This window comes from Dipodomys merriami, unplaced genomic scaffold (assembly GCF_024711535.1).
Source record: "Dipodomys merriami isolate MVZ:Mamm:240054 unplaced genomic scaffold, mDipMer1.0.p SCAF_62, whole genome shotgun sequence".
Lineage (NCBI taxonomy): Eukaryota > Metazoa > Chordata > Mammalia > Rodentia > Heteromyidae > Dipodomys > Dipodomys merriami.
The window spans coordinates 441105-512505 of NW_027206202.1; the positions used below are offsets into that span (position 1 = coordinate 441105).

The following is a 71401-nucleotide window of genomic DNA, read 5'->3' on the forward strand; positions in this document are numbered from 1 at the left end:
CCACACATACCCACACACAAGATATTGCACTTAGCTTCATTCACATCTAGCTCCAACTAGTCTTTCTTTTTATTTTCAAAGCTGTATGTTTTAAAAATAAATAATAAATATATATGTATATATATTCAGAATAAGTAGCCTTTGGTCAGCATTCATTCATAAGGGAACGTGGTGGCATTGTGTCAAACACACAGTTAATGAATGTACATTTCATCACACATGATTGGCAAAAAAAAGTAGAAAAAGAAAGCGATGCCATGGATGGGCTATGGGAGGGTGGGCTCACCATCCCACTTCCTAGACCTGTGTCCTAAAGAGCCAGTGAGATGGGAGGTTGGGAATCTGAGTGTCCATCAGTCCAGGAACTTCTCCAAGCCTGTGAGTGGTAGCATCGTGCTACACCAAGGTACCTCTACTAGGCTCAGAGGAGTTGCAACCATACAACAGGGTCCCTCAACACAAGCTCATTCTGTCTCGTCTTCATCCCAAGAACCAGCCACCAGTTCCAACACTGGAGAAAGACTTGATGCTGTCTCAGGTTTTCTGGGGGTTGTCCTTCCTGAAGATTTTGCATGGGGAACTTGGGGCTTAATCAGATTTTTTTAGTCTTTTGCACTTCACATTAGAATCAAATCCTTGGGTCCCATGATTCTCCATTCCAATCATTAAAAAGAAGTAAAAAAATTGGATAAGCCTGGTGCCAGTGGGTCATACCTGTAATTCTAGCTACTCAGGAGGCTGAGATCTGAGGATCACAGTTCTAAGCCAGCCTGGGCAGGAAAGTATGAGACTCTTATCTTCAATGAACCACCACCAAGCCAGAAGTGGAGGTGTGGCTCAAGTGGTAGAGCACTAGCCTTGAGTGAAAAATCTCAGGGACAGCGCCCAGGCCCTATGTTCAAGCCTCAGGACCAGCGCATGCACACACACAGACAGACACAGACAAACACAAAATAAAACAAAAAGAACAAAGAAAAAGAAAAAGAGTAGAAATTTGGAATGTTAGGACTCAAGGCTGTATTGAATTTTCGATTTGTGTTGCCCAGGGACTTTTTCTACTCCATTCATTTGTTGGAAACACTCTTAAAAAAGATAGAGACATGACATCCAATTTAGGGACTAAATGCAATAACAATCCACCCGAAGGAAGCGAACGTTCCAGGTAGACTGTCTGCTTTTTGTTGTTGTTTATTTGGGACCGGACAACAGCATGCAGCTACTCTAAAGTCATTTTAGAATATTTCTTCCCAAACTGGGAATCTGAGGAACTGGTCAATACAAAATTCAGAACATGAGGAGCTCAGCAGGAATTTCCCTTTCAAAACACATCACGGGACACAGAGGGCAATCCTGTGTGCAGATGTCTCTGTGTGTGAGTGTATGTGTGAGTGTGTGTGTTTGTGTGTCACGTGAGTGGGAATTCCCAGTGAAGACTCTATTATGAATTATATACTAGAACTCTTCTTGCCTTAGTTAGGCAAGGGGAGACTAAATACAAACTTAATAAATTTTAACTGGGCTGGGAAGGTGGCTCAGTGGTAGAGCGCTTGCCTTGCATGCATGAGGCCATGGGTTCGATTCCTCAGCACCACATAAGCAAAAAAGAAAAAAAAAACGGAAGTGGTGCTGTGGCTCAAGTGGTAGAGCGCTAGCCTTGAGCTGAAGAGCTGAGGGACAGTGTCCAGGCCCAGAGTTCAGGCCCCACGACTGGCCAAAAAAAAAAAAAAAAAATTAACCTTCTTGCCAAGGATCTAAGTTAAACACTTCCCTAAGAGCAGGCTCCGCCCTTCGGGGTCATTTGCGTGGGATAGGCCAGCACTTGCCGTAGCTCACCCTTTTCTGTGTTCGTTGGCAGTGCTTTTACTGGACTGCAGGAAAGAGCTAGAAGGAGCAGGCTGCCTCTCATACCCAGAGAGCTGCTATTCCTGACCCTTAAATAGTACATTCAGGTAGCGAAGCCACTTCATTTGATGAGGGCCATTTGATGAGGGCTACAGCAGGCAAGGAGACAGGGTTCGCGACAGAAAAGGCTCCTGTGGTTCCACAAGAGAAGCAACTGTAAGTGAAGGGACTGGCAATGGCGAGCATAGGGGCGGACCAGACAACGGCAGGGAGGGGCTTGCTTTTTTGTTTTTCTGGGCTCAAGAATTCCTCCTTTCCCTCCCTCTGTACGCTAGGCACAAGGGTCTTTGTTTTGGAGGAGAGAGAGAGGGAGAGGATAGAGGGAGAGGAAGAGAGAGAGAAAGAGAGAGAGAGAATCTATACATCATAGCAAATAGAAAACTGCATGTTAAACTCCAGGTGTAAGGATCATAGTTCCGTTGGTTTGGGGACTCCTCACAGAGATCCCAGCCGGAGTTTGGGTGGAATTTACTACACCTCTTTCCCCTAAGGTGCCATTCTGTGCTATTGCAGGACCACCACCATCCCCAGGACCAAGGGCACCTTGAAAAGAAAAGAACCCCAAACCAGTGAGCCAGCACTGGACTGAACAGCACAGGGACGCGGTGGGTGACCTCAGCTCCTGGAAGAAGAGTTGTGGCTCAGCCACGTGCTACGGTGGCATGGTTGTCATTTACACGAACAGTTGGTCTCCAGTGGTGTTGAGATGGTCCTGGGGTGTCCCCACAGATCTCAGGATGCTGACACCACTTCCGATGGCATCTTCAGACTGGCAAGAGCAGGCGGTCTGCAGGAGTTTAGGAAAGCAGACATAAATAATAAGACAAGACTCCTGTTTCTCTGCTTGATGTTTTGTTTTATGTTTTCTCCTGTACCAGTCGGAGCTGCTTGGTCTGTGGAGAGAGAAATCAGGCTCGCCCCGTGCCTCATTGCTGTTCAACCATGGGACCAAAACACTTCCCCATGTGGCACAAGTGGCTCCTGGGTGGGGTCATGGGGAGACTTTTATAGGTTTCCCATTTTTGTCGTACTGGTACACCAGCATCTTGATACAGCGTGAGTTCGCCGGCGAGATCCAGGGGCTACTGGTGATAGAAAAGTTATGGTTGGTGTAGAACTGGACAGGTTGCTTCTGGCACTTGAAGAAGGCTCTGAGCGTGGCCGACGCCATGGTGCGGAACCTCTTGCTGATGAAGCAGTAGAGGAAGAAGTTGATTGCTGTGTTGAGGAGGGCCAACATGTTCGCCACATCCGTCATGATGTGGACCAGCCAGGGGCTCCGGATGGGCGCCCCGTAGAGGTGGTAGAGGATCATGATCACGCGTGGGGCCCAGAGGGTGGCAAAAATGGAGGTGATGGTGAAGAGGATGGCTGTGGTTTTGCCCGTGGAGTAGCCACGGAGGCGGAAATTGCTCTTCCTCCGGAGTTTGTACACAATGATGGAGTTCAGGATGAAGAAGATGGAGCAGGGTACCAGGTACACGGTGAAGCAGTGGATCCAGATGAGGACGTGATGTGCAGAGGTGCTGATGTAGTCTTCCCTCCAGATGTTGGGCCACCAGTAATAGGGGATGCTGGTGATGAAGCAGGTGACATAGACAGTGACGATGACCTTCCGGGTGCGGGCTGGGTAGGACACCGTGTGGTACTTGAGTGGGTGGCAGACGGCGATGTATCTGTCGATCGTTAACGGGACTGTAATCCAAATGGAAGTGTGAATGGAGGAGAACTCAAGCACTTCTATGATCTTATCTGGGATCTGAGGTATCGGGAAGTTCAGGATGAAATCTTCCAACAGGAAATCCACAAAGACGATGAAGAAGAGGACCAGGATATCAGCAGCGGCCAGGGCCAGGAGATAGTTGTAGGAAGATTTCTGCCTTCTGGCCACCAGTTGGGAGAGGATAATCACTGTCAGGATATTTGCTGTGGAGAGAAAAGAGAGCTGGGTTTGTTTCTGGAGCAAAGAGGACAATAGGACTTCAGAGGCTATGGGGGGGGGCTCGGGTAATGTTTTGTGTTTTGTTTGTTTGGATACTCAGATGGAAGCCAAGAAAGGATTGAACTGACGATTTCGTAGGACAGACTCCCCACTGCAAATGGCACCTCCAGGGCCAGCCACCACCCCCGCATGCTATCTGAAAGTTCTGTACCCCTTCTAGTTCTTTGGTGCTTCTCACAGCCATGAAAGGGGGGGGGACTACCATTTATCAACTTCAAAAATGAAATTGGGGGCTCTGAGAGTGGGTGGGACACAAGGTCAAAGACTTGTGGGTCACGGTGAGAGGACCCAAACCTGAGTTTCCAGGGAATGGAGAAAGTGAGACCAGGATGTTGTTCCCTGATCTACAAAGCACCTGAGTGACATGACTACATAATCCCTCTCTCCTCCCTTCTTCCCTTCCTTCCCTCTCTCCCTTCCCCTTTCGCTCCTTCCCTCCCCCTTCCCCCCACATGCTCAGGATAAAACAAAGGGCCTTAAGCATGCTAGGCCAGTGTTCACCACCCAGTTACGGGCTCAGCTCTGTACGTTCTCAGGAACCTTTTCACAACTTAGATCTTAGGACCTTTGCTCTTTAAGTGGATTTATAACTGAAGAGGAAGAGGTGATCATGACCTTCAGATTAATTGAAAAATGAACCACAATGTTTTTTTTTTTCCTTTGGAATAGGTAACCTACATCCATGGAACACAATTAAAAATAGTAGCAGAGAAATGCAAGTTTCTCTTCCTTTCCCTCTCTCTCCATCTACCTGAATTCTAGTTCCCTCAGGGCTGTCCCAGACACTAAATAACTGGTATGTCTATTTGTCTATATAACATGGATGCATGCGGTTTTCTGCCCAGAGAGTAGCCATTTGTTCATTTTTTTTTGTTTTTTTTCAGGGTCAGATGTAGGCTGGAGAAAACACGAGTTCAATTCCTGGTCCATTTTCAGACCAAATTTCTCCCAGAGTGAGACATATTTGGGAGGCCCCTGGGGATTTCCCTGAAAGGCCATTCCAGTGTGGCATTTCTGGGAGTTTTTTTACACATTTGATTCTCATTCATCCTCACGGTCAGCCCTGAAATTTGAGGGCTATTAATCCTGTTTTGCAAATGAGGGGGTCCTTTTGGCTGAGGTTCAGTGGCAAAAATAGAATCTCATCTCCCTTCCTCCTTCCCGCCTTCCCTCCATTCCTCTCTTCCTGTCTTTTCTTCCGCTCTCCCTCCCTTTCAACCTTCCCACTCGCCCTCTACCCTCCCTCCTTTCCTTTCTTCAGTAGCCATTAAAAATATAATAGTGGCCACATAAAGCCATCTCATGATAGACATGCCCCCAGAGAACTCATTTTTAGCCCTTTTTGCAAGAAAGGATGGATACTACAGATACAGTTGAAGTCTCCTTAAGGTTGATCCAGTCCCATTCTTTGTTCTCTTTCCTTCTTTCTTTCCCTAGATGGGAACTACATGCTGTTGTCTTCTTTTATTCCAACCCATTCTATACACTGTTGAGGCCTACTTATGTTGAGATAGGTAGATCTAGTTCACTCAGTTTTAATGACTTCATAGCATTCCACTGTATGAACTCACTGTGATTTATTTACATATAGATCTGTATTTAGTATCTGTAAGCTGGCTCCAGGAGTCTGCTAGTACATACTGTACTTAATATGCAAAGACCACTCTGCATGAGCAGTACCTTTTTTTTGGCTGGTCCTGGGCTTGAACTCTGGGCCTGGGCACTATCTTAGAGCTTTTGTGCTCAAGGTTAGCACTCTGCCACTTGAGCTACAGCTCTACTTCCAGCTTTTTTGTGGTTAACTGGAGATAAGAGTCTCATAGACTTTCTTGCCCAGGCTGTCCTGGAGCTTTGGTCTTCAGAGCTCAGCTTCCTGAGTAGCTGAGATTACAGGCACGAGCCACCGGTGCCCAGCATGAACAGTACTTTTCTCAGTGACTTCTCTGAGAAGTAACTTACACAGAAATATATTTATATTTTAGGCCATGTCATCTTCATCTTTCTTAGATTATGCTAGTCCCAATTTACAGTCCCAACAACAGAATATGAGAATTTCAGTTGATCCATATTCTCTTAGTCATTGGCGCTGTCCACTTAGTATTTTTTTTTTTTTAAGTCTGTGTTAGCTGGGCGTTGGTGGCTCACACTTGTAATCCTAGCTACTCAGGAGGCTGAGATCTGAGGATTGAGGTTCAAACCAGCCTGGGCAGGAAAATCCATGAGACTCTTATTTCCAATAAGCCACTCAGAAAACCAAAGTAGCGCTGTGGCTCAAGTGGTAGAGCACTTGCCTTGAGCTCAAGTGCTGAGAGATAGTACCCAGGCCCAAGAGTTCAAGCCCCACAACTGACAAAAAAAAAAGTCTGTGTTACTCTTGCTTTTGTCCAAAGCACTTTGAAACAACATTTTGTAGTGGAGACAGTGAAGGTACTGCTATATTAACTAGTCATTGTACAGCCCCAGGACGCATGCTCATGCTGCAGATAGAAGTAGAATAGTGACATTTATTCCATTCTATTGGGTTGGTCACACTGCACTCCCCCCTCCCCTCCACCACCCCCCCTCCCCGGTGAGCATTGGTAAGTCTACACACCAGTTAAGTCTTGAGTTCAGGAAATCAGCTTATGAAAGCTGAGTCATTTATATTTGTAAGCCTGGCATTTCCAAATTTTATCGACACATGCAGCAATGTGTCCAGGCATCTACTCTGAGGTCTGTCCTGGGGAGAGATGCTGAACCAAGTAGTCATTGTTGTTTTTACTAGGGAGAGAAAAATATTAACCAAAAACAAACTGTAGAAGAAAATGCTTAACTCCAAGCTATCAGCAGTGTTGGGAAGTAGTGATCAGAAAGAGTTGTGGGGGGGGGGGGGGAGAGGGAGAGAGCGCACGAGCGAGCTAGGGCTGAGCTTGGTGAACAAGTAGGGAGGTAAACAGATGAAGAGTGCATGAGGAGATGGTATTTCAAGCAAAGCCAGTATATGCAAGAGCCCTCGGTGGAAAGAAACATGAAGCATTAGGTTTATTAAGGCAAAGAACACTTATATTGATTTCTCCTTGCTCTGTAAGCATTTTTTTGCATTTAATAGCTCTCTTTTATTAAACAGCCTTGCCATGTTCTGTTGAAAAGCATTTCGAAATGTTTTATTCATCCAGAAATCCTTTCAAAAAGTGTTTAGCATCTACCCTTTTTGAGGGCAAAGATCTGTGCCTGGACTGAAGGTAGCTATAGATTGGCATTGCAGACATTCAGCATCTCTACTTAGTGTGTAAATACCATCAGAGTAGCTAAGTATTTAAGAGAGAAATGAGAACGCACAGAGAGATCAGGGCTGGTGGTGAACACACACAGAACAAAGAATAAAGGTTTCAGAGGAGAGTGTTTTGCTGGAGGTCTGGCTTCTGGCCCCCTCATTTCACCTAGTGAGCGCTTCCTGGGTGTGTAAGAGAGTCACACCTGCAGCATTCCCATGGCACCCTAGAGGCTGAGAGTCCCAGTGGTTGTGGAAGGTGGGCTGTGCTACCCAGGGATTTGATTATCTTACTTGCTGCCTCTTTGACTTTGGGCAAGTTTATTCGATCACTCTGTGCTTTAGTCTCCTTTATAAAATGAGGTGGTTCTGAGGGAAGATTACAAAAAGTCAAGTGAGGTAATTTTTTATCGAGTAGTTGGCATGTGGGAAGTACCCGCTGAGTGTGAGCTTTTGCCTGAGGGTGCAGTCATTTCACAGATACTAAGCTGGGCACCTACTATGCCGGGCATGGTTTAAGGTGCTTGAAGACATAGGTATCAGAGACAAAGATAAGTTCACTATTATCAGAGGGATTATAGTAAAGCTAGGGAGGTTGGCAGAATAAGTAAGTGTATAAACAATACACAGGAAAATACACTTAGAGGACTTCAGATTGTGATATCATGAGGGACAGAGCCAAAGGATGAGATAAATGGATGGAAATGTGACATTTGAGCTCAGAGGTATCTGCCATAATGGTAAAGGATTCTAGGTGGTGAGGCTGGCAAGTACAAAGTCTTTGGGGCTGGAGATAAACGTGTTTGGGATGTTCATATAACAGAAAGAAATGGGAATAGCTTTCATTGTTTACAGATAAGACTGAGGCTTGATTAAGGTTTTTGTTGGTTGTGGGTTTTGCACTCTCGGCTTGAGCACTGTCCCTCATCTCTTCAGCTCAAGGCAAGAACTCTACCACCTGAGCCACAGCGCCACTTCTAGTTTTCTGGTGGTTACTTGGAGATAAGAGTCTCACAGACTTTCCCTTCCCAGTCTGGCTTTGAGCTGCTATCCTCAGATTTCAGCCTCCTGAGTAGCTAGGATTACAGGCGTGAGACACCATCACCCAGCTTGATTGTTTTCATGTCATTTGCCCAACATCACAGACTGAGCAAGAGAGAAAGCACTGACCTCATATCCTGTTAAATTCTGACATCATTTTGGTCACAGGAAGGGGTTTTCAACTGGTTGCCCCTGATTTTCTCAGAACCTCTTTTTCTCCCCATCCATTGAACGATGCCCATATTCCCTCTCTTCTCTCTGCCCCCTATAAGTAGGTAGGAGTCAAACAATGTTAGGGGTGTCCCCAGAAATAGAGCTAAAGATTTTTTTTTTTAATTGTATTTTATTTTATTTGAGAACATACTGTACAGGGGGGCTACAATTACATGGGCAGGATAATGCATACATTTGCTAAAGATGTTTTGCAGAGTGACTTTTTCCACTGTCTCTGCCTCCGCAGCTGAATTCTGTTTGAAGTGTGGTGCTAAAAATTCAGCATATTGCAACTCTTTAACGTGTTCCGGTCCCACCTAATTAACGCTTTAAGTCAGGCAACTCATCAACTCCACACAAAATTGCTGGGTATTCATATCTGACATTTCCTCAAGTTTCTAGTAATTGCCTCTCTTGAGAAACGAAGCTGGCGCACACCTAATTTTCCATTTCTTTTGTACCTGCTGATCTCCTGACCCCCTCCACAGCAACATCAAGACAACGCAGGAGATCCTGGGCTTGGGGGGTGGGGTGGGGGAGCTGGAGAGAGTCAGAGGGGATAAAAATCGCACCTGTGAATTGATTTTTTTTTTGAGAAATGAGAAAGTAGAGACTTTTATTCTTAAGTCTTGACATCTGCTGTAACTCCCTATGTTAAAAACAACAACAACCCTATCTTCCCACAGTGGCATGTTTCATCCCCAAAGAGGAAAAATGACGTTGACAGGGTCTGCACATTTATACAGGGGGAGTGGGCAGAAAAATGCAAATCATCACTCTCTGGGTTTCTTCTTCATTATAGTTTTTCTCTCAAGTGAATAAGTGGGCCCAGGGTCTCTGATTGCTCTTCCCCTACACCATGGCAGTCCCATGAATGGTCACCAGGAGAAAGTCAATTCCTCTCAGGGACACATCTCTTCCAGCCATGGTACTGATGCACAGATTTAAGCTTTAGGTGACAGAAAGAGCAGGTTCTGTACTTCCCACATCTCTTGGTTATTTTCCTGGGTGTCTGTGTGGCTGGAGGGAAAGGAATTCATTTCCTGAATTTTATGGTTTACTCTGCACACACTTGAGGAGATTTAGGGAGTGACTCAAAAGAATAACACAGGTTGTGTTGTCAGACCACACCAGCAAATTGTCTGCGGCTCCAGAGAGAGAAGGTCAAGTCTTCAGAGTTGTTTTCTGTGTCTGTGGTTACTGTGGGGGAGGGGATCCGCGAAGGCTCCTTGGAAATGGTAGCTACATGGGGAGGAAGACTACTGGCTGGGAATTCCAGATCCTTTACATCTCTTGGTTCTGCTAGATTGCATTTGGTTTCTCAGTTCTGCTATTTCCTTCATTACGTTTCCTTTCATCTTTGACAATTATATATATATATATATTTTCAATGACCAAGTTAATTCATACTCATAAAAAGTTAAACATTCTATCAGCAAAGAATAATATTTGCTCTTCTTTTTGTTGTTGTTGTGGATTCCCTATGCTTCATTTTCTACATTATTCTAGTTAATCTTCCGATCTCCTCCAGTGTGGTGAGTACTATGACTTAAGATCCTTGAGAGTCAGAGAGGTGAAGTCTCTTGTTTGAGGTCACACAGCCAGGATATCAAGGCAGGCTTTTGGTCTCTTAAGTTTATTTATCTGCTGCATGAGAAATTAGATAGTTGGTCTTTTCAGTCTCATCTTTCACAGATGAACATGGCAGTTCACCCCCACAGATGGTCCTCCACAAACCAAGCCACCCAGTACTCATGTCCTTATATAGTCCTCTTGTTTAAGGTGAAACTGGTCCAGTACTAATAGACTTATTGACAGGAAGGACTGCCGAGGCCTAGGCCATTAAGGGGGCCTCTGGAATCCTTATTTATGGCACTTCTTCTTGAGACCTAGCGGCCATTTTGTGAGATGCTCTTGCCACTTGGAGAAGCTATGCACAGGGATTTGGAAGGGCTCAGTTAAGGTCCTTATCAACATAACTGAGAATCAAGGGAGTGAGGTGCCATCTTGGATTTCCAGGTCCATGGAGCTCCAAATGTTGTGTGCAGATCCCCCACCAATCTACCACTCCAAGCACTAGGACAAATATTCACTAATTACTGCTTTCTTTCTTTTTTTTTTTTTTAGTTTCCAAGTTTGGGGATGTTTTGTTATGCTGTAGTAGATAACTGGAGCAGATGTTGGTTAAGCCATTTGGTGTTTATAGCCCCAGCATGCTTATGCCTACAATAATAACATAATTAGAACGAATGATCTTCCCAGATGGGATTATTATGGAATACCATTGTGTAGATTGGTATTTGCACTTAGAAATAAAATTAGATCCCCCCCTCCCGTGTCAATAACATTGATGAACTAGTCTCATATTGCCTGACATTACTTATTATTACTATCTTACTAGGTACTATTTTACTACTTGCTATTTTTATTATTACTTTTGGGGGGGGCACTACAGGGTTTCACTTTAACATTTTTTAGGATCAATTTCCCCTTATGCTACTGTGGGTTTACAGGGTAATATGCTTTTCCTCCGTCTTGCCTTCCACTTTCTTGTTCCTCTTTCCTCCTCTCTCCACTCTTCTCCTCCTCCCTTCTTTCTAAAGACAGCTAAGAAACTTTGTAAGCAGAAATGAGTTCAAGCTAGAGCTATAAAAAGATTCAGGTTCGACACCAAGAGGAACTTTTCGATTGCAACGGCAATTATGTGAAGAGAAGACACTGACGATGGGGCTGTTCCATCCATGTAGCTCTTAAGAACCAGAGAGAGAATTGCTTATCGGAGCTAATTAAATTCCTGGTATAACCTTTTGCAAAGTCAGTTTCTCTGCATTCTACATTACATTCTTGTGAATATCCAAAAAGACAGCCCTTCAGCCCTTTCAGTCACCTTCCCTTGTAACTGAAATGCACCCCCTTCCTCAGAGTTGTCCATCTTTCTCACCAGAAGATTTAGCACCCCTTCCTTGCCCACCCCTTGGACACTCCAAGGTGGATGTGTAGACAGAGCCTTTTCTCAGTCTCCTGGCTAGGAAGTTGGCAATCCCCTTGTTTAGATGCAGCGGAGAGTGGAGACTGAATTGTGTGTCCCCTCTCTTATTGACACTGACTCTTCTGGATCTTGGGGTGATCTCTTTGGATCTTGGGATGAAGGGAGGGGAAAGACAAAAAGATACAACCGACAAATCTTCAGTCTCCTGGCCTCTGAAGACAGTGCTGGGACAGCCTAGAGGTGCAGCTATGAGCTGAGAAAGACCTAGGGGAGGGTTCTGAGGGCAGCTGGTCCTCACCCCTGGGTGTGTCCAATCTCAGCTATGGCCACCTGGCCATGGGCTATCTTTATTTCCTGTGGTTCAACTTGCCCCAAGGCAGAAACCCTGGAGTGGGGAGCTTGGAGGGGCACAAAACTGTGAATGAGTAAGATAAAGGTTAGACAGTTGGACAACCACAGGAAGGATAACTCCTAGAGGACAGCTTCCAGAGCCTTCCTGCAAGATCACTGATCTGTTCATTCATTCAGGCTGAATCTCACCCCCAAATCTCTGGATACGTAGGAACTTTTTCTGGTGTTTAAGAGGGCAGACAGCCTAGAGTCAGATCCTAAGAAAATCATTTCTCTAGTGGTTAGCAAGTAACCTAATCCTCTGATCCTCAGTTTCCCCTCTGTGAAATAGGCACATGATAAGCAACTCTCACTTAGGTTATTATGAGGAGGTAGGAAGTAATATACATGCAATACATTGCAGAGCTTGTGGTTCAAAAGATAGGCTATTGTTACTTTTCCTACTCAGTTATTCAGGGCAACAAACAACAATTGGCATCTACTAAAGGTCAGACCCCATGCGAGCTGGAAAGATGAGTAGGAGAGACTCCCAGATCTCAAGGAATCCCAGAGCAGATTCTGATTTCTCTGGACAGCTCATTCCAGGCCCTGATGGTCCTCTTAAATCTACCAGCAACCTAAGCCACTAGTGACAGCTGCATGTACCTCCTGCCCCCAGTTCGCTTCTCTGATTGGTGGAGAGCACTGGACATCATCCCCTTAAGAGCCATCATTACATCATGACTCAGTGGTCTCTCGTGCATCTTCTGAAACAGTTTTTGTTCTTAAAACAAATTAGCTTCACCAGGTACCAGTGGCTCATGATTGCAATCCTAACTACACAGGAGGCTGAGATCTGAGGACTGGGATTTGAAGTCAGCCCAGGTAGAAAAGTCCATGAGACTTTTATTTCTAATTAATCATCAAAAATCCAGAATGCGCTGGGCACTAGTGGCTCACGCCTGTAACCTAGCTATTCAGGAGGCTGAGATCTGAGGATGATGGTTCAAAGCCAACCCCAGGTAAGAAAGTCTGACTTTTTATGTCCAATAAACCACCAGAAAACCGGAAGTGGCACTGTGGCTCAAGTGGTAGAGTGCTAGCCTTGAGCTGAGGGACATTGCCCAGGCCCAGAGGTCAAGCCCTATGATCGACAAAATAATAAAAAAAAATAATAAAAAAAGAAGTAGAGGTGTGACTAAAGAGCAAAAACATCTCAGGGACAACACTCAGGCCCTGAGTTCAAGTCCCAGGACCAGCACAAAACAAAACAAAACAAACAAAAAAATGAGCTGATATTTTCTTTGAAGTTTCACTATCATAACCTGTCCTGGGGCTTGAACTCAGGGCCTGGGCACTGTCCCTGAGCTTCTTTTGCTCAAGGCTAGCACTCTACCACTTGAGCCACAGTGCCATTTCTGGCTTTTTTCTGTGTGTGTGGTACTGAGAAATCAAACCCAGGGCTTCCTGCATGCTAGGCAAGCACTCTACCGCTGAGGCACATTCCCAGTCCCCATATATATTTTATTCTAGTCCCCATATATATTTTAAAATCACATTTTAACCCTGGAGTGGACACTTAGTTCTCCCAAATTGGAGTTAGTGGTTTTTTTTTTCCTGTTTCTTGTTGTCTCCCCTCATTAGAGCTTTCTATCTATTTCATCTTCCATTGATTAGTAATGGCTGCCTGGGCCTGCTCCTAGCTTAGTGGAGCTGGGATGAATTGGTAGAACAACTGTTGTGGGTTTGTCCTGTGGATCTTGAGCATGGGATCCATATAGTTCGGATTTTTTCCTCAGAAATCAATAAAGAATGACTTTCCAGTGCAGACTAGTCTTTTCCTTAGTGATGACAGGCTGCCATCGCAGGACAGGCTGACTCAGGACTACTGAGCCATGACTCAGCCTTGTCAATTGACCTCTAGACGGCAGAATTTGGTTCTGGCATTTGGACCAGGGGCAACTTCCCTGAATAACCATGACAACTTTGATAGTGAAACCACATCCAAGGCATCCAGCAATGTCAAAAGCTTCTGAGATGTGCTTTTCAATGCCAAGTTCATTTTCTGACCACTAACTTCTTTTTATTGAGTATCTACTATGTATTTGGTATAGATGAGATGATTTGGAGGCATTTGCTGATGAACACCTTTTGTGTGTGTGTGTGTGTGTGTGTGTGTGTGTGTGTGTGTGTGTGTGTGTTAGTTCTGGGGCTTGAACTCAAGGCTTAGGTACTCTCCTTGGGCTGCTTTGCTCAAGGCTGGTGCTCTACCACTAGAGCCACAGCTCCACTTCCAACATTTTGATGGTTGACTGAAGATAAGAGTCTCACAGTCTTTCCTGCCTGGGCTGCCTTTGAACTGCTATCCTCAGATCTCAGCTGCCTGAGTAGCTAGGATTGCAGGGGCGAGCGCTGGCACCCAGCGATGATGAACACTTTTTACTATGGAAGTCACAGAAGGAGTTTCATGGGACTAAAGGGATGCTGTTTTCCCATGTAGGTGATGATGTACGCCTGCTTATAAAATAAGCTCAGCGAATTTAAAAAGCGAGTTGATTTAAAAGGGAACTCTGTGGAGATGGCAGAACAGGTGGTACACAGGCTTCTGGTATCCATTTTCAAGGGAAGAAATTGATATTCAAGCAGAGTGAACCACCTGCCCAAGAGCACCGCCGGGAGGTTGAAGAAGCCTCGTGCCAGCACTGGATGGTGTCATCCTGGGTCAAGTTCTCTACCAAGTGATGGATGCAGCTGGGCTTTCTCAGCTCTGGGAGTCTGTCACAAAGACAGATGGGGCAGGGATTTATGGGGAACAAGTCTTGGGCAGGCAAGTGCCTCTTTGGCAATCTTTGGGAGTTACCAAAGTGACCAGGATGTTTAAAATGAGAGAGGTGCTTTTGGGAGTCTGGCAGATGTGAGTTACCTCCTAGAACTCCTTCATTCCTTCTCTGCCACTGTTTCTCTCCCTCCTTTCTTCCTTCCCTTCTTCCATCTCCCCTCCTTCCTGTTCTTTTATGGCAGTACTGGGTATTGAACTCAGAGTCTAACACTTGCTAGGCAAGCAATATACCACTTGGGCCATGTACCCAGTCTTTTCTGCTTTGGTGTATGTTTCAGTTAGGCTCTCATGTTTTGTTGTTGCTGATTTTGCATGGGGCCAGGCTGCCTCTTTACTTCTACTTCCTGAGTAGCTTGTAGTATGCGCATGCCCTGCCATGCTCAAGCTCTAGACCCACATTTTTCTAATCGACAGTATTAATCAAATCATAGAAACACAACGCGCTTCAAATACTTCATCAGCAAAATAAGACAAACAATAGAACTTCGTGGAAGGGGCTGCTGTGAAGTAGGATCTTTGGAGGGTTGGGAGTATGAATGCATTTTCAGTGTACTACCTTTTCAGTTTATAATGGGTTTCTCAGGTTTATCATGGTATGTGGCCACTGTAAATCAAAGAACACCTGTGTTACTACCAGGTATTCATCCTAACTGATAAAGTCTGTGTGGTTTTTTTGTCATCTCCTTACAGAGGAGGAGCACTGAAGCTTGGAAAGGTCACATTCATTCCTAAGGTATGAACAGTGGCACTGATACCTCCTCCAGCTCCATCAGCCTCTGGCACAAGTGATACAGGCCACAGGGCAAGGCTGTGAGCTTAAAATCAGTTCCTTTCAGTGAGCACTTAACTTGGCACATCTCACTTGACAGACGTTTTCCTTGTATTCAGTTTAACCCTCACCCATCATGGATAGGTATTGATAGCCTGATTTTACAGATGAGAACACTGAGGCTCAATGGAGTTAAGGGACTTGCTCAGATCAGACAGCAAGAGTATACTGGAGCTGGGCACCAGTGGCTCACACCTGTAATCCTAGCTACTTAGGAGGCTGAAATCTGAGGATCATGATCTGAACCCAACCTGGCCAGATAAATTCTAGAGACTTCACTCAATCAGGAAAATGCCAGAAATGGAGATTTGGCTTAAATGATAAGGTGCTAGCCTTGAGTGGAAAAAGACAAGCAACAGCACAAGGCCTTGAGTTCAAGCCCCAGTACCACCACTACACACACACACACACACACACACACACACACACACACACACACATGCGCGCGTGCGCACTATACTGGATCCAGGATTCAAGTACAATTTGTGAGACTCTCAAGCTGCTTGTCAGATGATTTTATAATCAGCTTAGGGAACAAACCACTAAATAGAAGTGGTCTGGTTCTTCCTTTCCTTTCTCTTTTAGAAGAGGGCATCAGTGGACACATGCAAATGTGAGTTGGGGTAAGAATTCCTTTGGATGAACCCAGTATGGCCTCTGAGGCTCCTGGGGATAAGAGAAGAGGAGACACAGGGGTCTGAGACTCTAGTTGCCTTCTTGAAGTCCCATGTCTGTGACTGTGACCATACCCCACCCTCCCTTCCAATATCCAGAGAAGTTTCCTGCTGGCTAATCTCCACCACACTCATCCTGAGGACTTGCTTCTGCCCATTCTGCCCGTCTGCTGACTTCCAGCTGCTGACACCCTTGGGCAGTGGATGCTCATTTGTTTCTGCTGTTTTGTGGACCCAGGGTGATGGTCATTGGGTGCCAAGGGACCAACAGGAAGCCAGAGGCTTCTGGGATGTTCATCTGGAGTTCATTTGGGGTGTCAGAGGCTAATTGTGGCTCTGCTTGAGTTGTCACTGTTTGATTAAACATCTTGCGCTAAGCACCATTTGTCCAGTGGCTGCTGGGGGTAGGTATTTTTAGCTGTGGGCAAATAGCTTATCAATGGCGCATACAAAATAGAGCCAACTGAAAGCCATCATTTTCTGTGACCCTGCCTTAGTCTTCCATTCAGGCAAGGACAAAGAAAGAATTAAATGAGGTTGGAGTTTATTCATTCAACAAATGTTTCCCAAGTCCCCTATCATGCAACAGGCACTACCAGACACAAATCTCCCCATCCACGGGGCACCTACACTCTACTCTGACTAGAAGAATTCTGCACTGCTACCTTCTAGCAGCCCAGATATGGTATTTATGGGTGACTATGTCATACACATCTCTAGGCTTGTTCCTTTTACTGGAATAGCATGGGCTGAGTGTACATCAAGTGTTGTTCTGAATGCAAATGCTGCTGATGAAGGCTGACTGATCTCCCCTCCACCCACCGAGAGGAGGCAGAAAAGAGGCCACAAGACCAGGCAGTAGGTGGTCTCCTCTTAGGAGAGGGTCTCTGACTTCACAGAGGCCAGAAGGAAGAAGCCAGGGGAGAGAGAGAGTACTCTCTCTCCCAGTCCAGGTCCAGGAACAGCATGAATAAAGGCTAGGAACTATGAGTGTCATGAAACAGCAAAGGAAATAAAGTAAAAATAAAAGACTCAAGCTGTCTGTCTAGCCTTCAGGCTGCTCTCTTCTCGGGGGTCACTTCCTAGGGACAGCTGGATGCCTGGCAGCTAGCCATGTATAACCTGCCGAAATCCACTCTCCATTGCATCCCTAGCTGCATCCTAGTTGGAATGCTCAGATGTCTCTTTAACCCATGGGGCACTACATGGACCATTTCTCCCCCATCCACAAGCCTCTGTCCAGAAGACTTTCGTAAGCCTTCCTTAAGCTTGCTATGCAGCTAATCACCTCACTGGCCACAGTACTTGACACTTTGGTGATTCTCTGCCACTCTTCAATGGAAGCTTCCAGAAATTCTTTTCTCTAAATATCCAGGGCCTATCACAGGGCTGTCAACAAGTATGCAATCCAGGGATGTTTGTGGAATAAAAGAGTGATGGATGGATGGATGGATGGTTGAGTGAATAGGTAGATGAATGGGAGGATGGATCCATGGGAGGTGAATGGAAGGATGGATGGATAGATAGGGAGATGAGTGGATTCCTCAAGACCGTCTGTGGAATGAACATTCATGTGTTTACTCTCACTTTCAGGATATCTTATCCTATTTATAATGATTGACTCTATTCCTTCCCTCTGCTTTTTTCTCTCCAAAGCCTGTTTCTTTAGTAGCCTCTCAGAGCAACTTAACAAATACAAAAGTACCTGGCATGTAGTAGGTGCTCAGAGATTTGATTCATTTCTCAACCCAGGACGACATTTCCCCTTTTAGAACACTGAATCAGCCTGGAGCTGGTAGCTCATGCCTGTAAGCCTAGCTACTCAGGAGGCTAAGATCAGAGGATTGTGGTTCGAAGCCAGCCAGGGCAGGAAAAATCCATGAGACTCTTGCTCCAATAAACTAGTCAGAAAAAGCTGGAAGTGGTACTATGGCTCAAATGGTAGAGGGTTAGCCTTGAGCACAAACAGGCTCAGGGGCAGCATCCAAGCCCCGTGTTCAAGCCCCTGGAAGGCTCCCTACCCTCCCAAAAAGAGAACACTGAATCAAAGTGGAGAGGTTAAGATTGATTCTGAAACCAGACTTCACATGCGTGAACCTAATCCTCCCAGGCCTTCTATCAGAGCTGTGGACCTTCTTCTTGTTCAGGTGCCTTGATCTGGGATGAGGATGTCACAAACAGAAAAATCACTTTCTGCCCTCCGGTAGCTTCTAGCCCTGCAGAAAAGCCGGACAAATACCCAGCAAGAAGTTCCATGAAGTTTCAGAAAATACTATGCACTTCAGACGGGGGTGGGGGTGGGAGGAGGGGAGGACACTAGCCAGAAGGATCACAGGAGGCTTCCTGGAGGAAGTGGCATGTTTGCAGCAAGGCAGAGGAGTAGAAGCCATGGAGTCCTGGGGAAGCCAAGCATGTCAAGTGGAGGAACGAAAGGTACACAGGACCAAGGGGCAGGAGGCAGGATGGAAGCCTGGAGCTTTCTGGGGGCAGGTTCTGGGTGGCAGAGGTGGTGTTTCTAAAGTCACCCTATTTACAGATTGGATGGGAATTTCTTTCAATACTCAGTGAGGCCCCACTGACCCAACCCTTCCATGTCACTCACCTGTCTTCTGCGCGGGCGTTGGTGCGCATGCGTGCTGGTGGGGCCGGGGAGGGGTGGGGTGGACAGTGGAGAGGGAATGGAGAAGTAACAGCAGCACTGGGAATTGCTCTTCCGCCTTGTTGGAGTGGTTTCAGTCTCTAGGCGCTGAGGAGTCATGGACGGAGGGCTTTAAGGATGAAAGGCTTGACTAAATAAGAAGCTTATAATTGCAGCCAAACCACAGGCTTTCCCTTTGGGAAATGTGGCGTGTGCGCCTGCGCACGCATGCGCGCATGTACTCCTGAGCATGCGTGATGGCCTGTGCACCTAGCGCCTGCATGTGCGCATGCGCACGCGCCTGGCCGCTCCTGTGCGCGTGCGTGCGTGCCTGTGTTGACAGGCGTGGCGGTGCACGGAAGTGAGCAAAGGAGTATGACTTGTGCACGGGAGTGCGCGTTGGGGAAGGACAGAGGATCCCTCTTCCATCTCAGGAAAGCCTGCACGCAGCCTTGCGCTTCCCCGCCCATGCAATTTGACAAGAGAGGGCGGGAATGCCGAGAGGTGACATCTCCCCGCACAGGGCCGGCCTCCCTCCCCTCCGGGGCTAGCCGAGGGGGAGATCTGGATGTTCAGGAACATCAGAACCTTCTCTCTGGTGCACAAGGTCCTCCAGACGTTCTGTTCCCCCCAGGAGAGCCCTCGTCCTCTTGCGGGGTCGCCTTGGTGGCAGCGTCTGCAAGATGCGGAGGCACAGGGAACAGGCCATGCCCACAGGACAATGGCTAATTACCCGGGGGCCTTGGGAAGCAATTTGCTGTGGTTGGAGAAGTGTGTGTGTGTGTGTGTGTGTGTGTGTGTGTGTGTGTGTGTCTCCAGCCCAAGCACATGGCTGAATGACATGTAGGTCAAGGAGGCCTAATTGTACAGAAATGGCTTTGTCTGGGAACTTCTGAACGAAAGCCCATCTCTGCTCCTTGGAAAATGGCAGAGAAAGTGGCTTTGGCCCTGCCCAGCCTGGGTTGAGCAGGCAGAAGGAACACGGGGTGACTTTGGAGGGACTGGCTTCTCTTCTGGCCTTGGGACATGTGCCCCACTCTCATAGAGTGAGTGGAAGCAGCGTAGTCCTGGCTCAGTGGTGCTGGGGGTGGGTGCTGGGTTCAGATCTGTGCAACTGCTCTGGGTTTTTGTTGTTGTTGTTGTTGTTTTTGAAGATTGGCCCACTGAGAGCTTTCTCTCCAAAGTCTCAGCACTGAAAGGCAGTGGGACTTTTAAAAAGCATTACTTTGAGAAGTGATTAGGTCCCCACTGTCCTCTTGAAGGGATTAATGTAAGACTCACAGGAGTAGATGAGTACTTGTGAGAGTGGGTTGTTAAAGAACAGCCTGGCTTTTTCCCAGACTTATATTTTCTATCTCGCAATGTGGCTTTTCTCTTCCTTCTGGGGCAGCATTTTCCATTCCCTCTTTTCTTTACTTTGTTTTTATCCTTGCTGGATGTTGGTGCCATGATGTCTGGACCTCCTAGCCATAGACTGTAAGTCAAGTAAACCTCTTTTCTTTACCCACCATCCAACCTCAGGTGTATTGTCATAGCAATACAAGATGAACTAGACAGCAAGTTGCTGAAGTTTCTGTGCCTCTGTTTCCTCATCTGGAAAATGGAAAGTGAAACAGAGCCTGTATCACAGGATAGGAGCGAGGAATATGTAACTTAACAGCATTAATTTGAGCTACACAAGGAATACCACTGGATACTGAGCTTCTGTTTGGGTCTTCTGTTTCACTCACTACTCTTGCCCACCCTAGATAACCTTGAAATTCCGCCCCCCCCAACAATCCACACTAGCTCTGTCCCCTCAATCTTTGCCTCTGAAGTTCTACATTCCTCTAATCCATTCCTTTCCCACTCTTGTTTGTCCTCCAAAACCTGCACGTCCAGCCACCAACAACGAGAGACTGCTGTCTTTTTCATAAGCCAGTTTTGAGAGAAAAAGTCGACCTCCATTTTATTCTCTGAGCAAAAATACCATTTCCAAGTTAAGACGTTAGACATATTTATGGGAAAATCAACTGCCCCCGACTATTTAAAGAATAAGACCATGAGAATAACTGCAGCAGGAACAGCAGCAGGACGATGATGATGATGATGATGATGATGATGATGATGGTGATGATGGTGATGATGATGATGATGATGATGATGATGATGCCACACAAAGAAATAATAGCTTCCATTTAGCAATCTCTTATTGTAAACACCTTACACTTAATAATTACTGATGCCCTCTGACTTTGAAAGTGGGAATTATTAGACCCTTTTTCTAGAGGACTGGAATTAGAATTAGGCATTAAGACTTGCTTTACATTCACACAGTTAGGAAGTTGAAGTCAGGATTTGAACTCAGCCTCATGCATCTGCCAAGTGTCAGTTGCCTGCTGGCCCACCCCTGATCCAAATACCATCATTGGATTTTCCTATTCAAGGGGGCCCCAGGCCCTTCCCTGTTTGGCCAGCATTTCCCAGAATGAACAGGGCGCTCTCTGGTTGGGCCAGGAAAGGATGGACGTCTTGCTTGGCCACAAGGGCAAGATAAAGAACTGTGAAAGCCTGCTGTGTTGGCAGAACTGTCAAAGGACAGGCTTGGCTGGTGTGGGAACCACAGGGAAATGAGGGAGGAGAATTCAAGGTTCCAGGGTGATAACCTTAATGACATTGCCTTGCACACTCTCAAGGTTGTTGTGGGCCATAGGAGATAATGTACACCTGAGAAGCCGCGTTGCACACTGCAAGAGTGGCCAGCAAATATTAATTATCACACATTATTTCAGAGGTAGCCTGATTGGTATGGGACACAAGATAGCAGACAATGAGAATATCTGCTCATTTCTCTTGAATCCATGCTCAAAAGCATTCGCACATTAAAAAAAAAAACCCTCTTGATTTCATTGCTCACATCTCCCCCCACCATTTTTTCTTCCCCAGATAAGTAGATTATAATAGATTTCAGAAGCTAATAAAAATTCAGCCAGTTTCCTGGTTTTTATTGATTACATAACCAGGGTTAGAGACTTGGCATAATATTTTGTTGCCTGCCCAGAAGACCATGTCCAGCTAATTCTTTACTAAAATACCTCTTATAAGCATTACTGTCTCGTCTCTTTCCTGGGCTGTGCTTGCCACTGGGACTCAGGAGGAAAGGTCCCCTTCAACTTGTTTAGGGCCATACTCTCAGTTCTTTGCATAGTCCCCGGCACTCAGTAGGAACCTGGTGACTATTTTCTTTGCAGCTACATCCGGGTCTAGATATCAGTGTATCACATCTGAATCACTACAGGGGGCATCTCTGCTCTGTCTTGGTTACCCTGTGCTGGTTCAAAAGCTGAATCCCTTTTTGCATTTGGATAAAACACTATAGATAAAACTAGTGTGACCACGACCAAACACTGATGCTGTTAATAAAGAATCTAAATGCACAGGCTCGCCAGTCATCAGATAGAAAAACCAAAGTGAGAGGTGTGGTTAAATTATTTGCGGTAGGTCATATCATTGTAGGCTCAAAAAAAAAAATCAAGACACAGCAAGAAAACTGTTGAGAGGATCACAGCCCTCAGGTATCCAGCATAGAGGGCAGATTAGAAAGTGGGGTGGGAGGAAGATTCCAGAACCACACTTCCAAGTGTCCACAACTGAAGGCTGTGCAGGGACCTGGGGTAGGGACATGACTTTGTTTCTATCTCTGGGCTGGACTTTGTATCCTGGGTCCTTAGGTAGATTGGCTTATGCCCAAAGTCTCACAAAGTTGCTCACATTTCTCTCTTAGAGTTCTAGCATTTACCAGTGGAAAAAATAGCTTCTAGCCCAGTTTGCCAAACATTCGTTGAGACGATGATGGCCAATGACTTCGTTTCTGCCAGTCACACTTCAGCGATCTTGCTCTTCAAACCTCAGCACTGGGTGGTCATGTGGGGGTATGGTGGTAGGAAGATCTCAGTATTTACCTATGGTGCCTGTGACTCATGCCTGTAATCCTAGCTGCTCAGGAGGCTGAGATACAGAGGCTCTTAGTTTGAGGCTAGCATCACTGAAAAGCTCACCAGACTCCCTATCTCCAAAATAACCAGCAAAAATCTAGACAGGAGGCATGGCTCGTGGGGGTCGGGTAGAGTGCCAGCTGAGCAAGCAAACTGAGCAAGTGTGAGGCTCTGAGTTCATATTCCAGTACTGCCTCCACCCCCACACTAATGAAATATTTGATCACTGATTTGGGATATGAGGTTATTCTGAGATTTTTCTCCAGAACAAAGATTGACTTGTGTGATAATATGTTAACCAATATACAATGGATGTTGTAAACAGTATAACTTTTCAATTTACTAGTTTTCTCAATTGGAAAGAGTACATCTTATAAAGCATAGGCAAGATTACTTATTGTTGCTCTAACCCTTGGTAGTCTGCGTCCATGCAAAGGAGATGTTCAGTATATGTGTGTATGACAGAAAATGAACATGCATGATCAGAACAGGCCTTGCTTGGTGGGTCTTAGAAAGGAGGAGAGTGACCAGGGACTGGTGGTTCATGCCTGTAATCTTAGCAACTCAGGAGACTGAGATCTGAGGATCCTGGTTCAAAGCCAGCCCGGGCAGAAGAATCCAGGAAACTTTTATCTCCAAGTAACCGCAAAAAAAGCCAGAGGTAGAGTTGTGAATCAAGTGATCGAGTGCTAACCTTGAGCAAAATAGTTCAGGGACAGTGTCCAGGCCCTGAGTTCAAGCCCCAAGACCAGCATAAGAAAGGAAGAAAGAAAGAAAGGAAGAGAGGGAAGAAGGGAGAAATGGAGGAGTAGGAAGGGAGGGAGGGAGGAAGGAAGCAAGGAAGCTAGGAAGCCCACAGCTCACTACTGGGGTTAATACTCTTCCTTTGTGGACTACAGTATTCCAGGGTTCCTTTTAGCACACCATGCTTAATCTTCACAGCAACAGAGCTAGATCATCTAACCAGCTCACCTGTGCCCGCCTCAGGGGCAGGGACACAGGTTTCTTTCTCTGTGGTAGCTAGCACACAATTCACAAATACACCCTAGCAAGACTCAGAGGTCACTCCACTTTGGAGGTCACTCCTGCAGTCAACAGCTTCATACACATCACAGGACGCGGAGCCCTCACTTTGAGGTCCAAGAACTTAGCTCTAGTATCCAACTCCATTTCGAATAGTAGCTTGGAAAGGCTTCAGTCTCACAATGGATGAGTTCTTGGTCATTTTTCATTGCTTTGTGTTATCAGTCAGCACTATATTAACATTAATGATGATTACTGATGACTCTGTCTAAGCATTAGAAATGGAATCTGGCACATCATACATGGTCAATAAACATCCACTACATGAAATGGATTTAGACTTCTGAGTACTTGGCTGATCTTGAGCCCTTTATGCTGATAAAGATAACCTTGGAAGGATCTGGAAGAGGACAGATTTGTTTGTTTGTTTGTTTTTAAAGGGGAATTGTTTCATCCTAATCTGGTAGTTTAAGAAAAAGAAACAACTCCATTTCTACTTTGTAAGTTAGGTATAGAGAGGAGAGGAAGTTCATATAGACTTGTCCTTGCTTAAAAAATAATTTCAAGTAATTAAGACATCTGCTTGTGGAGAGGGCAGAAGGGGTACCGGGAGAATCCTTAATCACAAAGGAAGACGTAGTCCATGGAAATGCCCACATAGACCAGGCAGGGCTGATGAACCAAGACAGAGGTCAGCAGACTCGGCATTTGTCTTGTCCTGTGCCTGGAATAGCAATGTCAGCTGCAGACCCAGTTGCGAGCACAGAACACAAGCAGTGACCCGCAGGCTCAGTCCACTGCAGCCCTGCAGAGGCCAAATGCCTGGGAAGCAACTTCTCCCTGCAGAGTGCCCCCACCCACACTCAGCCCTGCAGGCACCATTGGGAGGATAAAATGAGGCTAGAGGGAGCAATATGCTCCGTAGACATGAAATAGGCAGCAAATGGTACATGATGATGGTGATGGTGATGATGATGATGATGATGATGATGATTATGGTCATGATGTTTTACATCACTTTAAGGAAAGTATGGAGATTACATGTATAAGATTGAGAAGACAGTCATCCATCCATCCACCTATCTACTCACTTGTCCACCCATCCATCAATCCATCCATCATCCATCCACATGGCCATCCAACTATTCACCCAGTTGTCCATCTATCCATCCACCTGTCCATCCATCCATCCATGTATTTATTCATCATCTATCTATCCATCCATCTGCCCATCTACCCAGTTGTCTATCCATCCATCCATCCATCCACCTATCCATTCATCCACTCATCCACCCATTCAGCTACTTAACAAGCTCCTTATCAAGTACCCAGGCCCACCAGAGGGCATTGGACTCAAAGAGATTTCACCTCCATGTTGACTCTCAAGGGTTTATAGACTAATTCAAGTCTTTTTGACGTTTACCAGGCAGAGAATTACATCCTTCTTTTGAGTCCCCACAGGATTTTAAGTACCTCACCCCTCCGCACCCTTGATTCTGTTAGCAAACACATTCTATAGCATTGTAACTATTTATCTATGATTATTAATCTTGGTCTTTGCCTCCAATGTGATTTCCTCATCACCCTTAATACAAACTGGAATCTGGTTCTAAATAATGGATCCTTATGAGCACAAGTGGGGGTCTAATAGGAAGTTCTTTCAGGGTTTAAAAGAAAAGGAAACTTCTATTTATTATGTACCTACTGCATGCGGGATGCTTTATCTCACACACTCCCTTTCATCAGGTGAGCACTCAGCCTTGTTTTATGCACAGGGTGCAGGGTTTAGAGACATTAGTTGTGCACAGCTCTGAAGTCCAGAAAGTCAACGTTACGACTCCCTTCTTATAGGAAAGATTGTTTAGAAGGGCTGGAAAGCAGAGATAAGGCTCAAACAGATCTCTCTCTCTCTCTCTCTCTCTCTCTCTCTCTCTCTCTCTCTCTCTCTCTCTCTCTCTCTCTCTCTCTCTGTGTGTGTGTGTGTGTGTGTGTGTGTGTGTCTGTAGGGGTGTGTGTCTATTGTACAAAGACAAATTCAAAGCCATCATCAAAACAGTCATTTCAAATTCCTACCAGGGCAGGGCAGTGAGGCTACATGATGGGGTAAAACAGGCTGGGCACAAGAAAACTCTCTGTGCATGGAGCCATCAGGTGAGGTGAGGCATCCAGAGGAAGGAGAGGGTAATCAGGTTCCTGATGACAGTTGAGCAAGATCCAGTTTCCAGACGTTAAGATGTGCTGCGCTATGCACAACGTGGGTTTTATGTTGGTCTCTGAATGTTACTTAATTGGAAAGTAATGTCTTAGAGAGAACCCTTAAATGGAGCCTTTGGGGTGTCCTTGCAGGAAGAGGCACGGGGTGGCCCAGAAGGTGATAACCAGCATCTATCCATCTGACCATCATTTTGAGGGAAGTGTTTAGTGCTTATTTAAAGCACTAAGCACAAGTCTTACTGTCTCCCAGTGCCATCTTCCTCTGCCCAGGTCAATGCTGAGAAGATCTGAGAAGCACCCAGCTTGCTTGCTTGCTTGCTTGCTTGCTTTCTTGCTTGCTTGCTTGCTTGCTTGTTTGCTTGCTTGCTTGCTTGCTTGCTTGCTTGCTTGCTTCCTTCCTTCCTTCCTTCCTTCTTTCCTTCCTTCCTTCCTCTCTAAGCCATCTCTGCCCATTTCCCAGATACCCTTGGAGTCTGCAGCTCCATCTCTCTTGCCGCTGGATTCTGTATCATCACAGACGAATGCTTCCATCATGGTGACAGTGCCCCTCTGCCACACTGGGTCCCGTCCATTTGTCACTGACAGTGCTGAAGGTGACCTTTCTCATCTCGTTGCCTCTGTCGGATGGCAGCCCAGCCCAGCTCTTGTTCTCTCTTCTGGTTACATTGTTCTTTCCATCACACAGTTGGATCTTGAGCAGGACTTACTGCCACAGCCAAGATGCCAGCTTTGTTGTGCTACGGTGTTTCTCCACTACCCCTGCCTTCACCCCAAGAGCCAGGCACAGGACATCCTTGGGGTCGAAGGGCATCATGAGCTTGCTCGCTTCTCTCAGTGGTCTCTGTCTTACCTGGGAGACTACAAATGATAGTAGATGAGGCTGGAATAGGACATGAGAGGCTGGTCTTGAACTTGACCCCTGATCCTCATTCCTGCTGTGAGTTAGGTGCTAGGCTGTGCACCTGACTGGCTGATTTCTCCTCTCAGTGCCCCGAAGTCCCTCTTTCTTGAACTCAGGGCTTGGATGCTGTCCCTGAGCATCTTTTCTACCACATTTTGCTTTTTTCTGAGTCATGTATTAGAGGTAAGAGTCCCACAGCCTTTCCTGCCTAGGCTGGCTTCCAACCTCGATCCTCAGAGCTCAGCCTCCTGAGTAGCTGGGGTTAAAGGTGTGAGCCACTGGCACCCAGCCAGGCTCCCCATTTTTCATTCTCTTATCCTCACCATCTACCTGGCTTTCATAGAAGCAGCAGAACTCATTGGATCATGCCTCTTGCTTCAGAGCCTTCTGTGTCCCCCTGCAACACTGGACAATGACATACCAAGTTTGTGGCATGGCCTTACGGCTCTCCTAATATAGTGTATGCATGCCTCCTCCCCTTACCTGACCTGGGCCACTCTCAGGCTCAGAGTGGTTCGGCCTTCCATGCTTGCTGGGCCTTACATCTGGGCTGCCATCCTTTTCTGTTCCCTTGGGCTGGCAGCTCTTCCCCTTGTGCTGTCCTGGCTGTCTCCTGCCCTTAGACAAGTCTCAATCACCTCCCACCCCCTCCTTGGAGAGTGGTTCCCCAACATCCTGTCTAATGCAGTCCCGGGTCATCCTCTCCCATGTTCCGATCTCTACATACACACATCAGCATCTCAAGCTTGTATGTCAGTTACCTGCTGGCTGCGGGTCACTGGGGGACCTCCCAGAATTCCTTGCTTTCCTGGCCTAGAAGCAAGCCTGGCATGGCATGGGTACTAACCAGGGCCTCTGTTCCTATGTGTATAATACAACTCACACTGTCACCTCTATTCTCAGGTGAGCCGATGGAGGCTTAAAAATGAAGCAAAGTCTCAGTGCTGGACTTGAACCCATGTCTCCTTGATTCTGAAACCCAGTGTTAGTTCCCCATTACTTTTCCCCAGGAGAGGGGTCATCTGGAAGGCTCCTGGGTACACAGGGTGAACAAAACACAGGCATACATTCCATGAGGGTCAGGCGTGTGGGACCTGGGACTTGTTTAAGGAAACTCCTAGCTCTGACGGGCCCACTAGAACTTTCTCTGAGCTCTGTTGCACTCTACCACACTTCAGGAAAGCTATCGCTTTTCTTCTCAGAGGCAGAAGATGGTTCTGTGAAGCTGAACCATGGTAGGAAGGGCAGAAATGCTAAAAGCAAAGGGCTGTGGCCAGAATAGAACCGTGGCCCGTGCCACACATTGAGTGGTGGTGGTGTGTTTGTGTGTGTACGCAATGCTTGTCTCTGTGTGTCTTGGTGTGTGTGCTGTTTGTCTGTGTGTGGTGTGTACATGTGTGCATGCTTACACCTGGTGAACACATATGGTGCGTGTACACTCTGTGTGTGTGTGTGCTTGTATGTCTGGCTAGAGTCGCTAATTACAGCCATGTGGCCGATGGCTGGCTTTACACATGGATGAAATGATAAGAAATGTCGGTGGCAAGAAAGCAATCCCCCTAGCTCCGCCAGCTGCCAAGGCTTCTGGCAGATGAGGGGAAATAAAAGAAGTCACTGGCAGCACAGAAGTGTTCACACTGGAAAATGTGTTGTCCTAATTCAGCGCCAATTTTCCCGGCCTGTGTAATGTGCGGCCTGCCTGTGTCACGCAGCGTGCATTCCCGCCAGGGCTCCCGGGCCATAGTGTCACTCTGGCCCCTCCGGCCTTCTTTCTGTGCCTTTCTCTCCCTTCCACTGAGGGTTGTAGTGCAGACACTTGGCTCTTTGACTTCCTCCACCCTTCCCTCCTCCTCCTCCTTCGTATCCCAGGTGCTCCTTCCCATGGGGAGCTTCCCTAGGCCTCTCAAGGTTAAGGTTAAGTTCCCTGGTGAAAATGCTCATAGCACTCACCTCCACACCCCCCCCCCCCCCAGCCAGTCCTGGAGTTTGAACTCAAGGAGGGCCTGGACACTGTCCTTGAGCTTGGTTCAATGCTACTGCTCTACTACTTGAACTACAGCTCCATTTCCAGCTTTTTTGATAGTTAATTGGAGATCAGAGTCTCACAGGTTTTCCTGCCCAGACTGGCTTTGAACTGCGATCCTCAGATCTTACCCCCGTCCTCTCATCTTGATTGATGTAGAAATGAACTTTTGTGTTAGATTGGGTTTCAGTGTGTGTGTGTGTGTGTGTGTGTGTGTGTGTGTGTGTGTGTGTGTGTGTAAGAGAGACGGAGACACAAAGAAAGACAGGTGTAAATTCCACACAGTAGAGAATGGTGTTTTTTTTTTTTTTTTGGCTCACCTTGTGCTAGCTCAGTGTCTGGTAGTAGTGAGATATCTAGCTTTTTTCTCTCTGTACTAAATCTTTAAAATCTGGTGTGGAGGAGTCCATACCTCCAGCAACTTCTGTCTTTGGATGCTAAGTTTTCCTTGACTCCTACTTAGATGTTAGGAAAGGTGTAGTTGAAAGAGAAGATCCATGGTTCCAGGTTGTTCCAAGGACTTGTTTGATGGAATCAGGAGGATTAAGAAAACTGGAGCCACGCCTGTAATCCTAGCTACTCAGGAGGCTGAGATCTGAGAATCGAGGTTCAAAGCCAGCCCAGGCAGGAAAGACCGTGAGACTCCTATCTCCAATAAACCACTAGAAAACCGGAAGTGGCGCTGTAGCTCAAGTGGTAGAGTGCTTGCCTTGAGCTGAAGAGCTGAGGGACAGCGCCCAAGCCCAGAGTTCAAGCCTCATGACCAACAAAAAAAAAAAAAAAAAAGAAAGAAAACTGGAAAGGATCCCAGCACTGGTGGCTCGTGCCTGTCATCCTAGCCACTCAGGAGGCTGAGATCTGAGGATCACGATTTGAAGCCAGCTCCAGGCAGGAAAGTCTCGGTAAGACTCTCATCTCCATTTAACCACCAAAAACCAGGCAGTGGAGCTGTGGCTTAAGTAGCAGAGTGCCCACCTTGAGTGAAAAAGCTCAGGGTCAATACTCAAGCCCTGAATTTAAACCCCAGTGTTGGGAAAAAGTAAAATACTGGAAAGGGATTCATGCTGCAGACTTGTGACCCCTAAAAGCAAATGGATACCGATAAAAGCAACCCCCAAATGAAAGTGACCACTCTGAGCTTTGCCACCACCTCTGCCTGCCCCAGTTCTCCTCTCCCACCCTGCTTTCCTCTCAGAGGCCACTTAGCAGTTCGATTCTTTTGCCAACTAGAGTTAAGACAAGGAAGTTTGGCCTAAGAATCTGCATTCCTCAATCTGTATCTTTGAGAAAGGTCTCAGATCCTCCATTGTAACATGAGGAATGTTACAATGGGCTCATCAAAAAGTGAAAATTAGCTGGACATCAGTGGTCCACGCCTGTCATCCTAGCTACTCAGAAGGCTGAGATCTGAGGATTGAGGCTTAAAGCCAGGCAGGGCAGGAAAGTTCCTGAGATTCTCATCTCCAATTAACCACCAAAAAATCTCCTAGAAAGTAGAGTCACCTGGCTCAAGTGGTAGAGTGCTACCCTTGAGCAAAAGAAGCTCAGGGACAGTGTCCAGGCCCTGAGTTCGAGCCCCAGGACCAGCACACATTAAAAAAAAAAAACACTCAAAATCAGACTAATGAACAACCTTTCAGCAGCCATAGAGGGCCAAGCATGGTACTCTGGATGGCCTCTGTTCCACCTCACTGTAAACCCTGTGGGAAAGTTATCCACCTTTCCACTCGCAGAGCACCGAGGCTTAGGGAGGGGAAAGCGTCTTGCTAGGCCAAGAGCCTGAGATCTGGGGAACCATCCTAATGCACCCCACTGACAGGCCCCTGTTCCTACTGGCAAACCCAGGGCTCTTCTGTTTCCCCTCGAGGGTGCATTGGTCAACAAGTAGTTGGTCATCTTTCTTCTTGGCGCTTTTTCTTTCACTTGGTGCCAAATCCCTGGTCTGTGATGTTGGCAGGCTTTGCCTGGTTAGACTTAGCTGTCTGGGTCTTTGCCCCTGGGTTATTCCCCATCCCAGAGTCTTGTTTTAGTCCTCCAGTGTCTAGCCTCCAGCTTTATTGCTGTTTCCTGGCCCGTTCTCCAGCCTGAAGGCTGGGGCTGGACAGCCTGATGGGCCAAACATAGCCTGTGGATATGTTTTCTTTGGCTCGCAAAGTGCTGGCTCACCAGGTGAGTTGTGTGTGTGTGTGTGTGTGTGTGTGTGTGTGTGTGTGTGTGTGTGTGTGTGTGTGTGTGTTTTCTATATTAGTTGCCAACACTGAAAAGCATTGGGTGCTTCACATATTATCCTGGATTTTGAGATTTTTGAACAAATTGGTCAACATGGAACTATTGGCCAAGCATTGGCCTTTTCTGCTAGCCCCGCCCAGCCTGGGTGTGATTCGTCAGCAATCAATGAGTGCTCTGTCATCTCCTAGCTGTGTGGCCTTGGGTATATGCCTCAAAGTTTGGAGGCATGAGAATTAAATGAGCTCACAAATGAAAAGTGCTAAAAAAAAAAAAAATCCAGCATATAGTAATAGAAGTGATTAAAAGGGGACAGAAGGTTTGATTTTTCTCTGTGTGCATGCATGTATGTGTGTGTGTGTGTGTGTGTGTGTGTGTGTGTGTGTGTGAGAGAGAGAGAGAGAGAGAGAGAGAGAGAGAGAGAGAGAGAGAGAGAGAGAGAGAGAGAGAGAGAAGAGAGAGAGAGAGAGAACAACTGAAAAATCAGTTTGATTCTTTGGGCGAGTAAAATGTTTCTCTTTCTCTCTTTCTTTGCTGGCGTTGGGGTTTAAACTCATACCCTCCTGCTCACTCAGCTTCCTTGCTCAGCTGGCACTCTACCACTTGACTCATGCTGCCAACCTTGCTGGCTTTTTGTTGGTTATTTTGGAGATGGACTCTCATGGACATTTCTACCTGGGCTGGCCTCAAACCAGTCTCTTGATCTCCGCCTCCTGAGTAGCTAGGGTCACAGGTGTGAGCCACTGGCACCTGGCTTAGGTACAGCATTTTTTTAAACTAGGTATCTTTGATCATCCCCTCCTACTTAGCCAGGGCATGCAATTTCCTTTCCAGTTTAAGTAAAATCATGCATTCATTGAGAAGACCTAAGCGGTCAGTGCTGGGTGGCTCTGGGGCTTTACAGAGCCCGGCCCAAGGACATGTTAGACAATAACACAAAGCGAGTTATCATTTGTGGGGATGCCACCATGTGTGAGAGGCTCAGTGGAGCCTTGGTGTGTTTCAGCAATAATCACCACAGCAACATGCAAGGCACAGAAGGTTAATGACATCGTTGAACTTGACGCATGCGCCAGGATGGTAGCAAGCATTTCTATATAGCTTCATTTAACTCCACCTCCACCCCTTCACTCCCCAGCACAACCACCTTGAGGCAGCCACTAACATTATGTTATTTCATGGCTGAGAAGCTGAGGCTACAGAGGATGAGACATGGGCCTAGATGAGCAGGTAGGGAGTCGAGATTCAAACTCAGGTTGCCTGACATCAGAAAGTACTAGATTCCCTGCTCAACATACAAGTCCACCTTACTGCAGATGGAAAAGTGGAGCGCAGAAAGGTGGGATGTTATATCCAACGTCACACAGCAAACAAAGCTAACATCATACAGGATTCCAGCCAATATCCAGTCCCAACGCGACGCACTTACACTCAGAGTCACAAAGCAGAACTCACGTGATCATTATAGAGCCTGCAAAATGATTACAAAATGGTTGTTCCCGGCCCAAGGCCAGCCCAAGCAGCCTCCAACAGTCTGCATTGCAGGCAAAGACCATGTTTCTGCCCACTACAGAACAGGCAAGAGCCTGGCTTTGATGAACCCATCGAGAATGGAAAATCTGCCCAGCACAAGTGGCTCACGCCTGTTATCTTAGCCACTCAGAAGGCTGAGATCTCAGAATTGTAGATCAAAGCCAGGCCAAGCAGGAAAGTCTATGAGATTCTTAGCTCAAATTAACTACCAAAATGTGGAAAGTAGAGGTGTGGTTCAAGTGGTAGAGCATCAGCCTCGAGCTAAAGGACAGTGACCCAGGCCCTGAGTACAAGCCCCAGGTCTGATACAAAAAGGGAAACAAAAAGAGTGACTAATCCTGGTTGGGCATGGTGACACACCACCTGTGTGTTCTAGTTGCTTAGAATTGTAGCGATTGGGAAGATAGAGGGTGAAGGCTAGTCGTGGCCAAAAGTTAACCAGATACCTCTCAACAAATTAGCAGCAGGGTCTGGTGGTATACACCTATCATTCCAGTGAAGATGGGAAGTGCAGAGAGGAGAAACATGGTCTGAGGCTGGTCTTGGGCTAAAATTTAAGATTCTATTAGAAAATTAGATAAAATAAAAAAAAATGGGTTGGGAATATGGCTGTAGTGGGACAGCACCTGCCTAATAAGCTTAAGACCCTATTGAATAGACTCATGATTAATATGGAAACACCGATTTTGGAAATTAAACCCCACAAACATCCAAGGCCATCCAGTGAGTTATTGCCAGGGCCAGCCTGTAGCCCAGGATACCTACTGTGGTTTTCTTTGTCCAGCTGTGGTCATGTGGGCCTCGGGATGGGCTGGAAGGTGACTGAGGTCAATCATGTGAACCATGGAGGGATTGTTAAGAATCAGAGTGTACATTTGGAAGCCGGTGGCCATCAAATAAAGTTTGAGGCAAATACACAGTGGAATGCTATGTAGTTGGATACAAGAATGAGAGAGCACACACACATATATAATATTATATAATTATTCATATTCTATTCTATGTACATACACATATGGACAAGTCCTACATTAAGTGAAAAAAGGCAAATGTAGACCAGCATGTACAATGCACTCATTCTGGGAAGAATTTGACAAAGGAGTTGATATTCTCAATTCTTGTTTGCCTGGATATGCAACAAAATGCTCCAATATAAGAAACAAAGACACAAGGAGCCCTGGTCTTGACCTGTGTGGTGATGGGTTTGAGAACTGGTAGCCTGGGAAACTGATGGCAGGGAGACTTGGCAGTGGGATGCATTTCCTGTCTTTAGAGATTTGAACTCTGTGACTGTCATTGTCTAATGCCAAACTCCAAACAAAACAAACCAAACACCTCTCTCTCAGCTCGGGAAACTGCTGCCTCCTGGTGGGTAGCGGGTTTGTGTGCCTGCTGTAAGTTCTGGTTTTATATGGGAGCTTGGAAATTTGTCTTATTAAAACCCTTCCTTCCTTCCTCCCTCCCTCCCTCCCTCCCTCCCTCCCTCCCTCCCTCCCTTCCTTCCTTCCTTCCTTCCTTCCTTCCTTCCTTCCTTCCTTCCTTTCTTCCTTCCTGTGTATGTGCCACACTAGGGCTTGAGCTCAGGGTTTCCCCCTTTCTTTTAGCTTTATTCCCCCCTCAGGGCTAGCATTCAACCATGTGAGCCACATCTCCCCCTTCCAGCTTTTTGCTGGTTCATTGGAGATAAGAGTCTCACAGACTCTGGCTTTGAACCCTAATCCTCAGATCTCAATGTCCTGAGTAGCAAGGATTATAGGCATGAGCCACCAGTGCCCAGTAACAAGTTGGATTTCTATATTAGTGGTATCAGGGTTTGAAGAGCAATACCACCGAGTGGTAGGCAAGCAGTGCACCCTAGAGCCACACCCTAAGTTATTTTTCAGATAAAGTCATGTACTTTTTGTTCCGGCCAATTTCAGACTGCCATCCTCCTATCTATGCCTCTTGCCTACTGCGAGTACAGATAGGTACTACCAAGCTTGGCTTGTCTCTTGAGATGGAATCTTGCTAACTTTTGGCTTGTGGCTGTTCTCAAAAACTATGATCCCCCAGATTTCCTCCTCCTAAGTTTCTGGTATTATAAGTGTTAGCCATTGTGCCAGGCCACAAGTTGGAATGTTTTCCCTAATTTTTAAATGATGAAAACCAACTTACAGAGAGCTTATTATGTGTGCCAGGCAGCGTAAGCCACTTAACTCAATCTTCAGAAAGCATGGGCTGTTACCATCACCCTACCCCGTCTCTACCACTGGGGAAACAGAGGCACAGAGAGATTAAATTCACGTGGGTATGGTTATACCATTTGTGAGCAACAAAGCCAGGACTCGGATGCTCGCACATCTAGCTCCTGAGTTTGTAGTCTTGGCCTGCTTATTACAACTGCTCTCATCAAAGATGTTCATGGGTTAAAATAAAATGTCATAATTGCAGAACTCATCCCTGCCAGTGTTCAATGTCTGGTTAATAACCACTGTATCTAGCCTGTGCCAGGCACACACATTACCTGCCAGGCTATAAACTATTTATCTCCCTTCCTCTCCTCACAGCCCTCAAAGGCATCAGAGGACACAAGTCTTGTCAGTGGGGCGATGTGCAGTTTCAAACTGTCATCTCCTTCCTTATTTGGTCTTCCTCAATATCGGTGGCACCTTTCACCAGCAAAATTAAACAGCAACAACAACGATCACTCCAGTCTCAGTTTAATTAGGTGCCCTTCCTTATCAGGTCGGTTTACCTATCTCCTTATCAGGTTGGTTTACCTATCGTCCAGTTTGTTCTCTTTCCCTGGGCGCTCAAGTTCAAGTTCATCTTTTCTGCAATGCCTTTCCTTTCACACTGTCTGCTCTATGCTCAGCCAGCTCTGATGACTTGTTTGATGTGTCTTCAGATGGGAGAAGCATCTTGCATATAAAGAAGAAAGAGGGCCTGTTACCGATGGCTCCCGCCTGTAATCCTCCCTACTCAAGAGACTGAGATTAGAGGAACTCTGTCCAAAGCCAGCCCAGGGCTGCATCTCCAATTAACCAGCAAAAAGCTGGCAGGAGGTATGGTTCCAATGGCAGAGTGCCAGCCATGAGCAAAAAGGCCAAGTGAGCCCACGACCTGGTACCTGACCAATAAATTAATTAATTTAAAAAGGGAGCAAGAGGTCACTGACAGAGCCCTTGCCTGGCATGTGTACAAGTCCCTGGATTTGATCTGCAGCATTGAAAAAAAAAGATTACTTAAAAGGGGGGAAAGAGAAGAAAGAGATGGCATTTGGGAGGATCCTGGCATCACTGGGCTCTACTAAGCACAGATATCAAGGGAACACGACTAGTTAAAATAACGTCTTGCCAGGCACTGATAACTCATGCCTGTAATACTAGCTACTCAGGAGGCTGAGAGCTGAGGATCATGGTTTGAAGCCAGCCATGGCAGAAAAGTCCATGAGACTCTTAGTTCCAATAAACTCCCCCCAAAAGTCAGAAGTGGAGCTATATAGCTCAAGTACGGAAGTCCTAGCCTTGAACAAAAAAAGCTCAGAAACAGCGCCCAGACTCTGAGTTCAAGTCTCAGGACCAGCACAAAACCAAAACCAAAACCAAAAAACCCCTCCATCTTCTTGATGAAAATGAACAAAGCAGTCAGATTTGTTTCCTACATGTCTGTGGGATGATAGAGCAGCTCTCTGAATCCCAGTTTTCTCATCTGGAAAATGGGTTACAGGGGTAGAGTTGAGATGAAGTTACACAGAATAGGTTGGGGGGAAAAGCCTGATGTGCAGAAACTGAATAGATTTTTTTTTTTTAGACCAAGTACCTAGGCTGAATATTTTTTGAAGTCTTATTGTGTTGCTGAGGTTGACCTCAAACTACTAGGCTAAAGCAATTCTCTTCCCTCAGCCTCTTGAGTAGCTGGGACTACAGACATGTACCACCCTACTGGGCTTGACTTTTTTTTTTCCTAGTCCTGGGGCTTGAACTCAGGGCCTGAGTATTGTCCCTAAGCTTCTTTTTGCTCAAGGCTAGCACTCTACCATTTGAGCCACAGTGACACTTCTGGCTTTTTCTATTTATGTGGAACTAAGGAATTGAATCCGGGGCTTCGTGAATGCTAGGCAAGCACTCTACCACTGAGCCACATTCCCAGCCACCACCCCCCCCCCCGCCATTTTTTAAACATAGATTCTTTTATTTAATAGATTCTACCTGTGTGGGTTAATTAGCAACCTCTGTTAACCCATTTTACTGATGGGGAAAACTAGAACGAAAGAGGTTTTTGACCATTCCTAAGGCGCAGAGCCCTGTCCACATTTCATACTAGAATTCCTTGGATTTCACTCCAGGCCAGTCATATTACTGCATGGGGGCCGTTTCTTGAAACAGGAGATTGGACAATTTGGTTTTTCTCAAGCTTTTCCTCCCCCCATAGAGTCTGTAAGACATTCATCCTCCTTCCCCCCCAATACAGATACCTTGGCACAAACAACCCCTTCGTATCCACCCTGCATTCTCCACCCACATCTCCAACACTACCAGAGAGTTTGGAAAACCGAGGGTGAGCTCACTACTAGGAAGAGGACTCCATTAAAATCTCAGTTTTCAACAATATCATCAAGGCCTGTGGTCGGTCCCTTACTTCGCACCTGTCAGTGGAGGGAGCCGGGCAGAGATGACGGCAGTGTACTTCCAAGAAGAATGCAACACACCCAGCAGACTGCTCATCTCTGGGCCCCTCCTTTCTACTCTCAGGGTGCCCATTTTACAGATGTGGAAACTGAGAGCCAGAGCCATGAAAGACCCACTGCTTGATCCTGACAAAGCCTGAATTCCTATCTGTTTGACCAGTCTCTGTCTCCCTTGATGGCTTGATCAATAAGGACTTCAGGATTTTTGTCTTTGAACCAACCTTGGGGACTCTTCAGAGAACCACCTGCCAACTCCCTTAGGATGCTCAGTCCTGCTGTTGCATATCATATCCCAGCCCCCCACCGGGCAGTACCTCAAACTCCGGGCCCATCCCTGAGGCAACTCCCCACATCCCTTAGCACATGACATGCAGTAGGTGGTCCAGATGACCACTTTGAATGCCTGAACACATCAACACCATCTAGATCCCAACCCCAGCTCTTCCTTCTTGTAAATCTGCAAGCCCCTGAATAAACCTATGCCTAGCACAGAGCCTGGCGCACAGTAGGTGCGTAGCTGGCGTGAGTTAGGCTGTGAGTGTTCGAAGCACCTTGACCTCTGCCTTGAGGGTCTTGAGGGTCTGTGCCTCTCCTCCTCCTCTTCTTCCTCCTCCTCTTCCTCCTCCTCCTCCTCCTCCTCCTCCTCCTCCTCCTCCTCCTCCTCCTCCTCCTCCTCCTCCTCCTCCTCCTCCTCCTCCTCCTCCTCCTCCTGTCCCTGCTTTGGACTCTTGAAGGTCAGCCTCCTGACTGTCTTCTGGCTCTGTTGCTTTGCAGAAGAGCCCAGGAAGGTGAGGGAGGTAGGAAGTGGAGATGAGTGGAGGAGGGGTGCTGTTCAGAGCCCCTCGGAGGGCCAGGGGGGGGGCGGGGAGGAGGAGGAGGGCTTCTCCAGTATAGCACACATCACCAATTCCTGACCCTTTCAAAAACTCACAAAAACTCATCTCCCTAAAGAGCCAGAGGAGGGGAGGTTGTGTCCCCGGATGGAAATCGAGTCCCAGCTCTTGGGAATTCCAGGACTGTGCTACGATCCTATCCCCACGGGGTCACACTGGAGGCCAGGGCCCTGCAGGGCAGGCAAGGCAGCATTTAGGAATGAAAGCCTCAGCCCTGGCAGGGGCAGGTGTGTGTTTGTGTGTGTGTGTGTGTGTGTGTGTGTGTGTGTTAGGGGCGAGGCTCCTAGACTAGGTAATTTGTCTTGTATCCGCCAAATTTGGGAGGGGGTCTGACTTAAACAACTCCTGGCGGGGCCTTGCTGCTGCCCAGCTCGATGCTTTGGGGAGTGAATCTCAGCAAGACAGTGGGAAAGATAACTCTCAACTCGCCCTGATCTCAGGATGGATGGGTTCTCAGACTAGAGATGGGCAGGGGAAGGCTACATTAGATCTCTGTCTCTGTCTCTGTCTCCCGCCCCCCCCCCCCCCACTCCAAGTCATCTCCAGGAATCTTTCTGCTAAAGAAGCTGTGGAAGAAAGGGGCATAGCAGTCTAAAGTGTGAGGGGAGGATTGTCTCCCCTCTCCCCCCCCCCTTCTCCACCCCTCCCCCAGCAGCTCAGCTCTCTTCAGGAATTCAGCCCAAGTCTCGGCCACAGTTGGGAGAGGACATTAAGATGTGAGGCCAGCCAGACACCTGCCAGGGCTGCGAGGTGCAGAAGAAAGCAGCAGCGAGACCCCAGGGGGGAGGTGGGGGGAGGAGACGGTGACCCCCCCCCCGAGGTGGCAGCCCGGTGTCCTTCCGCACCCTTGCCCTCCCCGACTAGCTCAGGGTGGGCAGTGGGGGTGCCTGGCAGCACCCATCGTTAGACACCCCAGCTTCATCTCCACTCAGGCGGGGATGGGCCAGGGTGGCAGAGGCGTCCCCAGACACTGCATGGGGCAAGGGGAAAAGTCACCCCAGAACCCACAGCCAAATCGCCCCCAGCCTTCCCCCGGGCCCTCCCCTCAGGGCGCGACCCCTCCAGACCAATGAAATCCACGCAAGCTTGCGCGAAGGCACACACAGGTGCGCACACAGGTGCACACGCACACGTGCACACACACACACACGTGTACACGCACATACACGACTTCTCTTCCCCTTTATCTGGAAATCTCCACAGTTGCATTGAGACTTAAACTTTTTTTTTTTTTAAAGAAGAGGGGCTCTCGGGGCACGCGAGGGGCGCACGGGGATTCTGCCCAGGGTCTCCCCGCTCTCGGGGCTCGGATCCCCACCCTTCCCTCCCGCCTGCTTCTCACCTGGTAAACCGAGGCACAGCAAGAGGCTGTAGTAGATGACCGGCACGAAGCCCAAGCCGCAGGAGGAGCCGGGGGACCCGGACGGCGAGCTGTTGGCTGCGAGGTGGGCGTGCGTGTGCTCCATGGGCGCTGCGCCCCTCGGTCCCCGCGCCCCTCGGTCCTCTCCGGGCCGGGGGCTCGGAGGTGGCGGCGGCGGCGGTGGCACGGCAGCCGGGGAGAGCCGCAACCTCTCCCCCCCCAAAAGGACTTGGCTTTGGTCCCCTCTGCACCCCCGCACCCGCCGGCCTGGAGTCGGGGACTCGGGCACCGGAGCCGGTGTGTGCACCTCCCACCTCCCGCCCCAGAGCCGGGGGGCCGGGACGCTGCACCTCTCAGCCAATCAGCGGCAGCCTGGATGCGGGGAGGCGGGGGGGGGGGGGGGAAGGCGAGGTGCGTGTGGAGGGGGGCGCGGAGCCGGTGGACGGTGCCGGGAAGGAGGGGGGTCCCAGCGGCCTTGCTCGGCTCCACTTCCAAGGAAGAAGATGGAATTGGCCCCGGGAACCCCCTCGGAGGAAGACTGGGGCGCCGACGCCCACGTGACCCCCCCCCTTGTGCCACCCCGCGGGAAGGGGCGTGGTGAGGTGGGGCTGGCACCGCTGCCCGCCGGCCTCAGTTTGCCCTTTTGCTCCACTCTCCTCCTGGAGCTCTCATGCCTCGAATCCAGCTTCTGGATGGAACATTGGACACCCAGGGCGGGAGGGAGGGGTCCGGCGGGGACGCGGGGTGGGGGTTGGGGGGCAAGGGGGTCGTCAGCGAGGCAGGGCGCGTGCATCTGTCTCTGCGAGTGTGTGCACGCGCGTGCGTGTGTGCATGCGTGTGTGGGTACGCGCGCGCGCGCGTGGATTCCGGGGTGCGCCTGGAGGGTCCGCAGGCCGCCGCCGCACGCGCGCGCGGCTCTTCAGCCTCGGATGGGGATGCGGCAGCCTCGCGCGCACACAAAGGCGCACAATGCCCGGCGGTGCCGGGGCCCGCGCACACTTCCCCACGCCCGCGACGCCCTCGCGCCCCCGCCCCCGGCCACAACCCCGCCCACCGCGAGCACACCCTGCCCCCCCCTCCAAGGCAGTGAGGATAGATGGCAGAGCGGGGGGGGGGGGTAGGGGGAAGGAGGGGTGGGGATGGGGAAGGTCCCGGTGCACAGCGCCCCCTTCTCCTCAACTGCACGGGCAACACTTCTCCAGGGGGTGCCACGAATGGGACAGGGAGGGGCGCCTGGCCCAAAGTCCCAAGATGCTGAAGGCATGTCTCAGCAGCCAGCGGGAGGTGTCTGCTGGGTGTCTGTTGGAAGTCTAAGGCCATCCTGGTGGCTCCCCCCAAACCCTCCTCCCCAGGACATGCCCCAAACCTTGTGGGGGGAGGGGGTGGGGAGAGTGGGAGGGGACCCCTCCCCCCCCCCCCCCCCCGTCACATCCTGTGAGGGGCTAGGTCAGTTCTGCTAGGGAGGGGTTGGGAGAGGGCCCCCGGCCAGGTCCCACCTCTCTCCAGCTCCCAGAGGCTTGGTATTCTGCCTAGAACAGATCTGCTGTCGCCTGGTAGATGTGTCGTGGACAGACAGACATCTGGCCCTCCCAGGGACAGAGTGTCATCTTATTACAGAGTACCATGTGCATGGTAAAGCCCTGTCGGATATTTCAGGCCCCATTAAATATTAAAATTTTATTGTGACCTCTCTCATTGTTTTTGTTTTTGTTTTTTAAATTTGAGTGACATAATAATTGTGCGTGTTTTGGGGGCAGAGAGAGCCGATTCTGTGCATGTTTCTGTTGACAACGCGTCAGGATTAGAACCAGGATAATTAGCTTCTGCATCGCCTTAATCTGGAATAATTTCTTTGTGATGAGACCATTACAAAATTCTTTGTGGTAGCGATTCTGGATGGGACCATCCCCAAATGAAAACAAAATAGGTGTGGATAAAATGTTTGTTCAAAAGCCTATAGATTGGATTGGCTTGTGGGTAGCTACCCTGAGCTGTGAAATCAGGGTTGGGAAGGGAACATTTATTAGGGAGCATAACTCTTTTCAGAGACTCCCCTTGAACTGTGAATTGTGGATAAGATCCCAAGGGGAAAAACACCAACTAGTTTAATTTGTTCATTTTTGCTGGTCCTGGAGCTTGAATCCTGGGCCTAGGTACTGTCCCTGAGATTCTTTTGCTGAAGGTCAGCGTTCTGCCACTTGAGCCACAGTACCACTTCTGGCCTTTCTTTCTTTCTTTCTTTCTTTCTTTCTTTCTTTCTTTCTTTCTTTCTTTCTTTCTTCCTTCCTTCCTTCCTTCCTTCCTTCCTTCCTTCCTTCTTCTTTCTTTCTTTCTTTCTTTCTTTCTTTCTTTCTTTCTTTCTTTCTTTCTTTCTTTCTTTCTTTCTTTCTTTCTTTCTTTTGTCAGTTGTAGGGCTTGAACTCTGGGCCTGGGCACTGTCCCTCAGCTCTTCAGCTCAAGGCTAGTACTCTACCACTTGAGCTGCAGCGCCACTTCTGGTTTTCTGGTGGTTCATTGGAGTAAGAGTCTCATGGACTTTCCTGCCCAGGCTGGTTTTGAACTTTTATCCTCAGATCTCAGCCTCCTGAGTAGCTAGGACTATAGGTGTGAGCCACCAGTGCCTGGCACTTCTGGCTTTTTCTGAATAGTTTATTGGAAATAAGAAGTCTCACAGACTTTCCTGCCCAGGTTGGCTTTAAACCATGATCCTTAAATCTCAGCTTCCTGAGTAGCTAGGATGACAGGTGTGAGCCACCTGCAACCTGCTCAATTTTTTTTTAAAGAAGAGTGTAGAAAATTTCCTGTCTTTTGTATGGCAGATGCAGGCACAAAACATACCTGTTGCCAGATAATCACCCAGCTCTGCTTTACTTAGATCCTTGGCCTTCTTAGAGGATTCTTGCAACACAGTAGGAAGATGGACACCCATGTGCGTGGATTTGCCCCATAAAGGACTGAGCAGAAGGAAAATTCCAGAACAAGTCCTGGAAAAGGTTTCTACACTCTGAGTCATGTGCACACCTAGCCAAACTCACTTTGAGTTGCATTTCTGTAGCCAGTCCTCCACCACACCCCCCAAAAACCCATCCCACTGATTGGCTAGGTGTAGTTCACATGTCCAGTGAGGGAACCAACAGAAAAGAACACATGGTTGTTAGAGGAGGGGCCTGTATGGGAATTCCATTATGGGAGGGGTGGGATTGATGCTGGGCAGGGAAAACCAACACAGGTCTACAAGCCAAATTCACCCTGTGTGATACCAATTTACCACTGCTCTGTGAGATCTGGCTTGTCTCTTTCATTGAAATAAGTACATAAATAAATAAATAATGCAAGCAAGCTTGAAGTGATGGCTCGTGCCTGTAATTCTAACTACTTGGGAAACTGAGATCCAGAGGATTGCAGTTCAAGGCTAACAGAAAGTTTGGAAGATCTCATCTCAATAGCAACAAAGCCCAGCATGGTGGTATGTGCTTGCCATTTTAGTTACAGTGGGATTTGAAAATAGGAGGATAGTAGTCAGGGCTCATGGGAGAAAAGAAATGAAGACTCTATCTCAAAAGTGCAATAAAAAAGATAGAAGTATGGCTCAAGTGGTAGAGTACCTGCCTAGTAAAACTGAGGCTCTTAGTTTTAGTCCCAGAACTACCCCAAATCAGCCAGTCAATGAATCAATCTTCTTAAAAAATACTTTAATTTTTAGAGTGGCTTTAAATTCACAGCAAAACTGGGCATGTCCTCCACAATCATATACCCTCCCCTGTGACCAAAAACATACTATGAAGGTCACCAGCATGATGCCTCATGGTATGGTAATAAAACACAGGAGGCAGTGCTAGCTTACAAAGAGAAAAGGTTCTGTTTTAGCTCATGGTTCTGGAAGGTCCATTCCAAGATTGGGTAGTTCCATCGTTTGGGGCCTCTGGTGAGGGCAAGCACATCATGGCAAGGGCATGGAGCAGAACAAAAACCACTAACATCATTAGCAGAGAGAGAGAGAGAGAGAGAGAGAGAGAGAGAGAGAGAGAGAGAGAGAGAGAGAGAGAGAGAGAGAGAGAGAGAGAGAGAGAGAGAGAGAGGAGAGGAGAGAGAGAGGGAGCGATTGACATTCCACAATCCCAAGGACAGCCTACAAAATCCCACTAGGCTCTTAAGGCACAGAAGCTTCCAACATGATCACTCTTTTGTAGCACAGCAATTCGTTATAGCCGATGGGCCTACACTGAGCCGGCCTTGTCTTCCTAAGGCTACAGTCTAGCCTCCGCTCACACTGGACCAAGTAGGTACTTTGGCTCTGGGTTAATGTGTAATGATGCTACCCCATCATCATCAGAGAGCTTTGCTGTCCGGAAGTTTTCTGTACCCTGCCCATAACCCCTTCCTCAGTCTCTCTACCCAACCCCTGTGTTTTATTTATTGATGTCAAAAATACCTTCTGTATGAACTGTAAGCATACTGACGTGTAGTTCATGCTGGAGTTCTGGAATGACATGTCCAGAAAGTGTAAAACCTTGATGGATTGATGGAGAGAGAACTTAGCATGCAATTAAGCTAGAACACGTTAGAGGTAGAGTCCAAGGCCTAAACGTATTCATAAGCTGGGTACCGTGGCTCATGCCTATAATCCTAGCTACTCAGGAGGTTGAGATCTGAGGATCACAGCTCAAAGCCAGCCCTGGGAAGGAAAATCTATGAGACTCTTATCTCCAGTAAATTACCAAAACAACAACAAAAACAATAACAAACCAACAATAATAACACTAACAAACAAAACAAATAAACAGAAGTAGAAATGGAACTGTGGTGCAAATGGTAGAGTGCTAACCTTGAGCAAAAAGAGCTCAAGGACAGTGACCAGGCCCTGAGTTCAAGCATAAGGACCAGAAATAAATAACTAGATAGCTAGATAGCTAGATAAATATATTAAAAATAAATAGGTATGTTGTTTGTATAAACTCCATTCTGCTCTTACGCATGCATGAAAATTCTCACACTAAGTTATAGGAAAAGGATGTTGCATAACGCATCTTGGTCAAGTACCATTATTACAAGCAATTGAATCCAACATCTCCTTGTGGCATTGCAATTCTTTTTGAAATTCAACCTTTAGAGTCATTGCAAAGATGGGCTCCTTCCCTGCTATTAGGCTGTCAAAACACACCTGAATTTTTTTCCCCTCTCCTGATGTTCTGGATTCAGTTTGCCAATGACCTTGAACCTGCTCTGCTCTAGCTTTTTCATTTCCTTTTTCTTTTTTATACCAGTTTCTTTTGTCTGCAGGCCCTTGTTTGTGTCCCTGTAAGAATGATAGCTGTGGTGGTTCTCTGTGTGTTTGCTCTCCGCCCCATGCGTGGCTTGCTGTGAGGAACTCTGTGTGAGCTGCTGGGGATCAATTCCCGAAGTCCTTGTAACACTTGCTTGCTACAGCCTGTCCATTGTCATACTTTGGGTTAAACGTTTTGAAGTCTGTCCTTGGCCAATCAGGGTGGTGGGGTGGCCTCAGAGAGGGAAGGGAACACTTCTCCAATCGTACCCTTCTTGATGGGAGAATTCGGGGTGCTTCCTGGAGGGCCGGTGACTGCAATGGAGTAAAGGAGGTGAGGAAGAGTCAAATTGTGCACAGGTGTGTATGCATGGATGTGTGTATCCGTGCCGGCATGGCAAGTATGTACATGAGTGTTTGCTTGCACGAGTGTGGATATATGCATGTGTGTGCATGTGGTAAGATGAGGGAGGCTGGAATGGACCCAGATGTGGGTGCTCCGGGAAAACTTTGCCTGGTTCAGACAGGACAAGAGACTTAAGTGTCCTTCAAGGCTCATTTGACTCTGAGAAACCTTACCTGACAGTGGAGAGGACAGAGGAGACAGAGAAAAGAGCTGGGGTGGGGGAGGAGTACAAAGAAGGGGGGAGGCAGAAGGAAGTGGGGAGAAGAGGAGGAAAATGAGGAGGGGAGAGAGAGAGGAAGGAAGGAGGGAGAAGAGGAAGAAGAGAGGAGACGGAAGAACACTCCTGACTTCCCTACTTCCCACGGGGTGGGGTGGGGGGAGGCCAGCATGGATGGCAAATAGAGAAAGAAAGAAAACTTCTCATCTCTGAGGGCAGCCTGCTGCGATTATTTAAGCATTTAGCTACATCTAGGCAGTAGTTAATTTGCATTTAGAGGTTTCCCAAGCTCTCATTACCCTTCCTAACAAGTCCTGGGTTTCCTTGGGAGAGTGAGTGGGTCTCCCCTCAGCCCTCCTGGGGTCCAGGAATGACAGTGAATGTAGATACAGGCCACCCTGAGGGACAAGATCCTTCCCTTGGGGACCATTAGGGACAGGCCAGTGGGTGGCTTCCACCTCAGAATCCAGAAGAGGAGATTGCATTGTTTTCTCAGGGTGGATGGGGACTGTCCACCAGCCATGGGTTCATCTACGCTGGGTCATTATGTGGTTCTGGATTCTTGGCTTGCCCTTGCCTGTTCTTCAGTGAGCCCTTAACATCTCCTCACATGGGAAGCAACCTGACTGTCCATCAGCAGATAGATGAACAACAACAATGTGGCACACACATACACACACACATACACACACACAGCAGAGTACTACTCAGGCTTAATAGAGAAAGAAATGCTGCCACATTGCCATGTGTAACAACACTGATGAACCTAGAGGATATTGTGAGCAAACCCAGTTGTCTCTACCATGGCTAGAACTTCCCTTAGCACACAGTCTAACTGGGTGTACGATTGTATCTTAATCCCGATCATGACTCATAGGAAGTGGCCTGGGGCTGACAAGCATCACAGATGAGCATTCCATAGCTGAAAGAAAATAAGCAACGGGGGTTCACAATTTCCTGGGGCTTGAGAGTCATGGCACCCTCCTAAAAGATGATTTCCATCTTGTGCTCCCATTTGACAGGCAAGAAGACAGAGTCCAGGGCCGACGTCAGATGCAGGTGTGGAAGATCATGCACAGCGCCAGAGCTGAGGCACAAGCCAACGGTTCCCAGTTCACCCTCTCCAGAAGGCAGGCCTGGCATGAGAGACAGCTCCGATCTAACCAGGCAGGGGCAGTAATTTACAACAAATCTCAGCCCGGGCCCCTGCGCTGTACTGGAGGTAAAAGTGAACAGACACCGTTCCTGTTGGAAGGGTCTGGGAGCAGAAGGCAGACACAACTGGACACAACCTCCAACTTACCCACGTTGCCCAAAGTACAGGAGAGAGAGGGAGGGAGGGGAGAGAGAGAGGGAGGGAGGGAGGGAGGGAGGGAGGGAGGAGAGAGAGAGAGAGAGGAGAGAGAGAGAGAGAGAGAGAGAGGAGAGAGGAGAGAGAGAGAGAGAGAGAGAGAGAGAGAGAGAGAGAGAGAGTTCGGGATATTTGTTCCCCTCAGTTTGTCCTGAGCACCATCCCTGATGCTCTGGGTTGTTGTTTTTTCTTTCTTTCTTTCCCCAACCACTGCATCCAACTGCCAAAAAAGTTCAATTTTCTTTAAGAGTCCCAGAAATAGTGCTAGAAGGGAGGTAGAGACTATTAAGAGCGGGGAGAGGGAAGGGAGGTACTTACCAGAATCCTCCCTGAAGGGATAAAGCTTTGAAACGCACAGAGTGTGACTCAGCCACCATCAGATACACAGAGGACAAAAGACACACACTCTCAGCATCCGCCGGGCCAGCAGGTGGGCAGTCTAGCAGCTAGGTGGGGGACACAGCTGCTGAGCCTGTCCTGCTCTGGAAGGTTCCAGAATACCTGGGATGCTTCAGTACTGAGGGCTCCCCTTTGAGCCTGGGTGGGGGGAGGCTCTGTAGCATGGATCTGAAACTAGTTTACAATGCACTGTGGGATTTTGTCAATGTGGCCACTCTGTGTGAGAGTGTGTGTGAGTGTGTGTGTGTGTGTGTGTGTGTGTGTGCGTGTGTGTGTGTATAAATTGCTGCAGGAGATTAGAGAGAGCCTTCAGGCTTGCAGGTAAAGGTGGCTCATATACCTGATGGCTGATTTTGAAAGACAACAGGTCCCTTACTGTAGCCTCAAGTGACAGACACCCAACTAGACTTCCCAAGTTGATGACTTCTGATTCTCTTTATCAGCAAGCATTGTGATTGGTTGGCGTGGGAAGATGTCGAAGGCAGGAGCTCAGTAGAACTCGGTTAAGGGGTTGGTGTGACCTTGGCCAGGTGATTTCTTGTCGTTGTATCATGGTGCCTGCTGCCGGACAGACAGACTCACTCCAGATACAAAATGGTCGTTGCCACATGGGATTTCTATTAAGATAAAAAGAAATAATGCAACAGTTCCTAGAAGGACCATGCACACATTTTTTGTTTGTTTCTTTGGTTACTTGTGTTCTCCGTTACGTGACATTTCTGTTGAAATTGATTCATGCACAATGGACTAGTTAAATCATTCAGTGTTTCAAATTTATTTAAAAATTAAATGTTGCAGTACATATGCCATTGCTCTATAAAGAAGGGAGCCATTTTCTAAGAAAAAAAAAACATGGGGGAAAATGACAAAAACAAAAACACATGCTATTAAAATTCTAGCAAGTACCTGAGCCTGCCAACACTCTGGGTGGCAGGCTGTTCGTTCTCTGTTGAAAGCAGGAGTTAGCAAATGCTAGAAGGGCGACAGAGACACATTTGCGCCCCCATGAGCCTTCCTCTTGGAAGAGGAAGAGATGAGCTCTCTCTTACTAGGGGGTTTAGCATTATTTTATCCCTGGTCTGGGAACCCCTAAATGATCTCCTCTATGGGTTATACTGATGAGATTTGGGGCATAGTACTGTGATATTTGTGCCTTATATAGTACTTGGCCCACTGGATGGGACCATGGTAGATTTTTCTCTCCTTTGGTTGCAATTTTTGTGCCAGTCAGTCCTAGGGCTTTAACTCAGGGCCAGGGTGCTGCTCCAGAGTGCTCTTTCCCCAGGACCCCCCCCCCCCCCATGTAAGCCTAATGCTCTGTCACTGGAGCTACAACTCCATTTCTGGCTTTTTGGGTGGCTTAATTGGAGAGAAGAGTCTCACAGATTTTCCTGCCTGGGTTGGCTTTGAACTGTGACCCTCAGATCTCAGCCTCCTAAGTTGCTAGGCTTATAGGCTCCAGCTACCATCCCCACCAACTAAAACTTACTCAACTTAGATAATACTGGAAATCAGATTTAGTTTTCAGAGCTCCAATTGAAACTTATTTTAGCATTCAGAGTTCAGCCAGTTGTCTCTACACACAGAGTAGAAATCATGCTTCTCATTTGCTAGAATGGAAGCTAGGTCCACAGGTTTCCAAACTTCAAAGTAACGTAAATGATTTCATATTACTTCAATGCTTCTCACTGGTCATGTCCAGCCATTGTAAATTCCGTGCTAATTCATGAGCACTGCCGGACCCAGGAATTGAAACATGAAGGAAAGCAAATAAATGATTGCTTGTTATTACCCGAAAACAATGCTCCGTTCTGTAAGGAATTATTGCCTTCATGTTTTCAGAGTGGGAGTATGTGACAAGTTAATTAATTTGTATTTTTCCTTACCTAAGTGTTTTCAGTGCAGAACTTTCTCTACCATCCAGAACAATGTTTGTTCCCCAAATCATCAGGGGTGCCATAGACAATTCTTATGGCATTTAAAAATGAAGAGTAAAGGTGCTAATGGCATTCATCATGACAATGGGTTGTTTAGGGTAGGGCTGTCATTATACTGGCACTTGGAGTCCCCATCTCAAGAGCTGCTCTCTTTCTTTTCTTTTCTCTCTCTTGGTCTTTCTTTTGTTCTTTCTTTCTTTCTTTCTCTCCCTTCCTTCCTTCCTTCCTTCCTTCCTTCCTTCCTTCCTTCCTTCCTTCCTTCCTTCCTTCCTTTCTTTTGTTCTTTCTTTGCTTCTTTTTTTCTTTCTTTCTTTCTTTGCTTCTTTCTTTCTTTCTTTCTTTCTTTCTTTCTTTCTTTCTTTCTTTCTTTCTTTCTTTCTCTCTCTCTCTCTCTCCCTCCCTCCCTCCCTCCCTCCTTTCCTCTCGTTCGTTCGTTCTTTCTTTCTTTCTTTCTTCTTCTTTCTTTCTTTCTTTCTTTCTTTCTTTCTTTCTCCCTCTCCTTCCTCCCTTCCTCTTGCTCTCTCTCCCTCTCTCCCCCTCCCCTTCTCTCTGTCTTTTGAGCTCATCCTGGGTCTTGAACTCAGAGCCTGAACACTGTCCCTGAGCTTCTGTGCTCAACACTACCACTTGAGCCATGGCTCCACTTTTGCTTTTTTTTGGTGATTATTTGGGGATGAGTCTCATGGACTTTCCTGTCCAGCCTAGCTTTGAACCTGGATCTGCTGATCTCAGCCTTTTGAGTAGCTAAGATTACAGGCATGAGTCACCAGAGCTTGACTCCCTCAGATTTCTTTTGAAGTTGGTTTTGTCTGTGTTTGTGGTATGTGGGGATGACTGAACTGTGGGACCCAGTGGGGACTTCTCTTGTTCACACACACACACACACACACACACACACACAATCATCTTAAGATGGGGTATTGGATCCAGGAAGTCTAGGGTGGAGCATTGCTGATGAGCTCCCCAGGGTGCTGGTAAGGGAAAATGACACTTGGAAGTCTCTTTGATACTAAGGGCAGAGAAAGGTGAGAATTACCTGGTCCCTTTGGCTTTTATGCTTCTCATTCAGGATTCTGTATCTTCCAGACTCATAGGATTTGGGGGCAGGGAAGGGGGGAAGGAGGTGTTGGGTCTCTGTAAAGAAGCAGAAATGGCTCCTGGGCTCCAAATCTTGGAGCATTCACACCTCAAGGTCACACACATTCAGATCGACACAAAAGCTGTGGGTGATGATGGCCTGATTGTTCAAGGCTGGCCAATGCATTTCTGAGTGATGGTTCCTTATCAAGAGAAAATTATTCTCCGAATGTGAGTTTCTGCTCCACTGCTCCAGGCGATCCCCACCCTTTCGCACATGCGCATTGTCTGTCTGGGTGTGTAAGGAGGCACGTAGGCCCAGAGAAGAAGTGATTCCAATTAGAGGGATGCATTTAAGATGCAGGTTCTGATTTGTCCCTGCAAATAGCATCTGTGTCAAAATGACACGTGCCCGGAGGATGTGGCTGAAAATTCAATCTGTGGTGATGTCAAGAAAGGGCACTGTCATCTGTTGTCCAAGGGCAAAGTCACCTGGAGTGTCGCCTCAGGCTTGCTGGAAATGGATCTGAGGGACCGGGGCCTCTGGGCTCTGTGTCATCCAGTGCTGCTCCTTTGAAATCTGTCTGGGGCTCTTTCTTTGCTTCTTCAATGTCTGGCAGGTGATATGACAGAGAGTGGACTTCAAGGTTCTTTGTCTGTAGCCTTTGATATGATATTTCCCATCCCTACCCCCTTACCGCCCCACCCCCAAATCTGGAGGATAGTCCGGGCTCCTATAGTATTGTTCTGTCTTCAAAATCCATCTCTTTATGGAAGCTGTCATCTTCCTCCTGTTCTCCTGCTGTTCCTCTTTCTCTTCACTAAGTCCTGCCTCACAAGTATCATAATCATTGTTCCTTTCTTCCTCTTTCTCCTCCTCCTCTCCCTCCTGTTTTTCTTCCTCCTCCTTCTTTTCCTCTTCCTCTTCCTTTTCTTCCTCTCCCCTTCATCTTTTTCCTCCTCTTCTTCCTCCTCCTCCTCTCCCTTTCCACTCAGTTCTGCATCACAAGTATCTTTATCATGGCTGCCATTTTGATTTTCTTTTCTTTTCTTTTTTTTTTTTATTCTCATGACTGTTACCACATACTGCTCTTTGAGCAGGTCCTGAGAAACCACATGCTTATGACTTCACTCTGTCCGTGCCACAATTTATTCCACTCTCCACCTTGTTGAGTCTCAGAAAGAAGAAGCTGGTTGGCTGTCTGAGTGTTGGAGTGGGGATGGGAGGTCAAGTTTTGTTTTTGTCAGTCCTGGGGCCTGAACTCTGGGCCTGGGCACTGTCCCTCAGCTCTTCAGCTCAAGGCTAGCGCTCTACCACTTGAGCCACAGAGCCACTTCTGGCTTTTTCTGCTTATGTGGTGCTGAGGAATCGAACCCGGGGCCTCATGGATGCAAGGTTAGCACTCTACCACTGAGCCACTTTCCCAGCCTGTCAAGTTTGTCTTATCGCAGAGCCCAAAATTGTCCCCTTCATCTTCTAAGCTTCTCCAATCTTAGAATCAGAGGGGCTTTCTGATATCAAATCAAGGATTCCTTCTTCACTCTCTACTATGCCTAGTGCGTATCACTCACACAAATGGCCCGTGGAACATGGCGTCTGGAGTCTATTCTTAGTATCTGTCACTCACCAATACTAAAACTGGGAGCAAATCTTCAAAGCAAAAATCTTTCTTGCGTGGATATGCTCATCTGTACAATGGGGACAAAAATCCCTTCTTCTTAGGGTTTCCCATGGGGATAAGATGGATTAATGGAAAATTCTAGAACAGTCTCAGTCTCTGTCAGCTAGAATTCTCACTTCAGTTTTGCTATTCCAAATACCCCTTTCTTAACAAATTATCTAGTTTGTTCGTTTGGTCATCAAGCCAGCAAAAAAAGTATTCGTCCATGTGGGGGGTGGGGTGATCTTAAGTTGAAAATGTCTCAAGTAAGAAATACATTGGCCACACCTAACCTTCTGAACTTCCTGGCTCAGGAAGGCAATGCAGTGGAGAGAGCATTTGTGGTCGTTTACATCACCACAGCCTGGCCAGCTGGGAGAGGCTCTGCCGGATGGACAGCATGAAAACACAAGTACTGCACCACCTGCGGCTGGCCCACGTGAAGATGCAAATCTAAACTTCCAAGTATGGTTTCTGCTATAACAGTGTCAGTTCCAATCTCATCACAAAGGTGAAATATTCCCAAGCAGGAAATCACCCACACAAACGGTGGTACTCAGTGCATAGGTTACAAACAGGAGGTTCTGAGAAATCAAGAAATATGCTCAGGATTTCCTAATCAGATGGAAATTGTCAAGAAAACAACAAACGTTTGGGAGGGAGTGGAGTAAAATAAGACTTTTACATACTGTTGGTGGAAATGTGAGTTCATCCAGCCACTATGGAAATCAGTACAGCAGGCCCTCAAAAGTTCACTCCTGTAGTCCTAGCTACTCAGGAGGCTGAGATCTGAGGATTGCAGTTCAAAGCCATCCTGGGCAAGAAAGGTTGTGAGACTCTTATCTTCAATTAACCACCTAAAATCCCACAAATTAAGCTGTGGCTCTTGAGGTAGAGTGGTAGCCTTGACCAAAAAAGCTAAGGGACAAGGCCTTAAATTCAAGCCCTAAGACCAGCATACACACACACACACACACACACACACACACACACACACACAAACACATTAGAAGTAGAACTACCATGTGATCCAGTTGTGCCATTTATACTCAAAGGAGTCAAAACCAGCTTGGAGTTACTTGCATACGCAAGTGTATTGTAACTTTATTCACAGTAGCTAGCCTAAGTGCCCATAACAGATGAGTGAACAAAGAAAAGGTGAGCTATACCCAATGGAATATTATTCAGCCATAAAGAAGAATGAAATGTTATCATTTGCAGGAAAATGGATGGACTGGAGATCATCATGTCAAGTGAAATAAGACAGTCTCACACAGACAGGTACCACCTGTTTTCCTTCATGTGTGGAATTTAGGAAAATTAAAAAGGACACAAAAGTAAAAGAGGAACATTAGGAAGGTGGAAAGAAGAAAGCAGGGAGGGTAAATAACAGGGGATAATGCGGTGTAACTATGATCAAAGTGCTTTGTATCCATGCATGAAATTAATGAGCACCGATAAACAGAAAAAAAAAAAGAAACATGGGCAGAGCCACCAATAAAAAGTCAGTGATGGCCCAGGTGCTGGTGGCTTGCGCCTGTAATCCTAGCTACTCAGGAGGCTGAGATCTCAGGGCACAGTGAACTTCAGGATCTCTTTGAGCTTGGAAACATTCTCTCCCTCTCAAGTGTTGCATGTTCTTGGCTGTGGTGTCTGTTTGCAGTTACTATCAAGCAAGATGCAAAACAGCTCGGTTTTTAAAGTGGTTTCTCCTCAGTAGCCACAGATGTTCGCAGAAGGCAGAATTGGTCTGTGAGTCAGTGTTTGGATGATAATGTAAACACCCATTTGAAGGTAGAAAGAGGAGCTTTTGTTTGGGCCATATGTGCTCCTGCCAAGAGGTTTTTGGTAAAGAGGTGTGGGAGCTTTCTCCCGCAGCTCAAGAAATTGGAGCTGCTACGCTGAGATTATGCAAGCTCTCTTTTACTCAGATAAGAGCAAGAATGTTTTGTGAGTTGGGATTAGGAGGCGTTTAAGACGTTCACTTAATAAAATCTCAACTACCAAGTGGACAGAAAAAAAAATCCCTTTTCTGTAAGCTTTTCCTCTCTGTCAGAGTTCTGACCCTAGGGTCCAGTGCTTCATCAGCGTAGACTATTCAGTATTTGGGTATTTGATATCCTGAAAGCAGCCATAATGGGTTCATTTACACTACCTGGCAGGTTTCCCTGCGAGATGGTTTACCAGGGAACTATGGGTTTTGAGGCCGATGGTTCTGAGTTTTGCCTGTCAGCTTACATTCCTTACCATCTCTCAGTGGTCCTAAGTTCCAGTCATCTCAGATCGTGTGTTTGCCCACAAGACTAAACCATTCCCCCAGGTCAAAGAGTGAGCGTGTGACTCAGACTTGGCCAATCAGTGCACCCCATCCTTTGGACCACTGTGATTGGTTCACAAATGGCCAAGTGACACATGTCAACCAATGAAGCAAAATTAATCTTTTGTGGTACTCCAGGTAGGAGAGTCTTGCTTCTCCATGAAAGAGAGGGTATTTTAAGCACGTAGAAGAGCACCAGAGAGCAGAAACCCCGGGTGAAGGCTATGTAACAAGTCACGAGAGGAATTAAGCACACACCAGCCATGCCAGAAGCCAAATAGCTCTGAACACTGATGAGAATAACTCCACACCAATGATGATGAACCAGAAAGTATGACTGGAAGCCCCATCTTTGCTTGGAATAAACTTATGTTGGATTTGCAGGAATCCTAATTCTTACAGAGCCTGTCTAGCTTTCATGGATCAAACTTCAAGCAAACGTGCAAGAAAATAGAGCAGAGGTGTGTGAAAGGGAAGAAGGTCCCTCTCTAATTCTACCTTAGAGTACTCACACATACCATGCCTTTCAGCTTCCCTTTCCTCCATAGGCATCTTCCCAATATCCGTTCAAAACCAGTACATTGGTATCTGACTCCTGTGATTAGTATGAAAAAATAAATGAGACCATTTTTGTACAGAGCAAGTCATGTATTACTGGAGTTATTGGCCAAATAAAAATGTGTGTGGGGAGCCGGGCACTGGTGAGTCACATCTGTAATTCTACCTACTCTGGGGGCTGAGATCTGAGGATTGCACTTTGAATCCAGGAAAGCCAGTGAGATTCTCATCTCCCATTTACAACCAAAAGAAGCAGAAAGAGGAGCTGTGTCTTAAGCATTGAAGTGCTAGCCTTGAGTGCAAAAGCTAAAGGAGGGCACCCAGGCTCTGAGTTCAGGGCCCTGTGTAGGCACACCTATATACACACCAAGTTCCAGTGATTCCTTGGACTTGGCAGAGTCTTGTGATGGCATTGGATGGGAGGGGAAGTCACCAAGAAATGATAGTGCGGCGTAGCCATATTGACATCTCACCTCTGGGAAGGAGATCCTCAAAATAACGAAATGGGTTGGATGACAAATGGCCACAAAGGGGCTTGGGGAAAAACAAAAAGAAACAAAACCAGACAGGTTACCTTTGGAGCTGTGATATATTTTAGCCAGGTCATGAGAAGAGAAGGGTGTGGGGATCATGTATTCCCAGAGGTGGGGGCAATGCGTGGGAGGGCTCAGAGGCCAGTGAGTACTTGAGACACTCTTAGACCCGCAAGGATTGTGCTCTGATGTGGTCTGGTCTGAGCAAGAGGAAGCAAGAGAGGACCCATCCGTATGGGTCACAGAGAGAGGGTTGGGATTCTAGCCTACGCTGTGGAATAGAATTGGTGTGTTTGACAGATGAAGGAGTTAAAGAGCAAGAGCTTAAGGACAAGTGGTCAGTCTGGTCTTTGAAGTCATCTGGGCGAGAAGTAATGGTGGCTGGATCTTCTGTGAGAGCATTGAGGATAGATAAGAAGGTGCTAAAGAGATATTTTTGAGGGGAAGGGTCGGGGACGAGGTTGTGCATGTGTACCTGGGTGGGCGGGTATGTTGGGCTGAATGTCTGGATTGGATAATTGCATTGAAGGTGGTGCTGTTGAATGACCACGGCAGATATCTGACCTGCAGGGAGCCTTGAAGGACAAGTGGACACCAGAATGAAGGGTAATCGTCAAGCTTCTAAATCCAGGTATCAAGATTTCTGAGGGCAGGAAAGAATACCCGAAAGCAACTTTCTTCTGGGAATTTTAGGGAGGTGGTTGGCTTGCCAAGTTTGGGAGAATTGCATTTCCTCTCTCCACTTCAGCTTTCTTTTCCATTTGCAAAATGAAAATAATAATTCTTGCTTTTCTAAGGGTGCTGACAAAATAAAATGTAATGTCAGACAAGAAGGCATTTTGAAAGTAAGGCATTCAATTACTGTTATTGCTATCTTATCGGAAAGGATGTAGAAAGTCAAGTCCTCATCGCCCTTATGAAAATTAAACTGGAAGCTCTAGGCTAGAAGGTTGCAGAAAAAATTGTTTCAGAAGGAAATTGCTTCATAAACAAAAAACTTGAGCTTATGATAGCCTTAGACATCCAGTCCATCCATCAATCCATCTACTCATTTACTCATCCAGCTTTCTATCCATCCACTCATCCATCCACCCACCTACTCATTTACTCATCCAGCTTTCTATCCATCCACTCATCCATCCACCCACCCACCCGTCCACTCAATTGTTTAGCATTTATTGAAGACCTATTGCATTGGGTGTCAATGATCTAAAGGGAAAAAAATCTACTTCTTGTGAAGAAGTAGAAAACAAATGTTCCTAAATCTATTACTACCTGCAGAATATTTTCTATGCTATTTTATGCTTAAACTCTTTTCTATCAAGCATGAATATTCTCATGTTGCTGACATGAAGTTGGAGGCTGAGAAAAATTGAGCTGTCTTGGCCAATGATGCCTTAGCCAGGGACTCAGGACTCAAACTAGGGACTTCTTATCTTTCCATTTCAATACTGAAGTGAGTGACTTGAAATAACAACACCCCCAAAGACAGCCGAATCTTTCCTATATGCAAGCTGCTATACTTATGGGAGACAGGTTTTTAAAAAAGCAATTCTCCTGGTATCAAATGAGCAAATCTTATCTCTGGAGGCAGCAAAAAAAAATGTGGTGAATATAGATAAGCATGGCCCAACTGATGGAGCAGTTACTACAGGTTACATAGGCTATGTGTACTGTTATTTAATCAAAACCAACCAAGCAAGCTGGCACTGTTCATGTCTCTATTCTGTAGGTGTTCGTGCTGATGCTCAGTTAGATTAAGTAACTTGTCTGAGTTTACACAGTGAGAGATATAAATCAAGTGACCTGAGCGTTCAGAAGATACCCATTGAATGGCTGGCCCAAAATGCTAAGGGGGACATACACAAATCACCGAAGTGAAGGTGCTTTGAATGGATGCCTTTAGGAGACAAATAACACACCGGGTATGTTATACTGGGTAGATCTGGAATAAATGTTTCAAATCCCAGCCATCAGATCCCCCTACTACCTAAAACTGACAGCACTGCCCTTTCCCCACACCTAGGACCTCCAGGATCCTCTTGCTCCCTGTCGGCTTCTAAAAGGCCTTGACCACAGCTAACTGCAAGGGAGACTGGGAAATGTAGTCCAGACATGTGCCCTTCATTCCTTTCCTGCCCAAATGGAGTGGTGTCTGTCTGGTGCTGCTAAGCCAGTTTGACACTGAGAAAAGTGGAATGTATTTCTTTGTACCTTGGTCTTCCATTCCCTCAGTGGTGAAGTGGGCTTAATAATATTTGTTGTATAAGATTATCCAGGGAAGCAGGTGAGATCTCAGCACCCAGCCAAGAGCTCAGCAGTAGAATAACAGCACTCAAAAGGGTAATTCCCCACCAGAGACCCTTTGAGGAAATTTTGACGTAAAAGCATTCAAGTCTGCAGGTGCAATGGCTGACTCACAAGGCCCCAGAGGAGTCAAGTTTACGTTTGTGTATTAAATGGGGATTTGGAGTGGACATTTCCAGATGTTGCCTGTACAACTAGCAGCTGGAACCACCCAACTCTGAAATCCAATAGCTACCCAAGCAAGGCAAGCATGATTCTTGCTCAGTGGCTGGTTCATCATGGGAATTTCTGGTCCCAAGGGCTTATCTATGGTTCTTTCCTTCCTGTGGCTTTGTCCCCTCTGGAGCACTGGACTCTTCTACATCCATCCAGGGGATGAAGGAGAAAATGTGGAAGTGCAGAAAGGGAAGTAGGTCTTTATGGGCATGGCACCAAAGTGGCTCATATTAGTGTGTCCACATTCATTGCTTGGGTTGTAGTCATGTGGCCATAGCTAACTGCGAGCTGGGAAATGTAGTCCAGTTGTGTGCCCAGGAAAAAAGCAGGAGCAGGTTTGGTTCGATTTTAGCCAGTGTCTTTTTCAGAGATTGAGTTGAGGGGGTGAGCTTGTCTCTGAATTTTGGTCAAGAGGCCCTAGAGGAATTTTCTGTTCCTCTTTTGATTAGTCTGGGGAGACTATCTGGAGGAAGAGAGATCTGAGAAACTTTTGGAAAGAAGAGGTTTTTGTCTTGCTAAGAGCCATGAAGACTGTGTCTGATACCCGGCTTCTGTTACAATGTCAACAGTCAATGTTTTTATCCTCAGAGAGCAAACTCCAGTAGGTGTGTGACCATCATTCACTGAGGCCCTACTGTGTGCCAAGGGCCTTCTTTATCTGTGAGATTTCAAAAGAAAGAAAGAAAAAGAGAAGGAAGGAAGGAAGGAAGGAAGGAAGGAAGGAAGGAAGGAAGGAAGGAAGGAAGGAAGGAAGGAAAGAATGAAGGAAGGAAGGAAAGAAGGAAGCAAGGTAAGTTGTGAGAAATGGAGGCCCAGATACACACCATAAACTCATGCAGACACACAGCAAGTGCGTAGCTCCACTGGGGCTGGGAATGAGCTGCTTTGACCTCGGAGTTCTGGTTCTTTCTATGAGGTGGGGAGGGGTTTGGAAGAAGTCCAAAGCTGGGGTTGCTTTAACACAGGACTGAGTCCATCCCAGACTCCCCCATCTGTGTCTGTTCTCCCCAGCACTGGGACCCCCTCTGCAGCAGCTCTGCACTGGGGAGGGCCAGGATGGCTGAGGTCTTTTCCCAGCAAGCTCTGCTTTTCCATTCCAGCCCTTCCTGCTTTGGCCTCTGCTATGTGCCAGGTAGTGACTAAGCCATTGACTCACTTCTTTTATGGCCCAAGGAGTCAGCTCAGATGACATGCGTAGCTCCTGGGAGCCAGCCACCTGCTGGCACCGAGGCTCTGAAGCTGAGGTGCTCCTTGGGTGCTGGACATGGGGACATCTGAAGCTCTATTTGGAGTGAAATTGGAGGCCTGCAAAGGACACAACTTACCATAGTGGTTTATTTATTTTTCCAGTCATGGTTCTTGAACTCAGGGTCTGGGCTCTGTCCCTGAGCTCTTTTTGCTCAAGGCTAGTACTCTACCACTTTAAGCCATAGCTCCACTTCCATTTTTCTGATGGTTAATGGGAGCTAAGAGTCTTACAGACTTTCCTGCCCAGGCTGGCTTTGAACCGTGATTCTCAGATCTCAGCCTCCTGAGTAGCTAGGATTACAGGCATCATCCACTAGTACCTGGCTACACTTTACATAATTTCAAACCTTTCTTTAGTCTCTAAACAGACACTTGGATAGATTCACAGCTTTTTTTTTCACCATTGTCTAATCAACCTTTAAGCCATGAATTCTAACTGTGACCCTAAATACAACGAGGGCTAATGGTTATTATGTACTTAGTAGGTGTCAGACTGGCGTGCCTTGGGCTAATCATTATTCTATTTATCTGAATAACCTTCTGAGGTGGGCTCTAGTATTATTCCCAGTTTACTGAAGGGGAGAGAGTAGTGTAGGTAACAGGGCCAATGCCACGTACTTGGAGTTGACCTGTGAATTTGTACAGATCATCTACTCGACACAAAGGTCCAATGGAAGGACATTCGGGGTTTTAACTGTATGTCCTTTCATGATATGGAAAAGAGCTGCATTTTGGCTGATGGTTCTGGAGGGGAAAGGTCAACCTCCCCCTTCCTACTCCTCCCACTTGGCTTCTTGCTGGCAGCGTCCAGAGAGCACAGAATTTTGTGTATGTCTTTCTAGTCTGTCTTAGGAAGCACCAGGATCAACGGTGGGGGCTTCACCCCATGATCCTGCCTAACCTGAGTCTCCCTCTGCCCCCTCCTGCATTCCTCCTCTCCACAGTTGCTAGGTGAGTTCTTAATACCTCACAAGAGAGAGTACATTTGAACCCATGGACCAGGAGAGCACTCATGAGATTCTCCAAGCCCAGCAGGAGGGCAGCCCGGGGTGTCTCTTACCTGCAGGATGCTGGCAAGTCATCCATTGCCTCACTTCATGCTCCTGGGCAGAAAGCTGCACCTCCAATGAGAAATGAGGTCAGCCAAGGGGAGGGAAAAGCACACCCTGGTCCTTTATTGAATGCAATCATTTACATCTCATTGAACCCAATCAAATTAACCACTTATTCTATTAAAATGGCCGAAGAGGGATTGTGTCAAGCAGTGCTAATTCAATAGAGAAGGAGCTGACGGAGAGAGCCCTGTCACAGCATTCTGATACCACATGCAAGAGATGGCGGTCACGTGTCCCTCCTCCTGTAATGCTCAGGATGGCCTTCCTCGGAGAGCTGGACACCTGGCATTGGCCATGGAAGGCAAACTAGGAGGACTCTGCAGAGTCCCGGGGCACAAGAGGCAGAGAAGGGGTATATGGTATCTTGGAGGAGGAGGGGGGACTCTAATTTCAATATGGGGTGCTAAAAGGCCCAAAGGTTCACAGTTGTGGCTGTGTGACTTTGGGAATGTTACTTGACCATTCTGATTCTTAGGTCTCTGACTCCTTCAGTGTTGTCCCAGAGGGTTGTTCCGGCCCAGCCATGTTACTCGATAGAGTATTCCAGAGAAAGACTGCTTTGTTCTATTCTCTGTTAATGCTCCTCATTTTGCCCAGGAGTCAAGCTGTGTAGCATTGCACACTCTTTTTGCTCCTGTCATGGGTATAAAGGTGTTAGGATGATACGGTCAGATCTGAGTCCCTCTTGCTGTGTGATCTTGGCTAAAGTAACTCCACTACTCTGTGTATCAGTAATAGTCACGCAAAATGAGAATCATAATAGTAACCTGCCTCATAAGCTGGTAGCCAAGCTCATATGAATTTGCAGATGTTCAATGCATTGCTCAGGACGGAGATCATAGTAAAGGATATACATGAACTAGCTCATCGGCTGATCCATTTCTGCTTCTCTAGCATTCTCTCTTCCAGATGCTAGATTGAGTCACACCTCCAAACTAGGCTGGTCCAGGCAGAAAAATTGCATGAGGCTACATCTCTAAAATGACCAGCAAAAAACCGCAAAAAGCTGAGTTGGAGATGTAGCTCAGGAGGTAGAGCCCCAGCTGAGTAAATAAGCCTTGAGCTCAAAACACAGTACTACCCCCCAAAATTAAAAAAAATCATTTATTATGAAAGTTACAAAAAGTGACAAAAGTAGAGACAATAATACAATGTGGCGCCTCCTGAATTTCCTATGGACCTCAGCAGTGTCTTCATTGTGGGTGGTTTTAGGGCTATTTATGTTTGCTTTCCTGGCCCTGATAATTATTTTGTAGCCTGTCTTAGGTATCTTATAATTTTACCCATAAATATCTCAGCATGTTTTTGTTTTTCTTTAATATAAAAGCCAAGGCATTCAATACTCCATAGTTCAAGATCCAATACTGCACCCAAGCATGGTGACATTGTTTCCTTAGGTCATCAATATCCAGTGGACATATTTCTCAGGTCTCAACATTGCTGTATTGTTTCTCTCTCCCTCCTTCCCTCTGTCTCTCCTTCCCTTCCTCCCTCTCTTCTTCTTCCCCCCTTTGTTCTTCTTTTTCAATCTGTTTGAATCAGAATGCAAACAGAGGCCATATATTGCATTGTTTGGTTGAGATCGCTAAAGTCTGTTTGAATCTGTAGACTTTATTCCCCCTGTTTGTCTTCCCTGCAATGCATCTGCTAGAGAAATTAAGCCATCAAGACGGCGTTATCCATAACCTCCATGCCATGATGACGCGTTCAGATGCAGCAGGAATCCTTCTTGGCACCCAGCGCCTCTCCAGTCCCAGTGTGTCCAGTGTGTCTTCGGATTGCTTCTGGAGCGTGTCTGCGTGAGGCTGAGCATGTCTGCGAGTGCTGGGATAGATTTCCTCTTTGCCCCACCTGTCTCCTGAGGATCGCTCCACAACCTAGGTCTAAATGATCATGTGGAGAGCCCATGTACTTTCCTAGGAGGGACAGAATTACTGAACAAATGAATTGAAGCAGCAGCAGCTAAGAGAGGACACAGCCCTAACACTGCTGGAGCACTGTGTACATTGTGTGTGTGTGTGTGTGTGTGTGTGTGTGTGTGTGTGTGTGTGTGTGTGTGTGTGTATTAGTCCTGGGCTTAAACACAGGGCCTGTGCCCTGTCCCTTACTTTTTTGTTCTAGGTTGGTGCTTGACTGCTTGAGCCTCAGCTCTACTTTTGGCTTTTTGCTGGTTCATTGGAGATAAGAGTCTCATGAACTTTCCTACCTGGGCTAGCTTTGAACCACAGTCCTCAGATCTCAGCGCCCTGAGTATCTAGGATTATAGGCATGAGCCACCAGGACCTGGAGATATATATTGCAGGTCCTGGGGCTTGAACTCTGGGCTTAGGTGCTGTCCCCGAGCTTCTTTTGGTCAAGGTGATGCTCTACCACATGAGCCACAGAACTACTTTTGGCTTTTTTGAGTAGTTTGTTGGAGATAAGAGGCTCACGGACTTTCCTGCCTGGGCTGGCTTCAAACTGTGATCCTCAGATCTCAGCCTCCTGAGTAGTTACAATTTCAGGCATGAGCCACCAGTGCCCAGCTACCTGGCAATATTGTTATGGTTTATTGTTTGTTTGTTTTATGTTAGATGAATGAATGAAGCGTGCAAGTGTGTGTGTGAGTGTGTGTGCACATTCATGCCTGTGAAGCAAGATGTGCTCACACAGAAGCCTGTGCAGATACCAGCTGAACATGTAAGATCCTGTGGGTGACTCCCTAGCTGCCTTTGGGCCTTGTCCCCTAGCCTGGGACCCTTTCTTTGTGAAGGAGATTTACAACTGTCCCTAGCCCTGGATGCTGTTGTAAGAGCTTGGGACTGTGTTCCTGGGCTTCATTACAATGTCCACTCAGATGATGATGATGATGATGATGATGATGATGATGATGATGATGATGACTGAAGGAACATTGAGGCCAGAAGCCCCAAATAGAACCTGTGGACCATCTTCCAGAGCAGTGTGACCACCTCCAGCTCCAGTGACCCCTCCACTCTCTCTTGACCTGGGGTCCTCAGAGCCACCAGACCCCTTTCCTTGCCCTCTTGGCATCAGGAAACCAAGTAATCACTCTGCCTGTCCTGTCCTGACCAGGTCAGAAAATGCCTGCTCGACATGGCTCACGGGCACCATCTTGTGAACAAGCACTCAGTACCAAGAGCATGTTTTGAAATCTAAATCCTGGCACCTAACTCCTGCAACTTGGCTGACAAAGCCCAGTACATTTGTGAGAAGCAATTAAGAAATCACAGCCTAGCCAAGGAAAACACACTGTTGGATCTGATGTCGGTGGCAGTCAATATGCACATCCCACCGACACCCAGCCATGAGGTCACAGACCAAGGTCACGTGATTAGGTCCTCCTAATCAGGAAGCATAAAGCAAGGCCAGCTCTCAGAACCAGTGTTTCCCACCTTCCCGAGGCCATTGTGTTAAGGTCATTGGACCTTCACAGACCCTCTAGGAGGGACTTGTCAATCGTTCCCATTTTACAGATGAGGAATATGAGGCTTGGAGGGGTTAAGCTCCATGGGCAAGCTTTTCAAAAATGTTTGGCTGGGATTTGAACACACACCTGCTCAGAGATTTTCTCTACCACTCAGCGCTTTGTAAGTGAGAAAATAAACATTTTGTAGGATGTCTTATGGACCAAGCTCAGAGCTCTGGTCTAGCTGGACTTAAAAACCATTGTCTCTTACTCAACACGATCTCCAGCCCCAACCATTTTCTTGTAGAGGATGTGGTTTTATCTTTCTTCATGGCTGTGTAATATTCCATGGCATATGTGTGTGTGTATATATATATATATATATATATATACACATCTACATACCATATTTTATTTATTCATTTGTTTTAGCTGATTCCACAGTTGGGTTGTTATGTACAGTGCTGCAAAAAAAAGGGTGTGCAGTGTCTTTGACTTATACTTCTTAGTCTCTGTTGGGGAGAGGGTGATCAGTGCTTGAAAGGCGTATAGAAAAGATGAATGAAGATGAATATGGTTAATATTGTTTATTAGTATATGTGAACATGGAGCAATGAAACCTACTGAAGTTGTTTTAAAATGGGAAGGGAGTAAAAGGGGGATGGAAGAGAGTGACTTTGACTGGGATACCTTGTATGCATGTAAGAGCATGTAAGGAAATGTTTCCCTTGTGCAAATAATGTATGTTAGTAAAAACAAATCTTAAAAACAGAAGCCATTAGCCTGGCGCTGGTGGCTCATGCCTATTAATCCTGGCTACTCAGGAGGCTGAGGTCTGAGGATCGTGGTTCAAAGCCAGCAGGGCAGAAAAGTCTGTGAGACTCTCATCTCCAATGAATCACCCAAAAACCAGAAGTGGAGCTGTGGCCCAAGTAGCAGAAGCACTAGCCTTGAGCGCAAAAGTTCAGGGACAGTGTCCAGACCGTGAGTTCACACTCCAGGACTTGTACTGAAAAAAAGAAAGAGAGAGACAGAGACAGAGAGAGAAGGGAGACAGAGACAGAAACAGAGTTACAGCGAGAGAGAGACAGAGAGACACACACACACAGAAACTATTGTCTCAGAACCTTCTAAGGTGCTCGTTGCTCCCCACTAAACACTGTGTCCTGCAACAGAGCATTGCTGGTCTAAGGGATGTGAGAACCAGCCATCAATGAGATGGAGAGTGTAGATGTGTTTCCATGGAGACAAGATCTTTGAGTATGCACATCGGCACCAAGAGAGATGCTTTTGTCTCATGTTTTGAAATGTTTCCTTGTTTTGTTTATTTAGTTGTTTACTTTATGGTGCTGGGGATCAAGTCTGGGGCCTCATATGTGCCACGCAAGTGCTCTCCAGCTGAGCTCCAGCCTCAGCGTTGAGGCTTATCACTTTTTAAAAACCATGTGTTTGTTTGTTTAACAGCACTAGGATTTGAACTCAGGGCTTTGAGCTTGCTGGGCTGGCAGGATACTGCTGAGCCAGACTTCCAGACTTGTTGATCACTTGTTGTTTTTCAGATAGGGGTGTGTGTGTGTGTGTGTGTGTGTGTGTGTGTGTGTGTGTGTGTGTGTGTGTGTGTGTGTGTGTGTACAGAACACTGCTGCCTACATTGCCGGAGTAAGTTTACACATCTGACTCATTGGCTGGCAGTATTTAAGCCATGTATTGGAATTTTGCCTGCTAGTAAACAAAAGAAACGTTTTGACTTGGGTTTGGTTTCTAGGAATATTTTTTTTTCTTTTCCTGTTTTTGTGGGGAGGGGGCAGGGGTTGGACAGGAGATCTGGGAGCCAGTGGTCCAAATGTGTACAGGACACCTTTGAGAAAAAGAGGTAGGGTCTTTGTATACACACCCCCTTTCTAAACTCCTTTGAAGTTTTTATGTGTAATAAGCTGGCCTTGTTCATGAAATAGAGAATACAGAAACGAAAGGGAAAGAGACACGTGTAGGTGACCATCAGCGTCAGCTTAGAGGGAAGTTGAATGCCGTTCTGATTCACCTGGACATTTTCTTTGGTTTGGTTTGTGGACTGAACTCAGGGCCTCTACTCTGCCCTGCTCTCCTCCTTGAGCTACATCCCCATCCCTTTTTTGTGTTCTTTTTTGTTTGCTTGTTTTTTTTTCAGAAAGGCTCTTGTGCTTTTTGCCAAAGCTGTCTTCAGACCTCTATCCTCCTATTTCTAGCTCCTGTGTAGCTTGGATGAAGGAGTAAATTATGATGTCTGGTTTGTTCTTTGAGGTAAGGATTCTGACTTTGTGTGTGTGTGTGTGTGTGTGTGTTTGTGTGTGTGTGTGTGCGCGCGCGCGCGCGCGCGCACGCGCACCAGACTTAGGACTTGAAGTCAGGGTCTGAGTGCTATCCCTAAGCTTTTGTGCTGAAGACACAGCTCCACTTCCAGCTTTTTTGGTGGTTAATTGTTGATAACATTCTCTCAGATGTGTCTGCCTGGGCTGGCTTCGAACCTCCATCCTTAGATCTCAGCCTCTTCCTGAGTAGCAAGGATTACAGGTGTGAGCCACTGGTGCTCCTAAGGTGGTTGTTGTTGTTTTCATCTGAGTTGGCCTCAAACTATAGTCCTCCTATCTCTGCCTCCCAAGTGGCTGGAATGCCAGGTGTATGCCACTGAGCAAAAGTCCCCTCAGCAGGAAGTTTTAAAGATTGGAAGACTTGCTTAAGCCAAACCTTGGATTCCTCCCTTCCCTCTCTTGTAGCAGTGACTTGACACAGAAGAACAGACTTATTCAAGACAATATACTAGGCTCACGCCTGTTATCTTAGCCACTCAGGAGGTTGAGATCTGAGGATCATGGTTCAAAGTCAGCCCGGGCAGGAAATTCCGTGAGACTCTTATCTCCAATGAGCCATTCAGAAAACCAGAAGTGGCGCTGTGGCTCAAGTGGTAGAGTGGTCACCTTGAGCTGAAGAGCTGAGGGACAGCGCCCAGGCCCAGAGTTCAAGTCCCACAACTGACAAAAAAAGAAAAGGACTGTGCACTGTGTTTCCTGGCCAGCTGCTGACCTTCAAGCCCTGCTCTATGGGCAAAGCATGGGCAGCAGGGAAAAAAACATTAGAAAAGTATTTTACCCTAAAAGCCTCACCGTCTGTAAAATAAATTATCTGCCAGAGCCACAGTAGTTTCCCACCGTTATTTGCTCGAGAACCCCATAAATCTTCAGCCTGGATGGTCAGATGCTGAACGGAACTGGAGACACATAAACATTAAATACACACTCTTGCAAGTGTGCCTCCCATTCCCCCACCGCCGCTTCTCCAGAAGGAATCGCTTTCTTCATTCTCCTCTGCCTGGACCAGACGTGGAGGACTCAGAGAGCAGCAGTTTGATTTCTGATCCACCCTGCAGACAGATAATGGAAATCTAGAAGGAAGTGTTGCTGCAGGGCAGAGCAGGGTGCAGGAGCCACTTAGTCCTGGTTGCTTACTGTCCAACTTATCTCCTGGGGGTGCAGTTGCCTCATTGGTGAAATGGGGGTTATGATGTCCTCCCCTTCAGAGTCGTTCTGAAATGCACACGATACGTCAGAGGCAATAGGGCCGCACCAGTGACTCATGCCTGTAATCCTAGCTACTCAGGAGACTGAGATCTAAGGGTTGAAGTATAAAGCCAGCCCAGGTAGACACATCCAAGAGACACTTATAACCAATTAAGCACCCCCTCCCCGAAAAAAAGCCAGAAGTAGAGCTGTGACTCAAGTGGTAGAGTGCCAGCCTTGAGCAAAAAAGGCTCAGAGACAGCGCCCAGGTCCTGAGTTCAAGCTCCAGGACACACACACACACACACACACACACACACACACACACACACACAAGATAATTGGTAGTAGGCATTTGATAGTGGGCTTTTGCTAAGGGATAACACCCAGGTTCTTGAATTCAAGTCCCAGTACTGGTGACTGCACACACACACACACACACACACACACACACTCCCCTCCCCCAAGCTGGAGGCTGCATGGTGCTCTTGTCTCCTTTGGCCATAGTAGTGGAGGTGGAGCTGCTGTTTCTGCCTAGTTAATCATGCCAGGCAAAGTCATGTCTTTTTGTGAGGGGGGGAGGAGAGGGGGGGTGAGGAACCTTGGCTAAAGGGTCAGGATCATGTGAGAAAAGTAGAGAAGATCATTTCTTTTTCTCTCTACACAGCTGGTTTATTTAACGTGGCAGAATTCAGGGGCATGCTGAGTGATGTGGGTGTGGCCTTTGGTAGAGGTGGCCGTGTGGATTGTGACAGACAGGGGAGCACAAGTCCTGCTTCTTGTTTTGGCTCAGCAAAGCTCCCAGATTTTGGAAGGTTCTTACCATGAGCTGGAAGGTTCTTACCACGTCCAAAGACATCAGACAAATGTCTGAAGGGTCAGAGGGGTGCCCGCATCCTCCTCACACCCACCTCTGGCTCCTCTTCATCTCCTTAGGAGAATAGGGACAGACTCGAGACTTTTTACAGAGACGGCACGTTGTAACAGCTCACTTTTTAATGTGTCCAGTCTCTGCCCTCCTCCCTTCCCTTCCCCTCTCCTCCCCTCCCCAATCCTCCCTCCCCTCCCCTCCCCTCCATTCCCCTCCCCTCTCCTCCCCTCCCCTCCCTTCCCTTCCCTTCCCTTCCCTTCTATCTCCTTTCATTCCCTTCCCTTCCATTCCATCTCCTTCCCTTTCATCTCCTTCCCTTCCTTCCCCTCCCCTCCCCTCCCCTCCCCTCCCCTCCCCTCCCCTCCCCTCCCCTTCCCTTCTATCTCCTTTCATTCCCTTCCCTTCCCTTCCATTCCATCTCCTTCCCTTCCCTTCCCCTCCCCTTCCCTTCCCCTCCCCTTCCCTTCCCTTCCCCTCCCCTCCCCTTCCCTTCTCTTCACATTCCTCCCCTCCCCTTCCCTTCTCCTCCCCTTCTCCTCCCCTTCCCTTCCCTTCCCTTCCCCTCCCTTCCCTTCCCTTCCATCTCCTTTCCTTCCCTTCCCTTCCTCTCCCTTCCCTTCCCTTCCCTTCCCTTCCCTTCCCTTCCCTTCCCTTCCATTTCCTTCCCTTCTCCTCCCCTCCCTTCCATTCCCTTCCATCTCTTTCCCTTCCATCTCTTCCCCTTCCCTTCCCTTTCCTCTCCTTCCCTCCCTCCTTTCCTTTCTACCTTTCTTGCCCCCTTCCCTCTCCTCCTCTTCTCTTCCCTCCCCTCCCCACCATTTCTCTTCTTCCCCCTCCCCTCTCCTCTTTTCTCTCCCTTCCCTCCCTTTCCCTTTGCTTTCTCTTCCTTATTCCCCATTTCCCTCTCCTCCTGCCTTCCTCCTCCTCTTCCTCTGTATTATGTAACAATATTATAGTAAATAAAGCATGGTGTCACATTGTTTCATTAAAAGCGATGTTTTGAGCATTTCCTTGCGCCATTAAGGGTTCTCTGAAAGCATGTTTTCCATGGCTGCGCAGATGGCTGTGCGATCATTGTGTTGGTAAGTGGGCTCATATCCGCTGGGGAAATAGGTGGTAGAGAATGCATCAATTATCCACGGGACACAAGCTGGTCTTCATTTATCCTCAACCTCTAAAGTGCCGCAGCTCTATTGTGGGTGTCTCCTGAGTCACAGGGGCTGGGAAGGACTGTCAGGGGGGACCAGCAGTGGTAACATCAGGAGGAAGGCAGGGTGGGGACTGGGAAGGGGTTTGTGCCAGGCTCTGTCCAGTCTCCACCCACCCAGGTGGCCCTGGAGAAATCTCATTGGTCAGATGAAGCCCAGCCCGGCTGAGTGTTCCAATGACGATTTCTCATACAAATCTAATATCCCTGCAGACAGCAAAAAGCCCTTTCTGGAGACCTCACCTTCCTACTGGACCCCAGAATCGCTTCTCTCTGCACGACCCCCTTCTCTACCCTTGATCCTCACACTCTGGTCTCCACAGGGCAGCTAGAGAGAGGCCAAAGGTGAAGTCAGACACTGGCTGACGCAGTCCCATGTGGTTGGATGCTCTGCTCCCACCCCAGGGCCTTTGCACAGGCTGTTCCCTCAGATTTCCTCATGGGCTAGCACCTCCATCTCCTGCATGACCTCTGCTCCCGTGGGTGTGGTCAAGGGACACTGTCTCTGACCCTTGTCTGCCAAGTAGCTCACTCTTTTCTGTGGCTGCATTTCCCTCCACGGCGCTTACTCTGGACATAGGATCTGTAGGGGTTGCTTTACTTCCTAGTACTCTTTGCGCCTTTGGGTTGATGCTCAGCCCTGTGTAGGACATCTGCATTTTATACCAACACCTCAACATCGTTCCTTGTATCCTTCATCTTTCCACTCCCCTCAGGGAGCCCTCCCCATGGGACCCAGCTCTAGCTCCTTTGTTTCTCATGCTCAAGCTGGCCTTGGCCTCGGGCCCACCCTGTGCTCCGTGCGCCCCTCTGCCACTGGCAGTGATGGGTGATGACAGTAACCACCCTTCCTGTTTTCTCAGCACTTAGTGGTTTGGGATGCGCTCAGCGGCCGGCTGCACGTGGTCTCACCGTTCCTGGAGGCGGCTGCTCCCATCCTCCTTTTCTTTAGTCATTCACTTGAGCACCTGCTGTGCTGGAGGTCTGGGGACTGGGTGAGAGCAGGCAGGGAGAGAGCGGAGACTCACGGAGCTCCAAATTGGGCAGAGAAGACAGATGCGAAACCAACAGTTTCTTGAAACATGTCCTCCTCTACTTTGCTTGGCAGAGCCTAGATAGAGTCTAGACTGGATCCAGGGCAGGGGACAGTCCAGATGGGTTCTTGGGGGGGGAGAGAGAGTTCCAGTGAGACATGGAAGATGAGTAGCATAAACCAGAGAAAAAGGATAGGGGAAGCATCTTCAGGGAGAGGGATGAGAACATGCAGAGAGTGCAGCAAGAACTTGGTCCTTCAAGGAGATGCAAGGAGACCAGGGGCTGAAGGGAGGAGGCTGGGCAGGGAAGAGGGTGAGCAAGGAGGAGGGGGGCAGGGAGGAGGGGGAGCAGGGAGGAATACGCAGGTCTTGCAGTTGCTGGCAGCTCGGGCTCTCATAGAAAGCCAGCCCTTCATATCCACAGGTTCTGCAGCCACAAATCCCCCAACCGATGACCAAGGCTATTTGAGCACTGGGTGTGGTAGTGCAGACCTGGAGTCCCAGCATTTGTGAAGCTGAGATGGCAGAATTATGAGTTCAAAGCCAACCTGGGCTGCATAATGAACTCCTGTCTCAGATACAGAGAAAGAGAGAGACAGAGACAGAGAGACAGAGACAGACTCAGAGAGACAAAGAAGGAGGAGGAAGAGGAGGAAAAAGAGGAGGAGGGGAAAGAGGGAAGGAAGGAGGGATAGAGGAAAGAAGGAAGGAAAAGCAAAAGAGGAAAAGGATTGGAAACGATTCCATGCGTACTGAACATGTACAGACATTTTTCTTGTCATTATTCTCTAATCAATACAGAACAGCAACGATTTGCATACCATTTGCATTGTATTCGTTATTACAAGTCATCTAGAGATGATTTACGGGTTGGGAGAGGACGTAAACATAGGTTATATGCAAACATGGCATTTTATTTGAGAGATTTGAGCATGGGTGAGTTGGGGTATCAGCAGGAATTCCTGCAGACCAAGGACAATCTATAAGTGGATATTTGCATAATTTATATACTTATATAATTTGTGTACAGATACGGAGAAGAAAGCTGTTTCTAAGAAGAAAAATAAAAGATGGCATGATTGCCCAGGTCTTATAATAGGTTGTTATGAAAACTCCAGTTGGGATCGCAATCCAGATTCTCATTCCCACATTGGCGGTCCATGTCTCCCCGGTGGCTGCCTGGATCCCCAGCTACCCCATCGAGAAGATTAGACAATCC

The 71401-nt window shown here is 47.3% G+C and overlaps 1 protein-coding gene across 1 annotated transcript; it reads right to left on the reverse strand.

Moving 5' to 3' along the window:
* Positions 1 to 2865: 2865 nt before the first annotated feature.
* Positions 2866 to 39629, reverse strand: LOC138814880 (probable G-protein coupled receptor 139). Its single transcript, XM_070003971.1, has 2 exons — positions 39506 to 39629; positions 2866 to 3828 (listed from the first exon to the last, which is right to left on the reverse strand). Exons 1-2 carry the CDS (start codon positions 39627 to 39629, stop codon positions 2894 to 2896), a joined length of 1059 nt encoding a protein of 352 aa, XP_069860072.1. The 3' UTR covers positions 2866 to 2893.
* Between the last annotated feature and the right edge of the window lie 31772 nt (positions 39630 to 71401).

Excerpts from the sequence above, each read along its gene's own strand:
- LOC138814880 (XM_070003971.1), bottom strand. The coding sequence starts at position 39,629 with ATGGAGCACACGCACGCCCACCTCGCAGCCAACAGCTCGCCGTCCGGG. Across the intron at positions 3,829-39,505 it reads GCTGTGCCTCGGTTTACCAG|CAAATATCCTGACAGTGATT; the intron begins GTGAGAAGCAGG and ends TTCTCTCCACAG.